The sequence below is a fragment of the Amblyomma mixtum genome, chromosome 3 (genome assembly GCF_055824585.1).
Source record: "Amblyomma mixtum isolate Tamu chromosome 3, ASM5582458v1, whole genome shotgun sequence".
In the NCBI taxonomy this organism is placed as follows: Eukaryota; Metazoa; Arthropoda; class Arachnida; order Ixodida; family Ixodidae; genus Amblyomma; species Amblyomma mixtum.
Window position 1 is genome coordinate 188,607,843 of NC_143014.1, and position 60,948 is coordinate 188,668,790.

Consider the following 60,948-nt stretch of genomic DNA (forward strand, 5'->3'; position numbering starts at 1 on the left):
ACCATCTACAACCAATGTGTTATGCCCGTAAACATTTCATGCTTACTCTACTCTCGATTACGGGGGAGGCAGATTTTTTTTTTTTTTTTAGCGGAAGGGGTCACTTATGTCCAGGCCATTCAATGCTTTTAGCAGGAACTTACTGATACAAATCTGCCATGTGCCGCCTTCGTTCACAACGGTATATGGGGCACCCGGTTTATGCATCTTGACGCCAAAAAAAAAAAACATGCAACGCACCGCTTTCGCTCTTGGTAACTTCGGTGGCAAGCCTCTGTAAATCTAAATGCTTGCAAAACTCGACTGCTTTACATTTGATTTTTGTTTGACCTTTTTTAACCTGTACGAAATTCTTGTAAACTGCATGTGCAGATTTTCCTTTATACATTGATCATGGCAAGGCTACAAAGCCCCCCCCCCCCCCCCCCCCTATCAGCATGTAAAAGACAAAGCTCGTTATGCCTAAAATACTCGAAAACTATATGCAAAGGGCCCTTGGAACACTCAGGTCTAGACCGTGTTACACTCTTGGCGAGACTGTCAGTTCCTTCCAGTAGACAGCATTGCTGATCTTCCGGCGGGGCCTTCCTTGCTATCCGTCGATTCAAGGAAGTCAGTTCGGGGGGAGGGATGCAAGGCTCCCTACGCTCAGCATACGCATCAATATAAGCTCAGACTAGAATCACTGACTGGCCCCGCACGAGAAAAGACCTGGATGCAGTGTCCTCTGAAAACCTCAAACCATGTGCGTGGTGTTGCGCAACTGCCTCCACAGTACGCAAACATACAAAATGTACCAAGCGTACAGAGGATCATCGGCATGTGGATCGGCATCTTTTATGCCTACGGGAAAAGCGTCGTTCATTGATGCGAAAGTGAAAAAATAACAATACCAATCGTTCACTTCAAGTGCGCATACATGAATAAAACCAAGAATGTCAAGAATATATGCTGAGCACCTCGCATCACAGAACTGGCGGTCCTTCTTCGATAACTTGAACGGCCAACTGCACACAGCACGCGTATGGCAACTCTTTCGAACCCTTTTGGCCAATCAAAACCACGGCACACACTAGTCAAAGTTCAGCTTACAATGAACGTCACACCAGACGTATTAATGAACGAGATACAGGGCGCTCTTTCTATCCACCCTTAAAGCTGCCTAGCCCCTACTTCGCTAATTGATCATCCACCTACTCCCTTTTAAAATCTCGATGAGGACATCAACTCACCATTTGAACTCCCTGAACTGCACGTGGAACCCTTCCAATACAACAGTCGTACAGCTCCTGGCATGGATCAAGTCACAACATGCTTCGTAAACTTCCCGACTCCAAGTTACTCCAGCTACTAGACCATATAAATAATGTTTGCAAGACAATGGCACCTACCACCCATCTGGAAAGAAGCCAATGTCATTCAATTGTACCAAAACCAGACAGACCTATGAATTAACCAGGAAACCCCCGCCCTATATCACTCACTTCCTGCGTGGGAATGGGTATGAAAAGAATGTATTTATTTATTTATACCTGAAACACATGAGGAGTGGGCTATTACAATTGTTTTTCCAAGAGTTCTTTAAATGAATGCCTTGAAGTGTGTTGGATTAGCGTGATGAACTGCGTCCGCAGGAAGGCGATTCCAATCCTTTGCTGTCTGGACGAAGAACGCGTATAGATGCGCAGTGGTATGTGCTGATGGTGGATAGACTGCTTTACTGTGATTAAAACGATGAGAAACGCGGACAGCAGGCATGATGACGCAGTTTTCAAGTGGTGAGTGGTAAAATTTATCAAAAAGACATAGTCTGGCTATTTTACGATGTGAAACGAGGGATAGAAGATTATATTTTGATCAGTGAAACTTGAATGAAAGGAGTAGTGGGGATGAATCTGCACGATTCTGGGTGGATTCGAGGGAGCGAGAAAGATTTGACTGATGAGGGTTCCAAACTGGGCATGCATATCCCAGTTTAGGACAAACGAGCGTTAAGTAGGTCAGCATGCAGTTTTACTGAAGGAGGTGCTAGTCGCAAGACGGCGTAAAAATCGCGGTTGGCGTCTATGGTTATGCTAGAGATGTGTGGGTAGACCAATTAAGGGAATGGGAAATGGTGACGCGGAGGTATTTATAAGAGTCAACTGCGAAAATTTCGGAGCCAGAGATAAAGTATTTAGGTGAAGGAATGGACGGTGAAACGTATTAGTGACGTTTTATTCGTGTTTTGGGACATGCGCCATTTGCTGCACCAAGATTAAATGTAGTTCAAGTCAGCTTGCAGTAATAAGGTATCATTGCTGATAGTGATAGTGCTGTTAATGACAGATTACGCGTCAGCATTTTATCGCGATACCGTTAAGGGCCCGTGTCGCAAAAAGGCCGGTGTCGGCGTTGGCGGCGTTGGCTGAGCGAAAAATCCCAGAAGCATTAATAAATAAAACCGAGTATGAAATTGGTCGAGTTGGGGAATCGAACCTCCGGAGCGCAAGACGAGCACGCTAACCCCTCCACAATGCCAGCTCGATGGTTTGGGATGAACAAAGGCGCGTCTAGTGCATACGGTGTTGTTTTAGAGACATGAACTGTAGTGTATATTCCTTTCGGGTGTCCATCGAGATATGAGAGCAGGGCGTCATTTCCTTTCCTTAGAACCAGTTTTTAAGGCCCTTACGGCGCGGTTCGGGTGTCCACCGAGATGCGAGAGACAGGCGTCGTTTCCTTAAAACGAATTTTCATTTCATTTTCCTTTCCTTACGGCGCGGTTCGAGTGTCCACCGAGATATGCGAGACAGGTGTCGTTTCCTTTCCTTCGGGCAAGGCGTCGCGCCGAACGGGCGATGGCGTTTAGAATGGTCAGCGTTTAGAACGGTGCTGCACTCGCCTGAAGTGGCATCTAGAACACGATCACTATCTACCCCTACACTTACTGGCTTCCGTAAGACGTATATGTAGTCCCCCCTGCTGTCCCAACTACGCACTACGGTGGATGTGGACATCAAGGGTGCTGTCGACAATGCCTCCCGAAGTGCAATCCTGGCCAACTTTCGGGAAACAGATCCAGAAGTCCGCCTATTCAACTATATTCAAAAGTTCCTGACCGCTTGGACAGTAAGACTAATTGGGCCAGAAAATCAGCCCTCGCGATCTGTTCCAGTCGAACGGGGCACACCCTAAGGCTCGATTCTATCCCCGACGTTGTTCTACGATAATGAAAAATCTTTCGGCTTTACTTGCCGCCGCACCCAATCTCCTTCATACCGTATCTATGCGGGTGAAATCACAATTTGGTGTCCCCATTGTAACCCAGGATGTCAAGGAGCACCGTTCAACAAGGCCTGGACATTATTCAAGCCTGTGCTGCCGGCATGGGGCTTGTTGGGACTGGGCCTCCGAGCCAAGAAACGGTCGAGGCGACGGTGAGTCAAATGACTTTTATGTACAGTATGTACAAGGGCTTTTACATGATACAAGGGCCAAGAGCACCACGGACTAGCGCAAAGAAGGAGGGCGGCCCCGGCGGCGAGCGTAGCTCAGGCGTGATGGCTCTTCTGCTGCCCGTCTGCTGCGCGGGTTCAGCGCGGCTCCGTTTTTAAAGCCGCCGGTGTTCGTTGAGGCAGCCAGCCGTTCAAATCCTCCAATCGGGTCATGGCACTGGCCACCGTTCAAATTAGACGAATGGTCAAGAGGCGCCCGGCCGTTGAAGGCTTGCAGTCAGGAACGGGCGGCCGGCGAAGCGCCGCAGGTGTTCGATCCGACGGAGAGGAGGAGGAGGAGGAAGGGTCCGGGCCAGGTGAAGAAGAAGAAGGCGCCGGCGAGGCGGGATGATTCACGCTGCAAGCCGCGACATGTCCGAGAGAGTCTGGGCCTGCTTTGAGCGACGGCGGGCGCGCAGCGCTGGTTTCCAGAGAGGCCAGCCAGCGAAATGTGGGCGCCGGCACAACAGGCTGGAACGCTCACCCGAAAAATCAGCCTGCACCGTGTTGTGTGCGTGCGAAACCACGCCATCGTGTTATCGCGTACTGCAAGCCCAGGCGCAGTCTCCGGTTATCGCTAATCTGATAGCCTGTGCTGGCTTTAAAAGACCACTTGCACGGGCCATCCGCGCTCGGTGTGTAGCCTGCTTGCTTCCTGCCAAGTAGCAGGAATAAACGTAAGTCTACGCCACCCAGTTCTTGGAAGCCAGACATGACACACTGTTGTTCTCAACAAGAGGAGGGCCGCTAATGCCTACCACTCTCCAATTACTTCGAAAATTGATAACCTCCGTATTCCAAGTCAGGCAAATGTTCGTATCCTCGGCTTCATCTGACAACAGGATGGCAGAAGCACGATGTGGACATCAACAATCTAACGAGAAATAACCTCTACCACATGCTCAAAAACATTACCTCTACCAGCCAAGGACTCAACATGAGCTCCACAAGACTGCTGAAGCAACCATGTTCTCACGAGTCATGTATCCTTACAGCATTGAAGGACTCTGCACATGCTGAAACCAAACCAAACCAAACTTAAACAGCCATTCACAAATGCTTATGCACGGAGATAGGTGTCCCACAATACGCAGCTAACTACACCATTTAGCAAACCACCTTGCACAACACGCTAGAGGAGGCTGCCACGCATCATGAAGCCCAGCACCACCGCTTGACCACCTCCCGCCAAGGCCGAGCTATACTAGAAACACTTGGACACAGCACATCGCACCTCCCACCAATCCCCGACCGTCATTTAGCCCGCGTCACCGTACTGCCTAAAACCACAACATGGACCCGGAGAGGAATTCAACACGCCGAGAAGCAAGATAATGTCACCTCAAGACCTACTACATAGACGCAATGATCGCTGACTCCTACGCTACAACTTGGTCAGTAGGCATCCGCCATCAGGAAGTCCGTCATCACACTGGCGTTCCTGATCAGACTTCAGCTGAAGCACACGCAATCGCAGAAGTGATCCTACACTACCCTCACCAAACTGACACCATCACAGCGTGCACGGACAGCCAGACGCCCTCCGTGACTTCGCCACCAACATGCTCCCGGGACATATCCAAAGCACCTACCTTCACCAGCACCCAACCCTGCACGTCCTTCTGGAATGGGTCCCCGATCACCAGGGAATAGAAGGGAACAAACGGGCACACGCCCCTGCTTGCGGCACGTCTCTGAGCAACCTTTCAACTATATCCAGTTGATTACAAGAACAATGCACTTGGAACTCCCAGTTTCATCTTAATTTCCATTTCGCTGCCTACCAGTAAGTGCAGAAGCAGAACTTGATTACAAAGTGTTTTTATTTCCAATTTTTTTTAACGATTCGTTATTACAGATGACTTGCATTATGGACAGTTTTGCTCGGGAACTAAAGTTTCTCCATATTTATGAGGCACGACTGTATCCAGGATTGACTGTAAACTCAATACCCAATCACATATCGCAAAAAAAGATCGAATTTGAACTGACATTGCGCAGTTTTTATGCTGATTTCAAAAGTCCTCCTCAGCTGTTGACAGCCACCTTCACAGATGCACTGTGAAAGAAAATTTTGGAAAATTTGTTTACAAGTGTTCCTAGGGGCCGCACTACTGCCGGTACCCTGACTGGGGGCAGCTCCAGTATGCACAAATTGTGGTGTTCTAAATATACACTGGCTCTGAAATGACATCCCATATAGTTTCACAATCTGTTCCAGGATGTACTTTTTTTTTTTTTTTGCGTCTCTCATAGCCTCAGTCGCTTTGGGACGTTAAACCCCATAAACCAACCACTTTTTTTTTTTTCACAAAAGAACAACTTCATAGGTGCACTGTGAAGTCATTAAAAACTTTACATGCGTTTTTAGGGTCCGCGCTACCGCCTGGTACTCTCACCCAGGGGGGCAACTCTGTCATGCACAAATTGTGGCGTTTTAAATATACATTGGCTTTGAAATGACATTCTATATAATTTCACAATCTGTTTGTTTTTTTTTTTTGGTTAACAAAGGGACAACCTCATAGATTCTCGGTGAAGTAATTTGAAAATTTGTTTACACGCATTCGTATGGGCCATACCCCTAGCCGTTACCCCCTGCTCAACAACAGCAGCGCCACCGCATCTTACGTCACAGACTGGCGATCTGCGTTGGTCTGTATAGGACGGACATAAGCAGATGAAAAATGGGAGTGGCGGCCAAGCTGGAAGTCCCCACTGTCTATCTGAGCTACAAGGAAGTGAAAGGCAACTGCTGAAGACCGCTCAAGCACACCACATGGCTTTGTTTCTCCGAGCCGGGTAACCTGGGGATTTCCCGAACGGTAAATGGCAGCGCGGTCTGCAATGGAGCCATGGTGCATGGTGCCATGCCATGAGAGTCAGCTACTCGCATGTTCAGTCTCAATTGGTGGCTGCAAAGAACGCGAGGCTCTCGAGGAGCCAACAGTAATTCGCTTCTCATGTAGCATGCGCGAGATGCTCGCCACGCTAGTGCACTGTCAAACACATTTCATTGCATTGACATCATCCTGGGCCATACAGGGTATCTTTTCAGGTGCAAGTGGAATGACAGGGCATGAATAAATAAGAGACTCGGTGCAAGCAATACCTAGCTTTTCTTGTTCCCACACACACCACTGTCATTGTTGTCAGGTGTGCTTCTGATAGGCTAGTACACATCTTCATACCTCTCGTATATTCACATTATCACCCATCATTACTCACTCTTCTACTCCTCCCTTAGCTTGCCCAGGGCAGCGTAGCAGGCCAGATAATGATCCGTCAGGCTATCTCTCTCTTTCCCACACTGGGAATTCTCTCCAGTTGATGCAAAAGACAACTACAGAACATAATTTGCGAGTGCACGGTCATGGCTTCAGAAAGCACCACCATATTCTCTATTTATGGGCAAAGTATAGCCAATTGTCTCAGAGCTTTCACTGTTTTTTATATGTTTAGATAAACAAAGACCCACCGTGGTGGCTCAGTAGTTAAGGCACTCGTCTACCGAGCTAAAGTACCCAGATTCGAACCCGACCGCGGCAGCCGCACTTCGATGGAGGTGGAACGCAAAAGGCGCCCGTGTGCTGTGCGATGTCAGTTAAAGATCCCCAGGTGGCCGAAATTATTCCGGAGACCTCCACAACGGCACCTCTTTCCCTCTTTCTTCTTTCACTCCCACCTTCCTCCCTTCCCTTACAACACGGTTCAGGAGTCCACCGAGATATGCGAGACAGATACTGCGCCATTTCCTTTCCTCAAAAACCAATTTACCAAGGGAATTAAGTAACGAGTTCCACAAAGTACCTACTACTCGAAGTTTCATGACAGAGGCTGTGTCTGTGCAACTGTGTGAAAACCTACATGCCGCAGCCCCGCCACTGAAAACAGCTCTTTTAGTTTGAACTTTGCAAAATTCAAACAAATTTTCGGCTCCCTTGCAGTTTGGATCAACAAGGTTTTGGATCAACAAGGCATTAGTGGCAGTGATATCCATAAAACTACCTAGTGAGCTGCAGTGCATTTAATATTTAAATCACAGCTGTACACTTACTCAAAATATAATGATGCCATGCAGAAGAACGAAAATTTAAGTATAACCTGAAATCTTACCATTCAAAGTTTGTTAAGTGAATAATTAGAAAAATGGCACAAAAGCATAGCATATCGATTTTCTGCTCTTACAACAAGCAAAAAACCATCAATGCTGCTACTAAAGACGACAGGGTAAGTAAAAATTTTTTTTAATTTCGACTTCTACTTTTCTTCCACTTCTAGTACTGCATTCCTTTCTGCATCTTTTCCAATATTGCACTGCTTCCAGCGTTCTATATTTTCCTTTAAAGAATAGTTTTGAAAATGACGAAGTGAGTGGCTAAGGCATCTTTCTGTTGAGGTAGTGTCTTACCAGCCCTTTGAAACACGATTCCATGACTGGAACTGAATGTTTCTTAGTACAGTTGGAGTAAAAAAATATTTAGGAACAAGCTAAAAGCTCTTAGAGTACATGACGGCATTTTAGTCTTTCAAGTGCATCATATGAGAGCAAGCTCCGAAAATTGCCTCTCGAGTACCAGAGGCACTAAGGTTGTCAACAGCAGATGCTGTCATAACATTCAACTGTGGTAACATAGAAAGAAATAAGGTTCTAGAGCACTTTGGGCTAACCCAAAGTAGTAACACTCTCCGCCGACCGAGAGAAGTTGACCGGTGACAAGTTTCCGCTGCTGGCTGAGCAGCATAGCAAGTGAAATAAAAACCTAAGAAACTAAATGTCTGGTTAAAAAAACATAAAAATGAGTTGAATAATAACTATGGAGGTCGCGACTATGAAATAGATTGGTCAGTAATTGTTGGCAAAGTGAAGAACTTTTCAATGAAGTTACTCTTTACTTTGACCTCATTTATCTCAACAATATTTTTGTTAAGACGGTACCATAACCTTCAAAACAATACAAGGCAGAGGACCACTTCTTTTTCGGTAATTTATATCAGCATGCGGCACTACACTGAACCAAAATTAAGCACATGCAATAATTTATTTTCATTTTAAAGACAAAAACAATACCAAAAATGGCCTTAAATCTAGTGCTCGGCAAAAAAAAAGTAAAAAATAACTTCTGCGTTGCACTGTTTTGGTTCAGCCGAAAACGCATAACGCAATGATAAAAATGATATGAACAGGTAGGCGCTATCTCTATTGGTTGTTGAAAAATGCGCACCAAAGCATGCCCTAAAACACATGGGAAAATAGGGCTTACCCTGTCCCCTTAAAGTAGACACAGACAAGAAGAGCTACAAAGAATATAATCGGAATAATTTTATTCTTGCAGAAAGCCTGCTGCAGAGATTTTATGTAATTGCGTTGAACATAAGAATAAACTTCCCACATAAGAATCAACTTCCAGCCAGTGGCCACTGTGGAATCCCCGGAGAGCAGAGACCAATGCTCATGTTATTCCATTGCTTGGCGAGCAGCTATACTAGGATTGTTAACAGTCTCTCCTAAAGATTCCAGTAGTTCCTTGCGGTAGTCTTCAAAGTCTCCATCAATTTCTTCGATGGTCTTGTGCTCAATTACCCACAGCTGGCAGTTTGTTTCACGTATGAGACGCTCATCGTGACTCACGATGATGACACCTAGAACAGTGCACAACAAAAAATGAGATACCCATGGCTGCAGGAAAGTGAACTTGAAACAAAATCAAGTGCCTTACCGCCTTCATAGTCTCCAATAGCATCTGCCAAGGCATCAATTGATTCAATGTCCAAATTGTTTGTAGGTTCATCCTGTGAAAAGAAATTATTCTCAGTGAGCAGGAAATGTACTTTATACTGTTAAACAATTAGTACCATTTATTAATGCTGCTCTGCAACACCTCTGTGTCAATCGACAGAAACACCATGGAATCTGTATGATGCCTTACCAGCATGTTCCAAAATAATTTTTCCCCTGGACATACTACAAGTGCACAGAAATTAGATCCAATATTCAGCCTTTGCAGTCTTCTTAAACTTACCGTATTTACTCGCGTATAACCCGCCCTTGCATATAACCCGCACCCCTAACTTTGAACCCCATGAAATAAAAAAAAATATCCTCGCGTATAACCCGCACACTTACCTGAAAAAATGAGGACTAGGAAGTTACAACTGAGCAAACAGTCACCATTTTAGTTTTCAAAACAAATATATTTGAAAACGACTGCCGCAACGTTGTCAGTGCTGTCGTTCAATTGTCAATCGTCGCCACTCTCACTGCTGCCGTCTGAGGCTTCATCGCCGCTCTCAAAGACGTAATCATCTTCGGTACCATCTAGGCTGTTGCTTATGGCACACTTCTTGAAACTCTTGCGTACCATGTCGGCCGGGATCATCCCCCATGCATCTACGATCCACTGGCACAGCAGTGCAATATCTGGCCTTCGCACGCGTCCCGTCGGCGTAAGGGCGTAAAGGCCATCGGCCATCCACTGGGCATATAGCCGCTTCACGTGAGCCTTGAAAGGCTTATTGATGCACACGTCGAGTGGTTGGAGCATGGAAGTCATGCCGCCAGGTATTACGACAAGGTCTGTGCCGTTGTCAGCGAGGCGAGCTTTCACCGCGTCAGTGCAGTGGCCTCGGAACGAATCCAGCACCAGCATCGAACGGCGTGCCAACAAGGCACCTGGTCTTTTTTCCCAGATTGCTTGAATCCAGTCAATGACGAGGTCACTGTTCATCCACGAGTTATCTTCCACTCGCACAACAATTCCTGGGGGAAGTGGTGTACTCGGTAGAGTCTTGCGCTTGAATATTACATACGGGCGCAGTTTGGTGCCGTCGGCCAAAGCACACAACATCACTGTGCAGCGCAGCTTGGTGTTGCCGCCAGTCAGCACACTAACAGATTTTGCGCCCTTTTTTTCCAGGGTCGTGTCCATAGGCATCTCGAAATATACTGGCGTTTGGTCAGCATTTCCCAGCTGAGATAGCAAGTAGTTGCGCTCTTTCCTCAGTCCGATGACGTAACGTTGAAAGTTGAGCAGCTTCTCCTCGTAAGCGTCGGGAAGCCGCTGGCACATGGTAGTTCGCCGCCGCATCGAAAATCCATGCCTGGCCATAAAGCGCTGCAGCCATCCGCGGCTCGCATGAAACTCGCGTGGAATGTGCATTTCCCGGGCCAGCTTCAGGGCTTGCATCTGCGCCATCTCTGTAGACACAGCGTGGCCACGACTCCTCTGCTCCTCGATGAATTTTGCAAGCTGCGTCTCGAGGTGAGGGTACGCGCCAGTCTTCGGGCCGCGAAACGCTCGCCTGTCCTTGTTCGCAGCTTCGAGAGAGTCTTTTTTCTTCCGCCAGTCGCGAATGCAAGATTCGTCGACATCGTTCTTTCTCGCAGCAGCTCTGTTGCCGATTTGTTCAGCAGCGGCGACGGTCCTGAGTTTCTCCTTCGCCATGAATGATTGCCGCCGAGACACACTCATGATGCCTAGACAAGGCTGGCGAACTGTGCAAACTGGGCGTACAAGAAACGGCACCTTACTCAAGGCCCATCAACGTCTGAACAAAGCGTATGCAAAGCATGCGAAACGCGTGGCTGGCGTGGGACTAAACAGACTATGGATGTGGATCTGGCTGTGACCTGCGTTGGCCTCTTGTTGGCTGGATGGATGGATTATAGTGGCTTAGCGCTTTGTAACGGTGGTGGCTTGCGCCCCCTAGCCTAGGATTCCCCCCTTTTTTTTCCCCCGTAATTTTGTTCGTATTGTGAACTGTAATTTGTCCCTCTTTTATAGACTCACTCGTCCCTAGCCCCTTTTGCACCAATCTTCCAACCTACTCTTTGTCACCACTACCCTTCTCTCATCCACACGTCCGTCCTCCCCTGCAAATCCCAGGGCACCCTCTATATCTATCGCCGCGTCTTCGGCAATGTCCGGACGAAGTGTTCTGCACCGCAAAACGATATGCTCCATGGTCTCCGCTTCCACGTGGTCTTCTTTCAGTCCATACTGGCCTTCGGTGGTCAAAAGGTTGGTGCAATATTAATATGCACTGCAACACACGTTGATGTCGATGGGGATGCGGACTCTGCACGGCAGGCCGCGCGTTGCCGTGAAGCCGACCCGCCGAGCCCCCCTTCTCCGGAATATTCGCGTATTACCCGCACCCCCACTTTTTAAACACATTTTTTCAATTTTTGGTGCGGGTTATATGCGAGTAAATACGGTATATTCTCTCTCCTTTTCCTGTGACTGCTGCCAGTGAGAGGTGCCCCAGTGTTGTCACCACGGCTCACGGTAATCCTACTCTCCCCACCATCTGGCGGGGTGGCGCCAGAAGCCAGCTAAGGATCAGAGACACTGAAGTAGCACAGGATACTGCTTCTATCAGAGCATGAACCACGCAGAAGTCACAGTAGAAAATCAAGGAAAAATTAATGTTGCAAGCTGTTTGCGAGCACCGCTTGGTATAATATGTAAGCTGGGAACATTTTCGCAGTGACACAGTCTTGATCAATTCATTATAAATAGCCATGCTTAAGAAGTGATTAATGGCCAGTTTAAGACAAACGACAGGCACACTACTCCTCACCACTGTATTAGCACTTAAGTCATTGTGAACAGATTAGGAGCAAAGTTAATAGTGTGTTAGTACATCTACGCATACAGTCGATGACAGATTTTGCACTCTCTAGGAAACGCGAGAACATCAGAAAAATCAGGCAGTTCGAAAAATCAGATTTCACTGCAAAAAAATCACTTTAGACGTCAGTAATTTTGTGCACATTCTGAAGCTCTGCATGACTAAATCTCGCCACGCATTGTGTTCACAGACGATGGACAGCGACAGCTTTCATGAGCTCGGCGTACGACGGCTGTATTGCCTTCGACATGTCGCAGACGAATGCACTCGTTGGGACGAAGTCTGGACGCGAAAGCGAAACTGCCATTGCGGGAACTGCCCTGCGCCCACTGTACGAAGGACCCAGAACGGGAAGACGAAGATGGCGAAACGATAAGAACTGACAAGACGCCGAAGCAGGCGTTCCATCAGCATTGGCCTTCGTTTTGGCCTAGAGACTAGAGCCAAAATCGGCATCGCGACCGGCGATGTGCACTCTGTGGTGGTCTGTGTATAATGAGAGGTGTCTTGCTTGTCATTGAAATGCCAGTTGCTGACGGTTTTACAATCGAAAAGTCGGGGCTATGGTGTGTTCTGCCACGGGTACGCTCACCTTGCTTTGAAATACACCACCATTTTCTTCTACGCTAACTGTCTCTGTAAAGCCGTATGCCTCTCACTCACTTCGCTGCTACCTCTTTCCGTATTCAGGACAAAACACTTGGCATAGATGAGTTCCGCTAACTGTGACTAATGTTCAAGTTCATGCCGCGGACGACATCCAAGAACGGAATTAATTCGAAACCATACAAGCGCAATGCGCCGAATCACTGAGAATATCAGCCCTGTCGTTTAAGAGCTCCCCTTTACTTTGAATTTCATTTTGTTTGATCAAGTTTTTTGGTCTCCCTGCAGTTCTAATTAACAAGGTTGCACTGTACGCATTATACAGCGGCTTGGGTATTGGTGGTGAGTGCGAGCGAAAAATCAAGCAGTCAGTTGCGATGCGTTCGAAGTTTCCGGTGTTCTTATATATTGGCTCTATGGGCCATGTCACGGTGCCACAAAAAAATTCGAATAATCAAGCATGGCCTAAAAATCAGGCCATGTGATCAGGCCATGATCGATGTGAGTTAATAATTGCAAGGTGACAAGAGTGAAATTTTAATCACAAATTCCTGATGCCACACTGAAAATACGGTCACTTAGAAAGTTAGGCAGGTTCCTATTCTACTCTGCAAGCATTAGGAATTCGACCAGCCCCTTACATTCAACAAATTAAAGGAAGTTGCTCAGGCTCACCAAAATTAGCACATCAGGTGCTCGGAGGCAGAGCTCAGCCAGGGCCACCCGAGCCTTCTGCCCACCTGACAAGTCACTGTTTTTGATGGTGTGGGCATGGCTCACCAGTCCAAAACTACCTAGCTGCTTTCTTGCATCTTGGTAGTTCAAGTTGAACAATCTCTGAAAATACACACCCATCATACACATATGACATCAATATAGACAGCAGATCACGTGAAAATAATGCACAAAAAGCCATCATTAGCACAAAAACAAATATAGATCCTGGTTAAACTACCTTATTAATGAACAGAACCTGTTCTATTTCATACAAAGCCATGTAATCTGAATATAGTGTGGGTGAATAATTTAGATATAGTAATCGACATGGCAAACGAAAATGTGCCAGTGATTTTGCTAGCTCTTAATATCAGATCCAGAAAATGACTCGAAAATAAACTTTTCACCACAAGTGCATTATTTTAAGTTTCGATCACAAGTATGCACATACATACCGTATTTACACAATTGTAAGTCGACCTATATTTCAAAATTTGAAAATCCGAAGTGGGGAGGTCGACTTACAATCGAAACCAAAGCATCGCACTATAAATAAAGGCGAGACAAACGAGATATCAGCGTGGTTGCATTTTTGCTGCGCGGCTCCGTTGCATCACTCTTTGTGCTGGCCTTGAGCAGCTGCTATGTCAACGCGCAGAACCGGCATCCCTGCCCCGCGCGAGGCCGCCGGCCGATGGTGGCTGTCGATAAGCAGCAAACCAGCACCAACCCACTCCCCACACGTGGCCGCAGATTGCGTATGCTGATAAGCGGCGGCGGCCCGATAACACATTCGCGTTCTACTCTTAATAGGCGTCGTTCAAGTTTTTTTTTTGTTTACTTTCAACCACGCACTCAGCGCCCAAGGGAGCGTCGGTAGTTGATGGAAGGGCTGCTGTTCCCAATCGTGGCGGCACCCCCACTTGGAACCGCAGCGGCGCCAGGGAGTGTCGGTAGCTGATGGAAGAGCAGACGCCGCTCGCGCGTAGTTTCTCTTTGGCTCTGATTCGTCTACTGCTGGCCGCGTTTCACAAGTTTTTAATGTAGTGCTTCGTCATTTGTGCTCCAGGTCTGGTAAGCGACCAGCGCTCGTTCACGGCTACGTTCAAGATGTCTGTCATTCTTTGTGCCAAAGAAACGAACTGTGCACCGGGCCGCAAGTTCGACTTTCGCACTGAGTGATACAGGAGCGGCAGCTACGAGGCAAAATTTTCAGCTGTTCCACACGATGTCATGAAGTGGCTGTTTGCGAAGTGCAGGATTTCGCTGCATGACGATGTTAGAATGGCGAGCTGTGGGACCGCAGCAGCGATCACGACGGCAGCGCTAGCAAGGACGATGGCGCAAGTGTGGACGAGTAGTCCAGTGACTAACACATTTTTGTTTTGGAATGTGCCCACGGGCACTCCCGCGTGCGGCAGCCGATAGCGGCTGGTGATAAGCGGAGGCCACAGAATAGTACTGTCGCGTTCTACTATTAAAGGCCAAGTTTAAATGACCTCCAAGTTTTTTTTATTTTTCAGAATTGTGATGTGGGGGGGTCGACTTACATTCGAGTCGACTTACAATCGTGTAAATACGGTAATTAAATCACTGGCAAATATTTTGGCTCCAACTTTGTGCAGATAGTATTTGAAAGGACGAAAAGTGCCCATCACTAGCAGTTAGTACGCTATTCTCAGAAAAATAATTAATCTTATTTTTAACTCAATCTCAAAGTATAAATGTCTATAAGAGAAATTCCGATTCAGTAAAACAAATTTTTGTCAGAATTACTGTCATAGTTCTAACCATAGTAAGTTAAGAAGGTTGCAGCTGTCTCATCCCTTAAACAATAACCATAACACATCAAGCTCATAATTTCCACACATAGCCACAACAGACCTCACATGAATGATAACACGGTACATTCAATGAAAGAATGCCATTACTAATAGACAAGTACTGTTTCAAAATGGAATATAATATACCTCTGATAAGCCTTATTTGGTTAAAAGAACTTCAATGAAAAATATAACACATTTTTGAAAATTAAACAATGCTGCCAATAGCCTACACTCAAACAGACATGATTTGCATGGAAATGCTGGTATATTTTCAAAGCTTTTACCACATGAGCAGCTATGCCATTACACAGCATGACGATGCCACCAGGGAGCTAATATGAAAACTTTCTTCTGAACATAAAGCTTTATTTGTAATCTCAAGTCATTTACAAGGGGTGTTAATCAAGTTTTTCAGCTGGGCTGCAACTTTTGAATTAAGACATGGAAATGAAAAAAAGTTACAATTAAATAAAAGTTTTAAATCTCTTCTCCCCAAAAAGCACGTCCCTTTCAGATACAGCCCCCACCAACAACCATGCACATCCACCACCAATGCACTAGCCAATACATGCCACTGTAGCGGAATGAGAGTGACAGTTGTGACACCAGTGGCGCTTTGCATTGATCTCTACATCAGACACACAGCACATACGATCCATATGTTTCTCTGCCACAAAGAAAAACCAGAAGGCTGGCTGCGTAAGGTTCAGGCTGCAAGGTGGGCTTCATACGAATGAAACAGCTTTCAATTAATGTCACATAAATGAAAAAGCTGCAGATACCAAGCAAAATTTAACACCTACTGTACCTAACATACATATGATTTTCCTTTCACAGGAAGTAGCCCGGTTCTTGAAAAACCTCAAGAAGTAGGTCTACAAGTTATCGAAACAGTATTGATAAAATTGTTACCTGTCGAATCCAAGATGACACTATGTATTTCAAGAAGGATAAGTTATGGTGAGTTCATTAAGTTTTCAAAGACAATAGACAAATGCCATTAAATTCTTCCATGTGACATAGTAAATGGCATTCAGTAGGATTTTTTTTGTGCTTCAACAAAACTATATGAGTTCAAAAGAATTGCATTCAATTCCATTGTGAGAATCTCTAGACTGTGCCCTTCCTTAACAGTCACATTCAGTCCCTCTGATAACGTTAGTCCACTGTATCAGAGCAAAAATGTCAATCAGGGAACATAACAAGTCAGTTTTCACGGTTTTGGCCTGTTTGCTCTGGGAACATCAGAATAAGGTCTGCTGCCTTCCTTTAGCAAATTTAAGAGACTACAGTCAAACCTTAATTCGGACCCCGTTAATTTGGAACATTGGATAATTCGGCCTCCCTGGTCTCTCCCGTCAAATGTACACAAGTCAATTGCAGCACACACTCGTTAATTCAGAGTGAAATCGCGCACACTCGTCAATTCGGACTGAAGACATGCCAGGAACAGTGCTAAAGTCAGTTTTCGAGACACGCATTGCTACTGTCATCATCAGAGAACCAGTGCCAGGCTGGAAACCACCCTCCATTCCAAAACCGAAAACTTAAGAGGGGCAACACTCCTACAGTAAAGCCTCATTTAATCGGCCCCCGTTAATTCGGAAATTCAGACTACCATCGGAGTCCCACCGAACACTCATGCAAGTCTATGGTGTCGGAAGCTCCGTTTATTCGGACACCGCGGGGCTCACATCGGTTAATTTGGATGGGCCCCCGAAGGGACGTCATGTCAAGATATGACATGCTTGACAGGCGATCGTCCAGATATTCATCCACAGGACTGAACTGCACATACATTTTCGCCCTGCCACCCTCTGATGTGAGCACAAAGGCAGGCGTGCCGACGGTCGGCAGGCTCCCGCCGACAGGCCTACAGAGAGTCCGGCTGCAAAATTTCATTTTCAAAACTTCGCCGCCAGCCCGCGGTGATGGTGGCTGTCGGCTGCGTATATCAGCGAGCCAGCCAAGCTGCACACCATTTGGTACCATTTGGTACACCATTTGTTTTTCGAAGGCATCTTGCTGCTCCAGTGCCAATGCGTGCTGCGCTTCCCTCGCTTCCATCCGCGTCATATTTCTGTTCCAGTGCACCAAAACTCTGCGCTCGTCACGTGCTGTTCGCGGTTTATGCAGTAAAGCCTCCTCACATGCGAAGAAACACTCGGACACCGGGACATTGAAAGAAGCCGCGGAGACCCTTGCCACTGTGGAGCAGTTATGCTTCCACCACTCCCGATAATGTGTAGAAATTAAAACATTTGATGAAACTGCAAGAAATAGCTGTTGTCAAGCGGGTTTTGTCTTAAAAGAAGACAACAGCTGCCCAGGTTCCCACAAAATAAATTTTGCTTTCACGCAAACGGTTTTTGGCAGTTTTCAGGAGCCATTCGATAATTCGACATTCAGATAATTCGGATGTTTTTTTCCACTCCCTTGAAGTCCGAATTAATGAGGTTTTATTGCAATAACTCAACATGTTACTGGCACAAGCCACTCTAGATTTCAATAATTTTTATACCTACAGAAACCTTCATACCTTAATAAAACACTGCCCAGCAGGGAAGATGCATACATGCAACCAAAGAAAAACAAAGGTTACATGGTTACCTGAAGATATTCAACAGGGCTTTCGTCGGGGTTCAGCTGCTCCCCAGAATGCTGGTCGAAGCGACCTATCCTCTAGAGAGATGACAAAAGGCAAAGGAAGGCTATGTTACATCAGCTTGGATTTATAATTGTGGACAAATTTGGACACTGCCCCAAAAAAATTGCACTTTTCTTACCACCCAATCAAATTCACTACAGCACACTTTTGAACCACAGTAATGCATTAGAATGATAAGAACACTAGCATTCAGCTAGCATCCATTTTTTTCTTCACCCCTCAAAGACACAGGAACAACCTGCCCAATACTGCTTCAATGTTATTTAACCTTTTCACTACCACAAATGAGGAGCACTAGTACAAGTGAAGCTAGTGAAAGGCTCTGCTTGTCATGTATTCACACCCATTTGGCCATTTCTCAGGGAGCCAGTGACGAACAAGGAATATCATTACACTTCTTATAATTCTAGACAGCAATGACAGTAGGTATTCCACTCTGAGTTCTTTGATTTTGGTTGGTTTAAGTACAGCACAGTGGTGAATGACTGAGTGACAGACACACACATGCACACGCATGCACGCAAAACAAAGAAATACTGGTTTGGTTTGGTTTGGTTTATGGGGTTTAACGTCCCAAAGCGACTGAGGCTATGAGAGACGCCGTAGTGGAGGGCTCCGGAAATTTCGACCACCTGGGGTTCTTTAACGTGCACTGACATCGCACAGTACACGGGCCTCGAATTTCTCCTCCAAAGAAATTCAGCCGCCGCGGCCGGGATCGAACCCGCGTCTTTCGGGACAGCAGCCGAGCACCATAGCCACTGAGCCAACGCGGCGGCCAAAGAAATACTAAAATATCTCTGCCCGCTTGTGATGAGAGCATGCAGATACACAGAAATTAATGTTTTGGACTTCACCAGAAGCAAACCATGCAAACTCTACACACAAACTAAGAATGTGGGTCAAGATCACAAAAATTAATCCCAAAGCAAGTAAGTATGCAAGCCTGAAGAAACTAATTTCTGCACAAAAAGAAAAAAGTTGTCCACAGGTTGGCGAAATAATTTTGGATAATTATTCATTTCTCAACGCAGGCAAAGTGTTAATCCCATTATGTAATATGCAATTTGGAACAACCACAGCAGCTAACCAAGGAAGGAAAAATGTATCCTTACCAGCCTGTGGTTCCTCCGCGCTTCACCTTGAAGCTGAAAGAAGGAAAAGAAGGAAAATTTGTAAAATGGAACAAGTAACACAATATTAAAGCTAAATTTAAAGAAAAGCAGCATTGCTTCAGAAGTTCTAGTAAGCCAGGTGCAAAATTGAGCTGCGAGACCCCCCACCAGTATTTACAACAGATCCGAGACCCCCCCCCCCTTTTCAGAATGCAAAGACTGCATTAATCATGAATCCGAAGCAGGCAACCATTTTTTATTATTCTTGGAGTGGCGGCTGGAACATGTCTTCTCTATCATTTCGGAAATTTCACTGCGGTCTTTAGTAAAAACCATAAGCATGTTAAGTGATGCTCCCCTGCCCCAACAGATGGCTGTTTCAAACACAGCCACCGGTGGGGCTTGTGAGACACAGGTTGCTCTCTGCGAGCAACCTCTCGTGACTAATCATTTTTTTAACTGCTACCAGCCACAGTGGGCAGTTTGCTCACTATCTGGTGGGCAGGTAGCCACCTGTCACATGGGCAGGTTGTGATGATATCACGCAGTGGTGGAACTGGCAACTGGCTTCCTGTAGCAGCTTTTGTAGCAGAAGAAATCGCAGTTTGTAGCAGCAATTTTAAGTTTTGTAGCAGGAAAAATGGCATTTTGTAGCAGAAGTCGAGCTTTTGTAGCACAAAAAAAAAAAAAGCTTCGTACCAAAATTTCGTGCCAAAAAACATTATTTTAAATAAAGAAGCTTTGTTGTATTTCTGGAACAGGCATTTGCTCAGACGTTTTTAGCAACCACAGCCATGCAAGAGCAAGCTTCAATCCCAAATGCAGCTTAAAGTGCTTGGTTCCTTAAATATAGCTGAAAATAAACAAAACAGGAGGTTCTCCTAAAAACACTGCCGTTTTTATTCAGAAGAGCGACATAACGAGATGCTCAACAGAACTATAAAAAATGATACCGTTCATAAAACAAACTTTCAGGTACTATTTCTTCCCTTTTCTTGATCACTCCAGCTTAGACAGTGCCGCTGCGAGCTTTTCATGTCCATTCTTCAGAAGGGCTTGTCCACTCTCAACGACTGCAAAATGTTTAGACTTGACAACTTTTGTGAAAAGCAGCTCAGCATTGGTGATCATATTCCTGGCCAGTCTGATCTCTCCTTGTACCTTCTCTTCATTCTGACCTCTCTTCTGGGTGTCTTTGTCCTGTACATCACAGTCTTGTTTCGCTTGTTTTGCACGGGTCTCTTCTCCTGCATCCGCCTCCAACCGTTGCAGCTGACGCTTCCGCGACCCTTTCACCGCTCTGATTAATCCTTGTGTCACAGGAATGGCAGCTGGATTTTCTGCCCGATATAAGTTAGTCATAAGTTTTGTTGCCTTTCAGCTTTGACAAAGACATCGAAGACGTGAAGTGTCCATCCACACAGGCAGTGCGCTGACAGTGGTCCCTTTGTTCACCTTCGGTTGTGTTCGGTTGCAAAGCAGCGATGGCGATGTGGCTGCCGGCAGATGCGTTGCCGGAAGACATCAGTTTTGGTTTCACGGAAATGAGTTTCGGTTTCGTTCTCGGCAGAGTTATTGGAGTTATTCAGAGATATTTCGGCGCAGGCGTGGCGCAAAAGTAGGCAAAAAACCGATTTTGTAGCAGCATGTAGCAGGATTTCCCATTTGGCGCAGTTTGGCGCAATTGGCGCAGCAGTTCCACCACTGTATCACGTAACCTAGGTGGCATGTGGGACATCTACTTTTTCACTCACAATGCTGACATGACTATCACATTAATAAAATTGAGTCAGTCCAGAGCCACTCAGCTCCAAGGCTTCACAACGATAACTGGAAACACGGTAAAAAGTATCCATCCAGCAAACTTCGCGAGTAAAGAAAGCTTCCAACCTCCCCAGATGAGAAATGGATCAAAGCCGTTTAGAATCTTTCTTTTTTTTTTTTTTCTATTTCCTTCTTACCCACCTCCCAGAGAATATTGGTGCTCCTAGTTTGCACTACTTTGTTTATATTTTCATTTCAGGTGTGTCAGAAATTGAGCAAAAAAAAAAATAGACAGCTTTAAAAAGTAGGTTTAGGTTTATGAGGGTTTAACATCCTGAGGGACGCAATAGTGAAGGGCTCAAAATTTCGACCACTTGGGGTTCTTTAACATGCACTGACATCGCACACTACCCGGGCCACTAGCATTTCAGCTCCATCGAAATGCGACCGTCATGGCCGGGATCGAACCCGTGTCTTTCGGGCCAGCAGCCAAGCGCCACTGCCAATGGGCTACCGCAGCGGCTCAGCTTTAAAAAATACTTCTCCCCTTTATATAAAACAATGTGTAAAACAAGCTGCCAGCTGCTTTCTCTCCCTCCCTTCCCTCTTCACCTGTTCCCAAATCATCGGAGACCCCCTTCGATGGAGCCAGACTTTAAGCATTGGTGAGGCCTTTAGGTGAGGCCTGCCATGCGACATGCTCACCGGTGTGAGGTCCCCACAGAGAAGCTTGAGAAAAGTACTTTTTCCCACACCATTCGGTCCAACAATGGCAACTGAAAAAAACAAAAACAAATGCACATAGCTGTCAGTACCCAAGTCACAAATAATTTTAAAAAAAAAGACAAAAAAGTGAGCGCACAGTAGAGAGAACTACTACACTATGCCCCACAGTGGGGTACTAGACTAGAAGTATTAATACCAATTGTTTCTGCTACCCAAGACCTCAATAACAAGTTCAAGTCACTCAACAGAGTCCTCACTTTGAGAGCATTAAACACTGAAAACAAAACAGCCAGCATGCCCACTGCAAGCACTTAACTGATGATTACCTAGGGCATTTATGTCTAACAAAGTATTCCTTAGTGCATAAATTATCACAACATTGGTCTGTCTACCACATTTCCTGACACAACTGCCAGAAACACCAAAGTTACCCATCACCTTGGTGTTTCAAAATGCCCTATCGCCACAGGTATCAGCAATTGGCACAGCTGTTCCTCTGAAGCCAGGACAGACCTCTCATACCTTTCATGCAAAAACATCAAAGTCACAGTTCTATATCAAGCATGAAGTTTTGAAGGAGTATCTGATATCCCCCTCAACTAAATAACCCTTTAGGTGCAGAAATGTTCACGGCACAGGACAAACCACAAAACTAGCACAATGCTATTTAAACTGTGCAACACAGCAGGGTTTGTACAGGGTAAACAGAAAAAAATTCAAGGATATTCAAGGACTTTCAGGCCCCTTTTAGAAGTTTTTCAAGGAGCTACTATACAGCTCTATTTCGTCTTTTGCGAGACAGTATATTTAAGAAAATATAACTATCACGTTTATTGCACTCAGTAATTGCCCTCAATGGCCAATGTGTGCCAAGGAAAGTTAAAGAGACCTCCTGAAGCTTTGCCTCAATCTCTTTGTTCCGATTTAGGAATTCTTCAGCCTTAGACTTTGCCGCTTTTCTCATGGAGTTCGATTTGATTATGAAAGCGAGGTCATTAGTTGTTTACGCCTTTTCAGCGCAGTCATCTGCTGATGCAGTCAGGTCACTAACAATTCCTTCAAAGGTATTCCTTTTTTTTTGGTGAGACTGTCAAGAAGTTCTTTAGCGCAGCGTCTTTTTGACTGCTTATCACATTCTTGTTCCTGCTTCTTCTGGACTTCAAGGTAAGCACTATAACGATGCTTTGCAGCTTTTTTTGGTGAGTCAAAATCTTTTGCAGGCACTCATTCGCAGACTCATCGGAAAGTACAGTTTGGTTTGGTTTATTGTGGTTTAATATCCCAAAGCGACTCAGGCTATGAGGGACGCTGTAGTGAAGGGCTCTGAAAATTTCGACCACCTGGGGTTCTTTAATGTGCACTGACATCGCACAGCACACGGGCCTCTAGAATTTCTCCTCCATCGAAATACGACCGCCGCGGCCGGGGTCGACAAAGCTTTCATACCGGTCTATATCTCGCTGCAGCGATAAGAGAAAAACAAAAAGGTCGGAGGCCGTGACAAATCACATAAGCACATTTCTTTTCACTGCATGAAAAGCCTTTAGCAATCTCACTATCAGGATACGTGCGCTTGGACAGCTAGCCTGTTTCGAACGACGATCTGCAGGAGCAGTGTGATAAGACTAACTTCAGTGTCCACAAAATTTCCGCATCCGTCACCAGCTCGTTGAACTTGCATTTGACGTCAGATGACTGCGACGGTGTATCGACGCCTCGCACATTCGTGCTAGCAGTGAAATATTCGCACACTGAATCCGCCACTGTTCTCGTCATACTTGCGCTGTGCTTCCCACTCTTCATATGACTTTTCAAAGCAGACTCTCCCGTGGCAATCAGGTCAAAATATTCCCCGCATGGTTTTCATTTAAATCGGTGCGGATTCATTGCATCCGGTGCCACTCAGTCCTTGTAATCGCTGTGGCTCAGCCATGTGCTCTGCAATTTACACTTTCCAGGCATTCTTTCGCACTGCAGAACTGCTGCATTCGCATGCAGATCTGAAAGCTTGTCTGTGCTAATTCTTCGCGTCTAGTCAAACCCCAACGCACGTGGAACACAAAACAGGCCAAATGGTCGGTGATGGCGATGCCAATATAGCCGCACCTTTTTGAACAGGCAATTACACCACCTCAATGTGGCCAGCCATAAAACGCATCGACCAAACTTCTAAAAGTTCTAAGAATTTTTTTTAAAAACGTCAAGTAGAAATATACATGCCGAGAAAATAAACAATTATCTATTTCGCACGAGTTTTGAGAGCTTTTTTTTAGCGTAAATTGCGATTTCCATCTTTGGAACAAGAGTTTCCAAGGACTTTCAAGGGTTTAAAAAAAACCAAGTACTGTCAAGGGCCTTAAAGATAGAGTTTTCAAATTCAAGGGTTTCAACGACCTGTGCGCACCCTGACACAGATATTGTGAAATGCAACAAAATAGTCAGCCCTACTGAGCCATTTGCTCCAAGTTCACATTTGCTGCATATGTTCTTCGGTCAATAAACTTTGCATAATTACAAGGTTTGCTCAGCACCACTCCTCTGCTTTCCTTTATCACACCTCACACAAGAGTTTGCCAAGTTCAGTAAGCTTTAATTGCTTCTTAACCCTTTTGCTACCGCACCACAGGCCATCGGACACATTTATCTTATTCAAATCACCTCCGCAAAAATGCGCAATCTGGAGTTTTTGTGGATGTGCTGCACCATCTAGTTTGTGCGCTTAAAACTAATCTTTTGATTGCACTTTTGGTTCTGGTGTTACGACATAAGAGAGCGCCATGAAAAATGAAACTTTGAATGGCCACAGCAGCCAGCAGCGTCAGCCGGCAAGCATGGCGTCCGCATTGCCGCGTGCTCCTCGAAAAAGAAAGCCAGCACCGAGCACTTTGGCCAGTTTCGGTTTCGTTTTTTTGCGATGAAAACAGTGGCAATGAGTCAGATAACAATGTACAAATGTCGGATTTCAGTTTCAACAGCGAGACTTTGTCTCAGGGGCCTGGAATGTCAGCGCATGCTCGCATGTAAGTTTTGTTTTCATTCGCTCTGTGTTTTCTGCGGTGGATGCAATTTGTAACTGATGACAGTGGTCTATTTTTGTGCTTCAGGGTCTTCACAACATATGGCCAGGAAAGTTTGCCAAATGCTCAAGGTCGAGTCGTATTTTTCAACCAATACGACAGCCAGGTGTCCATGTCGGCGCGTGCGGCGCTCGGAGATTCGCTCGACCTCTTGACTTTTTCTTGATGTTCTTCATGACGGAGGTGATGAAGACCGTGTGCAAAAACATCAAGTAGGCATGGATGAAGATTTTGGAGAAGAAAACATGCTCAGCATAGTAGCTCATGAGAAGATGCGAATCCGTTGGAGATGCTGAAGTTAACTGGAATCAACATATACAGGAAAATTGTTGACCTGCCGAGACTATATCTCTCTTGGAATGCAGGAATCATCTATTCTGGCTTTCTGCTATCAAAAATCACGCCGAAATCGGTTTTTCGCTTTGCTTGTTTTTTTTTTGCACACAGCAGACCCGGAGGATTCAGTGGTGGCAGCATCTATTGGCAAGACTTGGAAAGTTTCCTGGCTTTAGAACCACATCAATGAAACTTCATCCATCCTGATGTTACATAGCTTGCCCAAAATGCCAGATTTGATCAGCTAGCTTTCAGGGAGCAGCTCATTCAACAAATCTTCAGGTATGATGAGGTAAAAGTTCACGCCCCCAATGCTCCCTTAGAATCCATTCATCACCAACCAAAAAAAAATGGAAAAATGAAGGAACTGCAAGCTCTGTTATCACAGAACAAAAGAACAAAGATCAAACGCTATGTGCAGCACCAGTCAAGTATACCTCTGCTTCACATCTTCACCTGACTGCTTTTCACAGTGGCACCACAGTCATAACCCCTGACTTGACCTGTCATGGAAAGCGCAATAATTTTTCCTCGGAGCTGAAACTGGGAAGAATGACAGCTATGAACATGCGTTTTTATATTCCAGTTTTCCTCTAATCAAGTTCTGGCTTAGTGCAGCTGATAATTTTTGTTTTTGCTGTACACTTTTTTCGTGTTTTTGGCATATTTGAAACATAAATGTTCAAGTACCTTTGCACACAAGACTCTGCTTTTTGTTTCATTCAGAAGTGAAACTAATAAGCTACAATTTCATGCCTTGCAATATGCGCTGGGTTTGTTAATTCTTCTGAAAAAAAATTTTCTTTCAGTACACTCCAAATTGTCCACTTTTCCGCGGTAGTAAAAGAGTTAAAGGTGCACTGAAGAGGAATCTGAACTCGTCTTTTTGCCGCGGGAACTCGATCTACACGTTCCTAGCATTCTTAGAAACTGCGACTTATTGCCCTGTATGGCCGATTTCCCAAATTAAATCGAATTAACATCCGGCTCCCACCCTTTTTTTTTAATTCTCCCTCGTACGGTGGGCGGAGTCGACCAATGCGTGGAGTGCATTTCACCCAGTCCCGTGGCGGTTTGCCGCTCTGCCATCGGCGGAGTAATACGTAGTAGTCCGTAGTAGCAAATAGTCCGCGCGTATTTTTATTTCTGCGGACTTATTTTGCGGCTATATTATCTGCGAATGAAACTATTTATTCATGGAAACCTAAAAAACAAAATAAAGCGAAAGCAAAGCCTCCACGCAGCTGGCTGAAAGGAACTTCACGCGTTGGTCGACTCCGCCCATCGTACGAGGGAGAATTAAAAAAGAAAGGGCGGGAGCTGGGCGTTAATTCGATTTAATTAGGGAAATCGGCCATACAGGGCAATAAGTTGCAGTTTCTAAGAATGCTAGGAACTTGTAGATCGAGTTCCCGCAGCAAAAAGACAAGTTCAGAATCCTCTTCAGTGTACCTTTAGACTCTCTCAGTACAGGATGTGCAGCTACGCTACTGCATCATACACATTCAGACGTGTGCAGTGCATACGGGAAGCATCAGACCCATCAAAGGTGCTCCCTTTAGTTCTGCTTCACTCTAATCTTTTTTTCCAACAGTTAATTTCAAGGATCCCACTAAGGACTTACTGGCTTACTGTGGTAAGCTAAATTCGTTCCAACACCTGTAAAGATTGCCTACGGGAACAGCCTTTTAAATGACATTAGACACTAAGTCCTGGTAGTATTCATGGTTCGCTATGACTGTGCACAGAATTTTAGCTAACTTCAGTAAGATTTTGAGCAAAAGAATATGAAATTAACAAGTGTACTATAAGCAGTTAATTACAAATGAGCCAAAACAACAGTTGATTTCAATACAGCTGCATGAACAACCTTACCTCTAGAAGTCATGTCAATACCAAAATCAAGGTTCTTGAAGAGGAGTGGTTGTCCTGGATATCCAAATGTAACATCTGGAAAAAGCCACAGATATCATGACGTAAGAGACAAGCAAAATGATACTGAAAAGAAAGCAGTACTAAAATCAATGTGCACCAAGCAGCAAACTTATTTGCCAAAAAAATTTCGCTACAGCTGCAAGCCTTTCTACAGTGATGTAATTTGATCACATTCTCAGGACAAAAAATAGCAAACATGTACACAAAACTAGCGAGCAGCTATCTTACAAGCAAAGAGAAAGCCCCAACTAGCTGCAGATTCTTTGCTGTATTGCTACGCCTCCTACAGATTCTGTCTCGAGTCCAAAATCAAGCAGAATCCTGTTTGTGAACATTAATACATAGCTGGTGTTCTACTTCCATCAACAGTGCCTCATTCTCTCAAGAATGTTCAGTCTGAGACTAATTCAATACTAATTGAACCTTTGAGCACTATTTGCAAACTTACTATAGAGACCAAGGATAGGTGGATTCAGAGGCGGTGGATTAGGAAACTTGAACTTGACAATATAGTCCTTAGGCCTCTGGATCAATTCAGCAGGGCCATTGTCCTCCTCTGTTCCCTGTAGCTTCTGCTTGTTCTTTTGCTGCTTCCGTGTTAGAGCTTGCACCGTGGTCTTTGTCTGAAATAACAATATCCCTTACAGTTACAATCCCTGAAGAGCCAGCTAAAAGCACAAAACCAAGCACTGAAGTTCTCCAAGAACCTTCAGTTAAATTTTTAAGCTCTGCATATCCACTTAAGGCACTGCGTCAACAATCATGGATGCTACAAGGTGAACCTTCTCCTTTCAAATGTATGCCGAAAAGATTTAGACCCTGCCTGTCAGGTCTATCACTCCATCTCTTGCAGCTACACCAAAACACGTTTGTAAACAAGTAAAGATGGGCATCTGCATATTTTATGGCAGGACCAAAAAGTAGCTTTTATTTTCATACGCTCTCTTTTCAACTGATCACAAATAATATATTTTAACATGCGAAATGTGTAAATAGCAGATGTGTGCGAATATTGAAATTTTCAAACAGGAATCGAATCTCACATTACTATGAAAAAGAAAATTCAGAAAAAGGAGAATGTTGCTACTTTTATTTTTTTCAAAATAGTGCATGGTCTTTGCAACCGAAATTGAACAAAACTAAAATGACTCAGCACCATGCAAAAAAAAAAGTGACATGCACAGCAATAAATGCTACCCCACCTCCCAAATGCCTTGTGAGAAGGCCCCATCGCACAAAGAACAGCCTGTGATGAGCACGCAGTTGCTGCGTGCTGGAAGGACAACGCAGACATAAGCGAGGGGAATACATAATGGCGTTTTGAACAGTGAGACTGCTTCTAAAAGGAAACAAATGACCAACGACATGCCAGACAGCGTCCAAAAGCTGGGTTTGAACGGTTGGTGAATGCGATGCCGATAGCCGCTACCGCTGCGGGCTGGTGGAGATGCTCAGAAACCGAAAATATGCAGCTAGGCTATTCCTTGGCCTAGCGACAAGAGCCCTTATATCGTCGCCACACCTGCCATTACGCGCTTGTCAGAGATACAGACGTTACAATTAATGCACAGTGTAATAGGCGGGATAAGTGCACAATCACTCGCCCTCCCAGGGTCAAGTCTACAAGAATTTCACCTGGGGCTCCCATGCAACATTCCACAAGTGGGCATGTCTGCACACCATGGTTGATCAGACCAAAACGATTTGGTGGAGCCCATGCTAGAAGAGTTATTAAAGAGACAGGTTGAGTACCATGGGTGTGGGCGTCAGGTATGAAGCACATTATGGAAGGATCGAACAGAAAACTGCAGGTTTCGTGTTAAGATTGTTCGAAACAGGTGGTTGGCCATCTTGTTTCAATCAAGTGTTGTATGTGGGAAAGCCCACCTGCAGAATTCGTACAAGCGCCAAGCCTATTAGTGTCCGAATGTAACCAGTGCACGTGATAAACGACTGAAAAGAAAGCAAAGGTACCACCGTTATGCTGTTTTTCTGACACTTTTAATTCGATCTTCAGATAATAATATGCCTATATGCTGTGTTTCTACCACAATCAGATTTGTGAAAGCCGGTGTGGTGTTTGGTGGCTGTCGAATATTCGGAAAATTCCAAATATCAATTTCTCGAAACAAATGTGAGCAAAACAACAGTTAATTCAATCCATATTCGAAAATTAGAATACAGTGAAAGCTCGTTAATTCCAACCTCGATAATTCGAATGTTCTGATAATTCAAACTGTACTAGGTCCTGCCAAGCTTCATAGAGATCTGTGTATAAAAAAGCCCGTTAATTCGAAAGCGAGTCAGTTCCGAGTCGGTTCCGGTACAGATAATTCGAACTACGCGCCACCACGTCTGGGCGGCTTGGCACACAGCACGTGGCCAAAAAGAAAGAAAAGCACCTCCGCACAGTTAGCAGCTGCACACGTCCTAAACGGAGACAGAAGATGGAACCAGATAAAACCGTGGAAGAGTGGGTAAAGCCTAAATGGCGTCATCATCGGCGCGGCGGCCGGCGGCGCCAGAGGGTAGGGTAGGGTAGAGTAGCGGCTGCCTACAGTCTTTTCCGCGCAACCTCCGAAACTAGCAACTAAATTCTTAATATTTCGAGCCCTGTTATTTCTGAAATACGGATAAGTTCCGTCCGCACGGTCCCAGCCAACGCCCATGAAAGGCTATGACTTCGGAAGGGCGCTACAAATTACGCGCGAAAAACTTTTTTTTTCTTTGCGAGTGTTGTCCATCCCTCCACCCATGGGCCGCCAACGGAAGCACGTGGTCAGCCCCGATCATGACCCCGGCTTTTAGCATTCGCTGCAAAAGGCGTTTGCTGCTATCGCGCATTTGATTGAGTGGCAGTAGAAGGCGTCCGCCCCAATCGCCCATGGCCCGATAAGGTGAACCTACTGAAAACAAGGCTTGCGCAACCGGACAAGCGCTGGCACTCTGCCAAGTTCGCTTCCCCCTTTGCACTAGAGCTAAAGTCGAAAGGCACCATGGTGTTATCGCTTCTTGGCGCACTGCCAAGAAATGCGTCGTGGACCAAAACGGAGGGAGGCGTTAATGACTGACGGTTTTTTTTTTTTTTTTCAAATTCTTAGGCAAAAATTGGGGGTGGGTGGGTTCATCATGAGGGTGGATTCGTTACGCGAGTAAATACAGTAAATATACCCTAATGCAAATGGTTCCTGTCAGTTTTTTCGAGGCCATTCGATAACTCGGACATCGGATAATTCGAACTTGTTTCCCGGTCCCTTGAGGTTCGAATTAACGAGTTTTTACTGTATTTGTACGCCACAAGTAGATAGGTTAATGTGTAAACGATGGTCCAGTTTTCCTTGTCATGGACAAAAAATGTGCTGTGGTGGATTTTACAAGTTTTGTATTTAGTTCAGGAGATGGTACTTTAACAAGTTCACTGTGTCGTGAGTCGCAGGGTCGTGTCCTGTATACAAGCCGTGTAGCCATGAATGCAGAGTCATGTGATGAAGCCATTGGACAGCTCAGCAAGTTCGAAGAGCCAGCAAAAAGTACAAATGCAAAATCGCTACTGCCATCTGTTGGTAGCTCAAAAAAGCTGGTTTTGCCAGCGGCTGACCAGTGGGCCACACTCCAGAGAAAATTTAAGAGTGGCCCACCAGTGGGCCACAACACACCAAGATTAGGGCTCTGCAAATTGCTGCCGTAGTGAATGTGTTAGTGCCCAAAATCTCAGAGTCATTTACTTGTCCCGATGGGCCATTTTTTTGAACAAATACTATACTAAACGCTCTTATTAACAGCAGGCATCCAAATTACTGCACCCCAAGGAAGGAAGTTGGATTATTTTAATGCTGGAGCGTTATTTGTGAATATCGGCAATGGAGATGTCTCTGATGGAGACTTTTCCGATAAGGAAACAGACTGACTCACTTGCATGCTAATTCAATGAAGATGAAGAAAGAACTGAAGAGGGAAGGAAGGAGAACCTCTGACCACAGGATTATTTAAAATGTAGGAGCTCTTCTTGTTCATTGGCAAGATAATGGTATTATCAACATGGCTTCACCTGTCATGGGCATAGGTGAAGCTGGTACAGTTCAAAGATAGAGTGAAGGTGCAAAACTTCACATCGACACTGAATACCCTCAAGTCATTGTCAAATACAACAAGTACATGATGGTGCCGACAAGCTAGAATTTTAACATCCCTGGACCCTGTACCCATGGTGCACAAAAACAAGGAAATGCCCAGTGCTGGTCACATCACATTTTGTTCAATTTTCCCTTTGCAACAGTTGGTTGGAATACCTCAGCTATGCAAACAATGAGCAAATGGCAAAAAAAAGCCCATAAGACTTGTTCACCTTTCAAACTGATATTGCTAATAGCTTATCACCTGCAAGAAAGCACATCTGAAGCAGCACGGTCATTTGAGCAATGAAAGCCAATCCGTGATCCCAAAGAAGCTTCACAAAGCTGAGCAGCTGCTGACAAACAAAATGTACTATGATTGGCGCAATCAAGTGCTCCAGCACGTGAGCACACCAAACGCTCAACAGAAGAGGATATGCGGAATCTTCTGTCTTCACAAAACAAATGTTTTTATCTCCTTCATCAGTAGTCCATTAAAGAATAATTCTGTGAAGTATATTCTGTCCTAAATAATCATTATCTATGCATAACCATTCCATGCATAGTCATTGTGAACAAAGAAGCCGTAGCGCTCCCGAAATGTCATTTGTGTTTGATCATGGTCAGTGACCAGTGAATCTCATCAAGCCACGATTCCTGACCAGACGGTATGCCGTCAACTGCCGACTACTGCATAACAACAAGTTAGAAAATTGAAGAACAAGCTCCATGAAGCAGCTTCGAGCTGTACTAATGTTTACAAATGAAGACACAATAGAAATGTGCTGAAATGTTAAAAAAAAATTATTTTTTTTTCCACTTCCAACAGGTCATCCGATCATGTTTATGCGATAAATAATTTTTCCTCTCAGCAGATTCGTTGTAAATGTCCGCGCATGCTGGATGCCCACCTAATCTAACAACAGGCCATCCATCACTGGCATGAAAGGCACAGCAAGAGAAACAGGCTAGAAGGAGATAGAGCATGTTTGCAGGAGGCCAGATCCCGCAAACATGCGGTGTGTGGAATGGGGGATGAATGTGCTCGAAAGGCTGGCTGCGAACATACTGCACGACAAAATTCTGCAGATCTCAAGATCCAAATGAAAGCTTATGGGCCCACCTCTCGATCAATAAAAGCCTACCCCCAAACCTCACAAGTGACCACTCACTGTACCCAACTACTGCAACACTCTCAGCAAAAAGCATTTACTACAGCTTACTTGTAGTACTAATGCCAGTGGCATGACCCCAACAGACATCCCCCACCCCTACCCAGAGTTATAACTCTCCCAAATGGCATCACCATCACTGGCATCAGGGCAAATGCCCAGTAAATTTATCACGCCTAAAAACCATGTACGACATTCATAAATCGTTTACAGCAGTGCATTATCCTTTATTGTAGAACTCTCAAGAAATAAAATAAAATATAAAAAAATGTGAGACGAAGCCCGCACCCAACCAGAGGTTATCGCAGGCAAACCAATTGAAAATAAAAGAAAAGGGGCCAATGTCCACAGAAAATTTAAGAACAACCAATAGGGGATATTCAAAATTCCGCAAGTGTGCTTTCCCACATAACAATGTTGTCCCAAACAAGATGGCTGACCATGCGTTTCCAGCTGAAAAAAAGCAAGAAAGACTGTTTTTTTGTTTGATTCTTCCAAAATACGTTTCTTACATTCTATCCACACCTTTAGCGCCTGTCCTGTAGCCCACGTAGTTCCTTTATAGCAAAGTCGGCCATCTTGTTTGGGGCAACATAGTTACATGGGAAAGTGCACTTGCGGAATTTTGAGTATCCCCTATTACAAGAGAAAAAAAAAGGCACAAATGATGGCCGGGCAAAAGTGATTTTTAGGGCAAGACGCCCCTGAAGGATTAAGAATTAAGAAGGACGAAATGAAAATGAAACAAGGATGGGTTCAGCGTGCAGAGATTCTTCAGATAGGCTTGCAGGCGGCCAGGAGGAGGGAAGGTGCGGGGATCTGTAGGAAGGAAGAAGAGACAAGAAAAGAAAGCAAGGAGAAAAGAAAAAAAAGGAGATAATGGGCTTAAGAAAGCAGAAGGGGTACATAAAAAAAGGGGAAATAGAAAAGTGAATCAGGATAAATGACAAAAACGCAGGTAAAGAAGCAAAGAAAAAGAATGAGTGAAATTAAAAATAATCAAACAAGTAAAAATGGAAAATATAACAGAAGAAAGAAAAGAAAAAGTAAAAAAGTTGAAAAACAAAAAGAATAAAAATAAACATGACAAAAAACAAAAAGCAAACAAAGCAAAACAAAGACTGCGTGTACATGCAAGGCGAGCAAATAGCAAGATCCACATGCCATCCACATGCCCGTGAGGCAGGGGCAGGGCCACGGCCCACCAAAACTGGCCATATGGTGCCCCCGACCACAGGAGACATGGGGAGGCGCAGAAATGGCAGGGAGGTCTACGAGCCATCCGGGCGGGAATAAACACGAGAGACAGGTGAAAGAACAGAATTGCAAACAGCAACGCGAATAAGCAAAGCACGAGACCGAGGGGAACCTAACAAAGACTGGAAGTCATGAGGGGAAAGAAAGTGCGGATAGCCGGGAAGGCATGCTGCTATGTCCGCGGTGAGAGGGCAGGCACGCAGCTAATGGACAACATCCCCCACAGCTGCCCCGCATGGACAGGAAGGCGAAGGAAGGAGGGCAAAACGATAGAAGTACGAGGGAAAACGACCGTGGCCAGTTAGGAGAGGGAAAAAGATCGGGGTGGAGGGAAAGAGAGTGGGAGACAGTTAATAGAGGGGACAAAAACAGCCAGGAGGGTGTCAGAGTGTTCCGCGGTCCAGGTGTCTGACCAAAGCCTGAGTACGGTGGTACGCATGCGGGTGCGCACTGACAAGGGCAACAGCCACGACAGTCGCAGGAGGCCTCATGCCGACGCCAGTGAGGCGGCCCAGTCAGCGAGCTCGTTGCCCCAGGCACCACAATGGGCGGGGACATGATACAGGAAGACAGGACGCTGAAGAGAAATGGAGGCAAAGGTGCGCTTGATGTCTTGGGCGCGTAAGTCGCTCGTGGAAAGAGAGTGAAGAGCCTGAAGGAGAGAAAGGCAATCAGAGTAGACATGCAAGGGTAACGGAGAGGGGGGCGCGCCGGGCATAACAACAAGCCTTGTGAAACGCAACAGCCTCTGCGCAGAAGGCACTTGAGGCTGTCTCGAGAGGAAACTGGCCCACGTTCCGCAGCGCGCCAAAAGACTAGAATGCGACGTAAGCAGCACCCGCAGAGTGGGACGTATAAGAATCGTCCGTGAATATATGAAGGCCAGGAAGGGAGGACTGAGAGGGAAAGTGAGAAGGAAGAAGACGGGTGAAGGAGAACGAGGAAGCCAGAGAGGGATGGTCGCACCAGGGATCAAAGCGGGGAAAGATATCAGAAGGTAGATGAGTGTGACCTCCAAAGGTGACAGGATCTACACCGTTTAAAAGGTTGTACTCTGCACAACCTTCACAGAGCACAGAGGCGATCCAATTCCAAGGGAAGGGGGGTACCCGGAGGAGTACCTGAAGCGCAGCCGTGCGCATTGTGCGAAATGCCCCTGTGATAGCGAGAAGAGGGACGCGCTGCACAGAAACAACCTTCTCCCGAAGGTGGGAATTGATGCTGTGAGACCACAAAGCAGGCGCGGCGAAAGTAAGAGTGGGTTGTATTACTAGGAAATAAAGCCTACATAGAGAAGAGGGAGGGAGGGAACGGTGGAACTATAGAAATGAGACCAGACGTGAAGTGAGGATCTCTGCCTTGTCGCGGAGGAAGAGATCATGAGGTAGAAAAGTGAGATGACGGTCGAAGACAACGGCTAAATTTTTGAATTCCTGTTTGAAACTTAAGAGGCGGCCCGAAAAGCGCACGGTGGGATTATGCTTTTCCTTCCGCCTACGCCATGGGAAAACAGCATACAAAATGTTTTTGTCCACAAGATCGTCACCTGCGAATGAGAGGTCCAACAGGCTATTCTGTCAAGGACGTCCGCACAAAACTGCTCCAGCTCGTGGCACGTGCGGGCCGGAGCCAGCACAATGGTATCATCGGAATACACCTGTATTATTACGCCAGGCGGCATTGGACACTCGAGAAGGTCTGCGATTATTATGTTCCATAAAAGGGGGTGAAACTGGGGATCCCTGAGGGCTGCCGAGAGTAGGGTTGGCAGACATAATGCAACACTGACTCTTCACTCTATAATGAGGATTCTTAAGCGCGATATGCTTTTAGCTCCTGTTGTCAGGGCGCAGTGGGCAACCTTGGCACCAGAATGGAGGGCGAACACTGCGGTGAACCAAAGGGAGAACACATGCGCAAACCAAAGGGCAAACACGCAGACAAACATAAACGAACTTTGGCGAAACTTTCTGTCTGCCCCCTGGTGCCTACGTGCTGCATTGCCGCCAGAGCAGCGCATGTGTCAACAGCGTCTTCCTAGTCCTGCAGTGGGCAAAGCCAGCGCGTGGCGCGAAGGAGCCTACCTCTGTCTAGTAGCCTGAGTGGCGCAAAGACACTACTCTCAATGTGTGAGCCGCAACTGTTGCGTAATCCATGCAACTGCGCGCAGTACCTTACGCCAACGGGTTAAGTGCCACACCAAGGGGTGGCGCATTGGCTCCGCAAGAGATAATGCCCTCTGCCGCCTGACTAACACTGCAAACAGATGGTTGTGTTTGGCCGAGATGAGACCTTACCTTGCAACAAGGTCAGTCACTACAATGTACTACCCCAATACTACAAAGCATTTCATGCTTACGCCTACCATTGACCATGAGAGAGAGTGCATTTTTTTTATGACCACCAGTTTGTTTTCCACACAGTTGAGCGGACTGGCACATTGGCAGCATGACATATTGTCTCAGCTGCATTCGCTCGCTGCGATCGTAGACATTCCTCTCATGGCAGTTAGTGTTTGTTATATCAAGGTCGACCGCCGCAACACCTTCGTTGCATGGAGTTCACACACGCACACACTTCAATGGAGGGAGGCAGCCTTGGGGAATTGAGAAACTTCATTATATCGAGGAATTCGCTACATGGAGATTGTTACATCCAGGTTAAACTGTACAGAGATACTAAGGTGACGTCGGAAAGCTGCGGAATGTGCGATGTGCTAGGACAATCAAAAGTGAGCTTTGTTCACAATTTTTGATGACCACGCATAAAGAAAATGTTTTTCTAAATTTATAATGCATATTTCACTAATTTTTTGCTACGAGATAAATGACAATCTGAGGATTACGCTGCAATATGCCACTCTCACTCTCGAATAAAAAAGAAAAATGAACTGAAAAACAGAAAATTATAAACAAACTGGCCATTTGATTTGCCGTGTCCCCCTTAAGAGCAAGAAGAAAAAAAAGTTGAGCAACAACAGAACAGGTACATCAAAAACCACTAGCCCTGGTAACATCCTTGCCAAAATAACCGAGTTGCCGTTACCACACCTCATGCTATCAGGAGACTCAATATCATCCAGAAGAGCATAGTGATGGCACAGGTTCACATCACACAGGTTATTCTCGCAGCCAACAAGGGTTGGTGACTGCAGCTTCTCCACTCCAGCGCCAGCCTACATTTTCTGTGGTCAGGGCAGCTCGTGGACACTTACCGCAGTTTTACTTGACATCCCAGACGCCTTCATCTGCTTTATCTTCTTTTCCTGCTTCTCATATTCCTTGATCAGTTCTTTTCTTCGTTGCACGTACATTTTCTTAAACTGGCCTGCAGTAAGCACACACTTGCAGTGTAGATTGTGACTAGCTGAACAAATGAAAAAAACTACACTACTGCACACTGTACTACTGCAAGAGATTAAGATTAGGCTGAGATTAGGAAGTTTGCAGGAATAAGGTGGCCGCAGTTGGCATAGGACAGGGTTAATTGGAGAGATATGGGAGAGGCCTTTGTCCTGCAGTGGATGTAAACTATATGTAAACTATTGAATGACGACAGTTTGGAGGCATGAGGTCTTGATAAGAGAACAATGCAGAGACAGTACATAGAAAAGTTGTGTTCTCTTGCCACATTCTGTCTATGCGCTCTCCTTCTGAGCAATACCCCCACTTTTTAATCTCCTTGCAAAAGTGCCTTATGTGCAGTGGGTCACATTTTGTGGTACGACTAAATATACTGATACACTGCAACAGACGATACAAACAAGCGAGCCACTGCAGGCGACAGCTAGCAGTTCTGTACTACTCTTCCTGCAATTGACCTTGCAGCGTGCACAAACTTCAACAATTTTACTACGCAATATGCCACTCTCACTTTTCAACAGAGACTCTAAAACAACTTGCAGGAAAGAATTGAATACAAAGCCAAAACTGCAGTAACCTCTATTAGCATCATGCCACGTGCTGTTAAGGCATGTGAAGGAAAGTGGTTTCATTTGCAAGTTTCAACTATTCCCATGCATGCTCTGGCTTTGCTTTGGGCACACATGAAGACAGGACATGCTGTCATGTACTACTTGTGTGCCAGTGGAAGGAGGCCACAACTGAGGCATCCAGTAGCTTTAGTTTCTGTTACATGTGTTAACACTACGAGGATGCCAACAATCAAAGACAGATGCAGTAATCACGCTGCATCATCGTCATCTACTTATACAAACAAAGATTAGTCATATGCCACTGACAGGTTGACACTACATGCTGTCATGCCACGTGTGTAAAGGCATGCAGCTAAACATGGCCTGGGATAAGCCACAGTACAAATGAACTGCAGCAAGCTTCTGCTCGTTTATTTGGTTTCCGGCACTTGAAAAGAACAAACATGTGAAACCGTCAATATCTGCATTGGAGTCTTCTCGCCTTTCCATACCTCAAATTTCTGGTGACAAATTTTCTCGCACACCAATGTAAATGCAGTTTGATTTCACAAAGTCAATGCCAGTCTAAAACCCACAACGTGCAGCATGAAGCAGACATGCATCTTGCAGCTTCCCAAAGTTTTACTGCAGGTGGCTCATGCAATTTAAAAATGAGCAGCTGAATGGGTACCTATGCAAATCACTGAATACAGAATAAACAGCAGTAATTATGCCAAATATGAATATTAAAAGCTGAGCTACTAAGTGTTTAGTGATGCATGAAATGATTAAAAGCCCCTAAAGCAAAGCAAAAGCTTATTTTGAGCTTGGTTCACAACTCACTGAAATTTCCTCTGTAGTAGTAGAGTTTCTGGTTGTCTAAATGGATGACGTCAGTGCAAACATTGTCTAAGAAGCTCTGATCGTGGGAAACCACCAGAAGAGTTTTCTTCCAGACTTGAAGATAGCTGCACACAAGTACGAAACCAATGCAAAATTTTAGAAAAAAAAAAATTGCCAGAAGATTCACCTGTTTACAGCAGAAAGGAGCAATTGACAAGAAAAAAAAAGTTTAAATAAAACAGCCTTGTGGAGTGAAGTTGTCATGCTCCAAGCTTTTCATCATGCTTATAAAACACAAATAATGCCTGTTGAAATTATGATGCAGTCAATCACGTGGCAAAGAAAGTTTGTTGGAATCATACACATATTTTCCTTATTTTTAGTCCAATCTTAATGAAACTGTACCACCTTGCTCAGTTTTTTATGCTGATTTCAACAATGAAATTACCTTTCTCATAGATTAGTTGGTTCAAAAGATAATTAATTTTAAGTAGTCATTCATTAGTACCTCAGTGCAAAAAAACTGCAAAAGAAAAATCATTTTTAACCCATGGCTACATAGTATGGTGAGTAAAGAGTGCAATAATCAAAACCCTTTTTCCATTTTACCCTCATTAGTAATATTACAGTACTTGGAATATCAATGTTCGAGATGTGAATGTAACGCATCGATAAACTTTGCGAAATTATAAATTTTTGAAGTGCGATTGAGCAAACCTACTTCGATTACTGCACACACTGTGCCTTCAGCTTCCCTTTGCAAACAATATGACATCTCTATCTGTCCTAGATGCTGGGTACTAAGACAGCCAGATGTCCCAAAATTTTCATGCCACTAAATTGTCTGCTCCTCCATAAACTCAGCCCACACGGTGATCTGAATATTATGGTCAAAATGTTGTAATTAGACTTCCAACTACTAAAAAAGTTTATACATTTGAAGTCTCCAAAGAGCCAAAATGGTGATTTCGGAGCAAAATACAGCAGCACTTCACACCCGTCGCTTCCAGTAACCACATCCCCGAAGGCTGCCCCCTTGGTCTTGGTCAAAAGACTGTATTCTTCCTTACATTCCAGTATTACTCGCTACTGTGAAATTCTCTCAGAATGACTGTGGTCAGGGTTCATGCTGGTTTTCAGCCATGAAATTCAAGGATTTTCAAGGACTTCCAAGGACCCCCCACTATGTCTTTCAAGGACTTAGCAACACAGCATTTTATTAAAGAAACATTTCTTACATCTCACGTATCTAGCATTTATTGCACAAGAGACTTTTAACATAAAAAATAAACCTCTCTTGAGGGCGGTTTACCAAAAAAGAGTTGCTAGTAAGAGCGGTAACTCCGATACCAACAAAATTCCTGCCGTTTCTACCCAGAGCTGCACCTCAGATCTGTCCTGCGTCTCGAAGCTTCGCTGTTGAAAGCGTCGTGGAACTTGACTACATCTTTATTTCATTATAAGCTGATGGATTTGACATCTAGCCGTACCAAAAGCAGACCTTTCATTCAGCTCTGCCCGCTTTAGACGCGCCGTCGGCTGCGGTTTCGGTGCGAAACAGGCTAGGCCTAGCAACGACTACGGCGGCCAAGCAGAAGCGTAGTCCGCCGCCAGATGTGCCTGCGTGCGGCATCATTGCGGAAAGATTGGCACCTGAGCCAGCATGCTCATTCTTTGCTTTAAATCATTCTAATAACACAGCTGTTTCGACTTTTCTGGTGCGAACTTTATGTATGTACAGCGAGGCAAGCGGTGCACAATCACAGTTGCCCGCATTAAGGAAAAATTTCCTGCAAGGCAGCACAGCTGTGGGCGACGCTGAAGCCCCTATAACTTTGATTTTTCTATGGTGGACAGAAAAATTTACAGAATGGCTTTAGGTGAATCCTGCATTGCGTTAGCAGAGCGACGCATGTATGCTTGCTGTGTGCCGGTGAACCGCTTGCGTCGCAACTGTGTAGGCTCCCTACGCTTACAGCACACCAGGTTCTGTGCCCGAACTGCGTTTGCACTGTGTCTCTTTTCCCTTCACGCCAAAACCTTGCTCTTGGGGCAGGTTACGGGGTGACGGTAGCCATGTGTGGCGTCGGGCGAAGACAGTGGGGCTTCGTCTGTGTTTACGCAGAGCTCTTGCTGAAGGGACAGCGATCAAAGCCGCAGAGGTGGAGCTCCGGTAAAGTTATCTCCAACAAGATAATTTGTGAAAAAAGAAAATTTAAAGGATGCTAGCGCTTTTCCATGGCTGCCTCCCTCACCACACCAGAACTCAAGGGTTTTCAAGGACCCTATGAAAATTCCCGGACTCTCAAGGCCCTTGAAAACTCCTTCCAAATTCAAGGGTTTTCAAGGACCCGCATGGACCCTGTGTGTTGCCCTTTCTCTTGGGCCTCTACAACAACCTCCGAATGGCTGGCGTACGCACTTCAAAAGAGATTTTCTCGCCAACATGGCTAGCCTTATGGTAGTATTCATTGTTTTTACGTTGCAATTTCAATCTTATATCATCGAAGTCAGAAAGAACTGAACTATGAAGCTATGCTATTTTTTTATGGCTGAGTCGAAGATATCAAATTTTTCTAACAAAATTGTCACCTAATTAGAATAATGGAAGGCAGTGGGCGAGTTGGTTTTCTATTGTGATAGTGAATGTGCTCAAAAAGACAAGAACAGAAAAAAAAAGTGACATACAAAGGGCTTTGTATGTCTCTCTCTCTTTTTTTTTTTCTGTCGTCCTTTTTGTATGTCTCTCTTATTTTTCTGTCATCCTTGTCTTTTTGAGCACTTTCACTGTCACCTAATTAGATTTCATAATTATGGTGGTTCGACATAACTGAACATTTTTATTTGATGATATACCTCAATAACTGTATAAATAACATAGCTCCGCATGGCACGTCTCTGTCTACAGCTCCATTTCAATCGGAACCAAAAAATATTGAAGTGTCTTAACGACCTATAAGAAATGGACCAATTATGTTCTCATAATATGGGAAGTAACTGAGATATACTAAAATTAATTATGTTTCTGAAAAGAGGAGGAAGAAATACATATACACATCTAATTTCATTACCATATGTATAATAACACATACTTTCACTTTAAGACCAGCGTCTCCCCTTTCTTGCAATTTTCATCAAGTTCATAAAGCCAGGAAAACTTCTAATTTTAATTTACAGAGATTGTCCCTGTTGTCCATGCTCTGTTTTTTTGCACTTCGAGCCAGAAGAGATGGTTTTTTTCAGCCCTCTTCATCAGTGACCAAACGCATATGCTCTTGTGACACGGTTCTACAGGGAAGTCACTTGGCCACAAAGCAATGTTTACACTGTGCTCATCGAACTGCGCGCAAGAAGACTGCTGATACTTACAAACAGCTAGTGTCGAGTGGAACAGCGCTACACAAAGGGACGAAAGCAAACGCCAAGCGCTGTTCCACACAAAATGCTAACGAGTTGGCCCAATCATCTACGCCAGTAAACAGCCAATGCCAAAAGTGCAATATCTCACTGTACTGCACTTTGCAATTGGTCTGTTTGGTTTGGTTTATGGGGTTTAACGTCCCAAAGCGACTCGGGCTATGAGGGACACCGTAGTAAAGGGCTTCAGAAATTTTGACCACCTGGGGTTCTTTAACATGCACTGACAGCGCACAATAGGCCTCCGGAATTTAGCCTCCATCGAAATTCAACCTCCGCAGCTGGGATTGAACCGGCATCTTTCAGGTCAGCAGACGAGCACCATAACCACTGAGCCACATTGAGACAATCTTTAGAAGTGTAAGTTCTACATACAAAAGAAGAAAGTGTTACCAACACAAAAAATTGGCTGGGGCTTAGCTAAGGTTAAGCCTGGATATCTCGAAGCGAAAAGCTGCGGTGATCCGCGATAAACACGCGCTTGCAGCGAACGTCAAACGATGACGCATATCGCGCGACCGCGTGCGCCTGTTCTATGGGCAAGCACGCCTTATATGTATACCCCTCCTTTCAAATGCACACTGCGCACGGCTGTGGCGAAAGGTAAAATGGTGGCGAGGAGAAGTGGCGGCGCACATGCGCAGTAGCGCGCGGCGTGAAGTCACTCGTGCTACGACATACGCCGGCTCACGCGAAACGCGGTGTTGACTAGCATAGTGAAGCTTTTCGCTTCAGAAGTTAAATTGTAACTCGATTCCCAATCTGTACTTACATATAGCTTCACAATGCAACGCCCAGTATAAGCCTCATAATTTTAGTGGTGTATATGCATGGAACTTCAAAGTTGAAGGCACAACGAGTCATCTGCTGCTCTTAAATGCAATTAGACACCACCCAAAGTCTGCACGTTTAAAACTATGACAATAATAATACCAATGGATGGGCTGGTCATGTTAAGGTATGACCAGCAATGGATGCAGTGGTCACAATTTGCCTTCTTCAAGCCCGACTGCCATGGCATGATGATGCCCCTGCCCATTTGACTCGTGCGCAACAGCTGGTGGGACATTAGTCCGAGGGCTCTGCTGGTGAAAAATAGCCTGGCCACATAGTTTCGGTTTCACTTTTCCCGAGTTTTGCGCCAATGCACGACAGTGCCGGCTATCCGCAACACATCAGCCAGCCAGCCGAGCACACAGATGCACGTTGATTCGGACGCTGGTGGACCACAGGTCTCTCTCTGTTTCTTTTCTTCTTTTCTTTCAGAAGGCGCCTTGCTGTTTTCCAAGCTTCAACCCGCATGATTATTCCGTTTCCGTACGCCGAAGATGAGAGCGACACACGTTATTAGCACCTAGTGCGCTGCAATGCCGCTTGTGCGGAGGCTCCACAACACTTATGTTACACCGTTTAGAAAGCCGCGGAGACCTTTGCTACTTTGAAACAGTTATGCTTCAACATTCTCAGCATGCAGTGAAGCATCGACAGAGAAGTGAAAGCTCATTTTAGCTGTGCAGTTTTCATCTCACAAGGAGACAGCAGTGTCCCAGGTTTTCATCAAAGAAATTTGCTACAATGCAAACGGTTTTTAGCATTTTTTTTCTCTAGGAGCCGTTCATCAACTACCACTTTCAGATAATTGAGACGTTTTTCCCAGTCCCTCCAAGTCCAAATCTACGAGGTTTGACTGTACAAATTTCATCCCATGCAAGGCACACCAGGGAGAAAATAAGCAAGAAAGTAGCACTTTTCAGTAAAAGCACGCTGATGATGGGACACCAAACTAAGAACACCAACAAATCCAAAATTGCGTCTGTGCGTGTGCACGGCAGTTTAGAGCTTCCGGCTTCTATTTGACCCCACATGTGCTGAAAGCAAATTAATAACACATGTCCATGGTGAGTGCTTCTATGAGGAGCTCAGCAACAAACATTGGTAAACATGAACCAGGTGTGTACAGAGCCACAGTCACTGACATAAAGCACTAAGTTTTGTTGGTTGTGCGCATGCAGTGAGGTTTACTGACCGCTACATTTTACAGCTGGCTACTGTTGCTTGGGGTTGCTGGCCCCAAAAATGTTTTGGTTGGTTGCCAGCTGAAAATGCACACTGCTCAAAAATTTTTTTTCCCATTTTTTTTGACCGGCACCCGCTTTCTTTGGCGCAGCTCAGGTTCACTTTTGATCAATTGGCCACTTCTGGAGCAGAAAGATGCAGGAAAATGCGAATTTATTGGTTTGGTTTGGTTTATGGGGATTAAGGTCCCAAAGCGACTAAGGCTATGAGAGACGCCGTAGTGGAGGGCTCCGGAAATTTCGACCACCTGGGGTTCTTTAACATGCACTGACATCGCACAGTACACGGGGCCTCTAGAAGTTCTCCTCCAAAGAAATTCAACAGCCGCGACCGGGATCGAACCCGCGTCTTTCGGGTCAGCAGCCAAGCATCATAACCACTGAGCCACCGCGGCGGCTACGAATTTATTAAAATGGTGCAAATGCAGCAGCTGCACCACTGTTGTACAGCTGTGCAACATACAGAAAACCAAGCCAAGTTGACCTTGAATCGTGCGCAAACTTGAATTTGTGTCCAATATGGCCTTGGTTTTCGTGCCCTACTTCGCCGCCATTTCAGGATGACATCTGACTAAGATTACTGAGAATGAGAGCTAAAAAGCATTTCATACTTGTCAGAAAGCACATCCTACATTGTGAGCTGCAGCTTTGGAGCAATTGTTTCTAGGCATTCCATTGACCAATTTTAGAATTATACTCAACTTTTTTGGCACTGTTCAATTCAAGCTATATTCTACTATCGGCACAAAACTAAAAAACAATGCATTTCATGCATGCTCCCCTGCGCAAAGATAGAAGAAAAAAATAAGGAAGCTGAGCCCACATTTCAACTTTTCTTATACCTCCTAACACTCTAAACAATCTCCAATCAGCTGAAATAGCGGGAATAATCTGGCTCTCAACTGCAGTAGAAAGTCCAGTGGTGCAGTACAGTGAAACCCCGAAAGCCACTACAGCGAAATTTCCACCACAACAAAGTACTGAAGCGAAAGCTTCACTACAGGACCTAGGGCTTCAATCGCGGACCGTGTAAATTTGACCTTCAGCTGAGTTAGAGGTCAAACCATGAAAAAAAGAGAAAGAAGACATTGAATAAACATCCATGACTGGGAGTCGAACCCACGGCTGCGCGCACAGATCTCCCTTAAGGACCGTTCAGCGAGACCATTAGGCTATCGCCGCAGCCAACACGCCTCGTGTTGAACTGCACTACTCTCTCAGGCTGTGCACTGGAGAGCGTCGTCTCCATCAGCTTCCATCTGCTCCATCCCGCGGCACTGCCCGCTCACCGCTGTCTTCTACATAGCACCAATCCGTGCTTTCGCTCCGATTCGAAAGCAGTAAACATTCTCTGTAGTTTTTTCCGATTCCCCATCAGCAAACCATGCAAGGCAATGCAATTATTTCCCCAACAACAAACGATTTTCGGAACAAGGTTCCGTTTCAACAAAAGTTTTTCTGAGTGAGCAGCCAATTTTTTTTTTTCTGCACAACCCCATATGCCCTTATTATGCTAGGTTTCACCAAAAAAGGCTGACAAAGTCAGTTTGAACTTTCAATAGCGCAAGTGACACTCCCTGCGGAATCAAAATTGATGTGCAGATATGTGTGCACAAAGATGCGATGCAACGCACGACTGCCGTGACAGTTTTGCTGATGGCTCGGACTCTGTGGTTGTGAACCGCCGCCGTTCGTGTGAGATGGCTTTCAAATGTTACGCTCACTTTGATAGTGAAAGCGCCATGGCGCCAATTTCCAAACAGTGAAAGAACAAAGCTGACACATTTTTGGCAAATAAGGGTTGTTCCTGAACTGTACTGTCCAATCTGGCCCGATTTCACGACAATGAAGCTTCTGCTTCAGGGAAATTTATCGCCTGTTCCCTGGATTTTGTTGCAGCGGGATCCGACTGTAACAGCGTCTGCATCCATGGCTCATGAATAACTCATGAGTCATATACTTACTTATCAAGCCAAATGACAGCGTTGAGGTCCAAGTGATTGGTAGGTTCATCCAACAAAAGCAAAGTAGGCTCAAGAAAAAGGGCCCTGCAAAAAAGCATTTGTGAAGCAGTTACTGTAAACACCCGCATAAAATACAAGGTGTATTCAGGGATAGCAAAAAAACGGAAAGAAAAGTTTTCATTCACGTATATTGCAAGTAAGGAAGGGCTCAAAGGCATACCGGAAGTGGCAGAAGACAAACGCCCTCCAATTAGTTGTGTACGCCGGCATGCCGGATACGATGTATGTAGCACAAGCAGCAGGTACAGGGGCACCGCGCTCGTGCCCACTCGCATCCTACGCCGCGAGTATGTGCAGGCCAGTTGCACAAGTCAGCCCGTATAGAGAGTTTCGTTTAGAAGCCATTCTCGCCAGACTGCAGTCACCACTACGTGACAATATCGTAAAACGCAACCCTTAAACACACTACACCCAACAGGGAGCGAGCATGTGCAACTGTCCTGCATACTCCTGGGGACTCAATAACATGGAAAAAAAGAAAATGAAAGCCCACGCAGAAATAACTTCGTTGCAAATCATCTTGCTTCTTGCTGCCACCGCAGCATGATCATTCTTGACAAATGCAATAAGAGTATTGTCATTATCAAAGCTCATTTGTGGACGAAAAATGCGCCTCTTTACAGCTGGAATTCTGCAGTGTATTTATGTTCACCCAAGCACAACTGCTTCTCAGGAACACCATGCAAAAAACATGCTTAACAACAGTGTACAGAGTGTCTAGTGAGCCTTCCAGAAATCAGTAAGCTCCACCAAAAGTGCTTTGCTGCTTTCCCTTAGTTGCAATGCACATCTGTGTTGGGGTACAGCACGGAACACCCCAGAACTTGCTTCAAATTCTGTCAGAATTTACTTAAAGGAAAGCCTAAATAGTTTTTTGAGAATTCGAGGTGATTCAAGGCTTCGAATGTACGAAGCATCTAGGTGCAGCATGCAAAGTACTTTTGTGGAAGGAATGGTGATGTAACCGCCGATTAAAACAGTGACATTGTTCAGACTTCTCCTCACTGTGTCGAGAAGTGCGAAGGAACCCGAGATGACGTCACTAATGCCAAAATTTCAAATTCCCCCTGCCTTCGCACACATGCTGGCATGTGTAGTCTGATGCTGCCAAACGTATCGTTGACTTTACCTTCCACAGCACTGGTTTTCGCCTATCTAGCAACTGTTCTTTCACAGCAAACGTAGCACCGCCATACATGAAATCCCTATTATGGACCCTTCCTGACGCCGTGCACTGCGGAGGAGCCTGAATGCTTATGTAACTTTATTTCACGACTATACATCACCATTCCAAATGCTAGCAATAAAGACTTCGCATTGTTTACCTGTAAGTTTCACATATTCGACCCCTTTACGCTTATAAAATTCTAAAATCTCTTCAGTTGCCCTTTAACCAAAGTATAACATACACAAAGGTTATGCTGACTAGAACTATCCAAGCTATGGTCCACAAACATATGCAGTACTGCTTCGCCAAAATCTTGCTCCAATGCTCATCCACTTACTGTCCACTTAGATGTCCTTCAAATCAGTTCTATGTGTCTTCACTACAATCAAGAAAAGATCTGTTCACTTCTTTTTCACCTCCTGAAAAGCAGGACAATAAAGGCACTATCGCTGCAACCTTCACTTCTTTCACAAAACAAAAGTGCTCCCGTCCATGCTAGAGGGAGACTGCAAGACACAATCAGTCACTTAGTATTAAAACTGCAACTCATACAGATTGGTGCGGCTAACGGCAAATCATCGGCGAGGGTCTTCTCAAATGCAACTGCTGCGTAAAGGGCTTCCAACCTACTAATGGGGGAAAGGGCAAGAACATATGCCTGCACTGAAAATGGTGAGCACACAAGGCAGAAGCACGTGGCATGGGGGACCTAACATGTTGCGCTGCGCAAAGATAGTTTTCCTGCTCACGCTGCTCCAAGGAACAAGAAGCTCAGAGCCGAGAAAAAGGGCTGTCAGCTAGTGGTTTGCACTTCTTGCATGTTGTACAGCAGCCAACAAGCAAGCATATCCTAGCACACTGCTCTCTAGCACACGATTTCGGCACTGTGTTGATAGCCAATGAGTGTTGCTTCTACTGCCGGCTTAGTGAATTTACAGCGGTACATTAGGCGAGTCCACCTGGTCACTAAATTAGCACCCCTGATTTGCTATAGCAAAACTACAGGGCAGACCATTGTGCCCAACCAAAACTACATGAAAAACAATTTAGAAGGCAATATTTCGCTACAACATGAGGTAACAAGAGGATGGACAGCAATTCATAGCACAGTGCCCTAACCACTAAGAAGATATTCATGCTAGATACAAAAAACAACAGTAGAAATGGACACGAAATCCTCTCACCTTGCAAGGGACACTCGCATCCTCCAGCCGCCAGAAAACTGCCTAGTTGCCCTATCCTGCATTTCACGCGTGAAGCCCAAACCAGCCAGAATACGCCGGGCACGTGCTTCGGCCGAGTCTGCACCAATCAGCTGAAGTTCCTCGTAAACCTGCATGAAACAGTTCCTGGGAATCAGCACAGCTTGTACCATTTGACAAATGCAGACCACACAGAAATTCTGATAAAGCACATGATTTTGATGCTGACTTTTTGAAAAACATGCTAAAAAAAATGCTGCAAATAAAGAACCCATGCAACAAATTTTTAACCTCTCCTGCATATCATAAGACTGCACAACAAAAAAATTAAAATACAAGAACGACTACAACAAGCTTTGGTAGCTTCAAGTGACTACAGTGCAAAATGTAATGTCCCCAAAATAAAAAGCTAATCTCTGGCATATGTTTTGCGGGGTACTAAAAACTGTGCACCACCACAAGTACCCCGCAAAACTTGAGCTGCGAATTTGCTAGAAAAGCAAAGAAAACGCCGCTTACCTCTGTCTAACAAGAAAAGGCATGGTTTTATCGCCATGAAACTTTTGCGCAGTTCAGCCAAATTTCAAGTAACGCAATACTAGCGAACAGACAACCACCGTAATGAGTTTGTCATATCAAAGTTGACTGTTGCAACGCCTACATTGCATGGAGTTGACAAATATACTCGCTTCGACGGAGGCAGCGCTGGACAACTCAGAAACTTTGTAATATGAAGGAATTTGCTACATCGAGGTTCTTTACATCCAGGTTTAACTGTATATACATGAACTGATTCAATTCGCTCCATAACATAGAAAAAACCATAATTTTTGTTGGTTATTGATATTTATTTTAAAAACTCAAGTGCCAACTAAGACTGCATCAGTATATCAAAACTATGGCTAATCAATCAGATTCTTCATTAAAGGGACACTGAAAAACTCCACGTTTTTGTTTTTCATAAACATCGGTTCTTTTGTTTTTTCTGGATCTGTTATGCTTGTCCAGCAGCAGAAGACTCATTCAATACTGAGAAAACTGCCTTTAAAATTTTTCCCATCACTCATTTCAAACTCATGCTGTCCACACTGGAAAGGACTCTGTGATCACCAATATGAAGTGAATGGCAGTGTAGCCTAGCTTCTCGGATCCACAACTAACAGTGTCAATGCACCGCAGTTTACTTGTAAAATCTGCCAGTGATGGCAACACCTCTATTCCATGTTTTGGCCTCATCTAGCTTATGAAAGCTTTGTTTTCCATGCAAGTAACATCTTTGTCGGCAGAATGTGGTAACCTATTAATAAAGGCAAACTTCAATTTGTCTGCATTGTCCCTTTAAAAATCGTCAATGTGATCAATGATGAAGTCTGAAACATTTATTCACAAAATTAGGAACAAGCATAAACAGAATACCCAATAAGACACATTTGTCATTATGTTAAACTGTGCTGTGACAATTAAAATGTAATATACATAAATTGTGTGCCATGTTCATGTCTAAGGCTTCAGCCATACCAATCCAGAAAATTTATTCTTTTCCTTGTGGACCATAAAGTGAGAATGTGCAATGCTTGTGCCATGTGGTGAAGCAGTTGCACGAAGCACTCTCCATTCCCTTCCTAGGCATGCGGCATAACAGTTCAGAAAAATAAGGCGTCTAGAAGCTTCTGATACAGCAGCCGATCGATTTTTCTAATTCCAGCAATTCTGACCTGCGTGATATCTCAGACTTCACTGAGGAGTCGTTACACACCTCATAGAAACATACATATCCACGGCCAATATTTCAGACTCCATGGAGACTGAAAGTTCCGATTTTTCACATTGAACTAGGCACCAGCAATTTAAACTGGAAGGACTGGCTTAAATAGGTTTGGCTATTTGTCCATCGTTGCCACTCAAGTTAATGGTATGCTCAGCTTTGTCATTGCGGTAGCGTACAAAGAGCATACAATCGCATTGAAAAGGGGACAGCACAAGCATCCGCCATGACGGTTCCATTCCTCAGCGTTCATGATCGTCACTGCCCATGGACTGTTCTTGCTTCACACGGCATGTGCATTCGTTTGCAGCATGACCCTGAGGTTGCATCACACTGTCCACTATCACAAGGTGATATGGACATAACAAAAGCCTAACTCTGGCTCAGATACAGTCTAATATTATCGCTTGCTAACGGAATGCGGCAAGTGGCGAAGTTTGCGGTTTTTAACGCCAGTTTTTCGCGGAAATGTAATCATTTTTTAACTTCACAGATTTTTTTAACTGTTCAATAATTCAGACCATTCGCTGGGTCATTTTCATTTTTTTTTTCTGCAAAGTATATTAAAAACAGTCAATAACACTGGGATAGCAAGTTTTCAAGCAGCAGTGCAACAGTGTGCAGACACTTGAGTGACGGAGATTACCTGCAGTTCTCTGCATGTGTACTGAAATCTCAGGGCATTGGTATTTACTAATTTCATCTTCATCAAATACACCCCCAATGATCAGGTTTCAAAATCTGAGAACTCCTTCAGAAGAAAAACACCACTGCAAATCATATATGGTGCCGCAAGGAAAGTTCTGTACAAGTATTTTCTATCATATCAATACCCCAGCAGTAGAATGCAGTCATATACCTTGGATATGTACTCTATACAAAAACAACCGGCTGTGTTTTTTCTGAATGCTCAGCATTAATAAAGGTAAACGAGTGTAATCATCAGGCGATGGGGTGCAAAGTGCATGTAGGAGAAATTTTGATTTCTCAAGCAGCAAAAACTTGCTCAGCATTTCACCTTCACAAGTCTTCCTTCGAAAAAATGTCTTTTACCTAGTGCCTTAAGATGATCAGTTGGCAACATAAGTCTACTAAATCTGGTTTAGAGAGCCCTCAAGGATTTTCCTGGTGTAATAAATAACTAAAATAATACAAATATTACACAAACTTTTCTTTTTAACACTTTGTTGAAAAATGTTCTCCTATGGTACACAAAAACCGCATTTTTCAAAGTTATGAATTATCTTATTACTTAAAAAAGCGAAAAAGAATTGCTAGTAGTTAGGCTTTCCCACTTGACATAACAGCTTGCTGACATTTACATCAATGGGGTTTTATTGATAAAGACATAAATCACTCCAAATATTTTCAACGCTGGTTGGTGTTTTTTTTTTTATGCCTGGAGTTTGACATCACGGAAACTGCGGCACTGCAACAATCACTATGTATATAAGTGCAGAGTCACTGTTCACAGCCTCCATTTGAAAAAATGTTATTCCCAGCTTTTCAGCAGACCTTTTAACAGCTGTCTCCTAATTATGAAATTGTTCTTGCATTTCCATTCACTCATAGCAAGTAGGCAGCCACTTTTCTGCGTCACTCTCACAGTGGCCAATAAAATGCAACCAAAATGCAACAGTGAAGCTACAGGATAGGACACCTGCAGCCAGCTAGTGTCAAGAGGCTGGCACCAAAATCCGTCTAGCTTAAGCCTGGGTGCCTGTAAGATGGTTATAAATCAATAACAAGCTCAGCTTATTACTGGCTGTATTGGCACAACTCACCATGATGACTCAGACTCCTACGGCAGCTAAAGAGTTAAAACTACTCACGTCAACTGCTTCATAAAAAGTACTAACACATTAAATAAAATGCCGTCTTTTGATTCATTATCCCCAAGACAGGAGAGTTGCAAACTACAGTTTCATTGGTAGGCCATATGAAACTGAACCCTTACTTCAGTAAGTCGGTCCTGGTTCTTCAAGTTGCCACGAGCTGCATCGTCTTCCAGTATTTTCTGTTCTGCCAGCAGCTCCGTACGCTTCACATCAGCCTTGAGAACAACCTCAACAGCTGGAGTGTCATCAGCAACCACCTCTGCCAATGAGACAAAGGGCTAGTTGGTCAGTTAGGGCATAAAACTGTGCAAAACCACCTATCGGAACAGGTGTGCATCAAAAAGGAACATTTCATTCGATCCAATACAGTAGGGCACTTTTTTTTCGGTAAGCAGGGCTCACATAAACAACCAAAAAAACTACATGAACACTACACAAAAACATTTCCTGACAATGTCCTATTTACCATTACTTGTAGAAAAAAACAAGATATCAGCACATCATAACATACACCCTTTACCTAAACTAAGACAGCTGCTATACACTGGAAATGAAATGGACAAGTGGTGCCCGGCATGGTCCACATTCTTACAAGTCCAGTTCCCAAGAAAACTAAAAAATAATTTCCGACGATTAAGTTACTTCCTAATGCAAAATTTGAGCGCAGCTCATCAGCTGTTTCAGCTTTTCGATAGATTGAGGCAAAGAATTCGAGCAAGACATGTATGTACAATTACAGACAACTTGTTTATTTTTCACACATAATTCCTTCTTCAAGAAACACTCCACTAACAGTTCTTGATTGTCATGAAGGAAGCCTTGTGGACGGAGAAATAGATGGATATATGCTCAACTTGCTGCACCAATGCCTGGTTCTCGAATATGAGGTTTGCACAAGTATTTCGCGAGGTTGTCATAGCTGTGGGAGCCGTTACGAGTGAGAGGAACGGGATGTTCTCCCGCATAAGTGGTAAGAAATTCCTGCTTGTCTTTGTATCTACATTAAAGCCCCCACTGACCCTGCCACCCTGGCAGGTGGCAGCATTTCTGGCACAACGCTGTCAATGCCAAAGCATGCAGCGCACATCTGTCACTACCGCCACGTAGAACGATTGAGGTGTCCACTGTTCCAAGAGGGTATTTTTGCGCCTTCCCTCTGGCTCAGGTGTCCACCGAGATGTGTGAGACAGATACTGCGCATTTCCTTTTCTCAAAAACCAATTTACAAATTTTACCCTCTGCTTTCCAAGCCCCCACTCTATTGGTTTCGCAGCTGTGGGAGACAGATACTGCGCATTTCCTTTCCTCAAAAAATACCGAAGACACCATGGAAATTCTACAGTGTGCTTGGCGAAAGCGTTGTGGTCAACCCACTGCTGCTTCCCCGAACCGCTTGGCTCGGAATCACTGGGCCGCTTCGGAGCCATACGTCTCACTCACTCTACTGCAACGAGATGTCTGGCGAAGGAGCGGTGGTGTAGCTGCCACCGCCGATGCGCGCACTTGTTCTACCGCTACTGTGTGACGTCACAGTTGCTATGCACAGCTAGGCCCCCCATTAGCACGCCGGTTGCTAAGGGGGGGGAGGAGGTTGCGCTTTTACTTTCTCCTTTCCAAGCTCCCGCTCCATTTCTTCCACTGCTGGCTACAACGGACAACGGCGACGGTGACGCCGCAAAACGCAAAAACGGGCGCCTAAGAACTGCGCACTAAAAAAAAGGTAATGCATTTTAGCCTCACATGCCACTTTTTGACAAATGATTGCTAGTTTGGGAGAACATGCACTACTTTAACCTTGGCCAAGTGTGCCAAGCCTGCACTGTGCACTTAACTAGCTCTGCCACTCTGCTGGGATACTATGAAAGCCTCAAAATGTGACACTGCTCTGTGCTGGATGTGCTGAGCCACATCCCAACACTCGACTGAAGGTTCTAAAGGTAGCACGATTGATTGGTGAACCTGAGACCTCTCTGCTGCAATGCTAGGTCGCCGCATACTCCCATGTCCTTTTCTATGCTGCTTGTCTCCTAATGTATCACCTGCAACTACCCAGTCCACTACTCCTGCAAGTACACCTGTTCTCCTCTCCTCTTCTCTAGCTATGACTTAAGATGTCATTGTTATCAATGGACATCCACATGAATCCATAACAATAGTGGGCCTAAGACAGGCTATAACTGCTCAATACATCTATAAAATGCCTAAAAAATCACTTTGGTAAGCTTTAATAGACTTCGTACAGCCACTCACCACACTACGGCAACCCTCTCTCCTGATATATTAGATAGCAAGCTGCTAATCTGAATTCTCAGCCAGTAAAGCTTACCAAGCCTTCAGAATAGCATTAACTAATATATAGTACAAGGCAAGCAAATCAAGCTTTCCTTGAAAGCTTACAATCTCATCAACTTCCACCCTTTTTTCTAAGTAGAAGTACATAAGTGTGCCCTTGGCAACAATACTCCTAGTTTTATCACCATTCAAACACCTAACCATGCTCTTCCCTGTATGCATAGCCATTATGATATGAGCCAATATGATGTCCATTTAAAGCACACAACAGCTGAAACGACCAAGAAGTACATGAGGGAAAACTGAAAGCAGCTCATTCACGTGAACATTATACCACTCTTCATTATGCCACTGCACACAGGTTACAAGAGACACTGTAGTGGAGAACTCCAGTTTAATACTGACCCTTCGGGCTCCATAAATGGGCAATGTGACATTTGTTTTAATGCCAACTATTTGGGCTAAATTCATCATTCATTCCAGACATCAGAGCAAAAGGAATTATTGAAATCGGAGCATAGAAACCAAAGTTACTCCACTTCGGATATTTAAACTAAACGAATACACGAAATCACGTATCACTTGCCCAATGCCGACACTAGGCGCTACCAAGCAGAACTGCGCCTTGTACATATGCAGCAGAAGTTTGCATACAATTGTTGCCATGACAGGGCAGCTCACAGCTATGAATTCTCACAGCCCTATCGATCCGTTTACACGTCGTAGACAGACCAGGGGCGACTAACAAAGCAGGAGCTCTGATACTTTTTTGTAATTCCTTCGGCAATGGTAGGATTGGAAAGCTACCACCAGTCTCTCTTTCCCCGCCTCGCACCCTGTGTCCTGTTTTGCTTTTCTTCCATTTTTGGCCACCGTGTGTCGACCAGCATTTTTTTACCCCTCTCGCTGTCTTCTCAGTGTTGGCAGTTAACAGCAGCGCTCACCCACGATAGTTTGAAGCAAAATGGAAAGGGTCTATCCTAGCGTTATACTGACTGCTTTCTACAAAAAGCTGCAATGGTGGCTAGTGGGTTTTTCATCTTTAAGGTCTTGGCATGCTGTACTTAAACACAAGGGCACAAACACAAGTTGAAAGTTTGCACATGTTACCTGTCTCGTCTTCCTGCTCTTTGTTGTAAGCCCTTGTGTTTAAGTACAGCGCGCCAACACCTTCATCACTGGGTTTTGTTCTCATGTGCTACTTCTTTTCGCTTTTTTTCACATGCGACAAACGCCTTAATCACTGGCTTTTGTTCTGTTGTGCTGCTTCTTTTCACTTTTTTTCACATGCGAAAAGTTTACAACACTTAGAGGCACCATATTTTGAATACATTTAAAGAGTATAAAGTAATTAATTTCAAACAGGATGCTTAACCAATTCGGGGGGAGGGGGGGGGGAACAGTTTGGATATGCCACCACATATCTGCTGCTGACAAAATCGCTATTATGTTTCAACATCATTATTGGCCTGAAACGAGCATTTCTGGAGCAGATTAAAATTATTTCATTTATTTATTTACAAATACTGCCATCTCAACTGTGAGACACTGAAAGGTAGGCATGGTAACGAAACAAATAATTAGACATAAATGAATACACACAATTGTAAATTGTGGCACACACAACAGAAGCCTACAGTCACAAAAACCAAGGAGCATGGGGGATTCTTTTTTATTTGTGATGTTCAAGGAGCATAAAGGATGTGTTTTTTTATTTGTGGTGTTCATGAACACCACAAATAAAAAAACACATCCATTATGCTCCTTGCTTTCGGTGACTGTTGACTTCCGTTGTTTGTCATAACAAGCCCCTCATTTCCCTTCCCTTGTCTGCTCAATATCTGGGCATGTATGCTAACAAACTTCCACTTGATAAACAAGCATGGATTTAAAGAGGGCCTAAGTGTGAATTTTACAAATGGTGACATTCACATTTTGAACCACTTGGTCACGCTTCTAACACCTTACGATGTAAGCCCTCACAAAAGGTGAAACACTGCAAAAAAACACAGCTTAGGTGCATAGTTCTGATGACTGGGTGCTGTTAATTTGTCTAAAAGTTAATCAGACCCTTTTGATCATATTTATAATGTTTATCGTGTTACCATTCAATAAAACTGCATGATAATCTCACCAGCTTCAACCAACTCTAGCACTGAAATTAGCCTGGACAAAATCTAAATCAGTCAGCCCGGGGTTAACTGACCAGGACACTTAGTTTAAAAGTCAAAAGAGTTACCTTGCTCGCAAAGTAGCACATCAATGTTAGGTGGAATGTTCAAGGAGCGGTTTGCAATGTGCTTGAGTAACGTCGTTTTTCCATGCCTAAAAAAAGCAGAAAGGAGACAGAAGTAGGAACAATTCAAGGAAGAAACAATATTGATTTGATAAAAACCAGGCAGAGTGCATGCTCACCCATTGGGCCCAACAAGGCCATAGCGCCTCCCAGCCGTAATTGTGAGACTGGCATTTACAAAGAGATCTTTGCCTCTGGCCGAGATCGAGAAATTGTCAACCTGTAAAGCATAAAAAAGGAAATTAAATTCCTTCCATTACTGACCAATGCCCTCACAATGCTCACAGTTACAATTGCAATGTTGTACCTATTTCTCACCGGGCACTCAGACCCCAAAAGCAAAGTAAGGCTGGAGAAGTGAAAGCACAATCTGAGCAACCGCTTCGCTTCAAGTCATTGCTACCATCTTGGCATGAGAGTAAAGCTGTACAACAGTGGCAACATGTCATGACATGCTCTGCATTAATGTGGCGACAAGTTAACACAGAAGACAACTAACAAGTCCTCTAACATCAACAGTCCACCAAAAAGAGTAGAGACACCAAACTTTAGATATGCGTGCTTTCTTTGGAATGATGTGCAGCCCATTATAAAACATGGAAAGCTGAGGGGATTGTGCCAACAAGTGGTAAATAATTTATATTTAAATTTTTTTCTCTCATGCAATTTCAGTTTCAACAGCTGAATAATGACTGTGAAGAAGATGATTGTTTGGTTTGGTTTTATGGGGTTTAACGTCCCAAAGCGACTCAGGCTATGAGGGACGCCGCAGTGGAGGGCTCCAGATAATTTTGGCCACCTGGGGTTCTTCAATGTGCACTGAAATCGCCACAGTACACAGGCTGCTCATTTTGCCTCTACCGAAATGCAACCAAAGTGGCTGGGATCGAACCCGTGTCTTTCAAGTGAGCAGCCAAGCACTTTAACCACTGAACCCCTGCGGTGGCCCTAATTTGAAATCATCTGAGCGATCTAGAAGTACAAATTTTGCCCGATGATAATAAAAAAAAATTTAAGCCTTAAGTTCTTACTCCTTCTTGGTATTATTTTTGTCCTAAAAACTACGCTTATTAGAATACAGTACTTTTCAGCAACGTTTGCAATTCTTTTGCTGCACAATTACAGGAGCCAAAAAATGTTTTTGCACTGCTTGTTTCGAACAAAAAAGGTTGCATACAATTACTGGAAAAATGGTTCCACAAAATTTTGTTTCTTTCAGCAGGGATCCAAGTAAGCAATTTTGCGAAATCGCAAAAGCCACGTTTTCCACCTCACGCGAGATTTCATTTCTTCACCAAAAAAAAATGTAGCTTTTCTTGCAAAACTAAGTACCACTCCTTTGTGTTGACAGATCTGCCAAAATTTCATTGAAAACAAAAACGGCCATGGGTCCTGATTACTGCTCTTTTCGGAGCACTCCCATATTATTCTCCCGACATGGGAAAATTTCATGTCATGACTCATGTACGCTACTGTCTTGCACACCATTCCAAAGAAAAAAAAACAACCAAAAATTTGGTTTGGCTTAGTTTATGAGGGGTTTAACGTCCCAAAGCGACTCTGGCTATGAGGGATGCCGGAGTGAAGGGCTCTGGAAATTTCGACCACCTGGGGTTCTTTAACGTGCCTCTACTTCTTTAATTAAGCAAGTGATTACAAGCCATATCGTTTGTAAAACCAGCACAAAATGTCCTCAGCGACAAACTAATGCAAGCTTGAAACAGCCGGTTTCAACTTGTAAGTGCTGTTCCAGGGAGACACGCCAAATGAGGACAAAACATCGCACTGCTCAAATATGACAGATGCTGCGTGCAATGCTGCTGGCATTACAAGCAAGTTCCTCACCTTGATGTCTATGGCATTCTCCAGTTGCACCTGCTGTGCTGCAGATTTGTCTGTTTGGGACACCGTGAACTGGTCTCCATCAGAGGAAGTCTTCCCTTTGTTGAGGCTCTCCAGCTGTTTTTGATACTCGGATTGCTTTTTCATCAATTTCTTCTCTTTGTGTGACACCTTCTTAATTGCTGTAGTAACCTCTGAAAAAAAATGAGAGACCAAAATAAATTAAAATGCTACCATAAAACTCTTTAAGTACAGAATAATCTGTAAGCATTAGCAGACACGATTGCCCATAATCACAGAAACAGCACATTCCACTCAGTTTCGCCGACTCGCAATGGCGTTTAATCTGAACTTGAACAACTACCCCGAGTGGAACCAAAAAGCCATTATTCGACACTACAGCCACAAAACCTCGCAGTTGTATTTCACAACGTCCAATCACAGTGAAAGTGCGATGACTGAGCTTAATTTGTTTAGCAACAGCACGATGTTTCGTAGCTGAAGATCTACGTTTCGCTACTTAGCATCCAGCAAAAAGTTCGGAGAAAAAAAAAAACGTTCAGTCAATGACAAGCACACCATATGTCTGTGTATGCAGCGTCATTGAAGCGCAACGCTACAACACGTACAACGCACCTCATCGCGTCATCTCTGCTGCGCACTCCGGATATTAACAACGATGAAGAGCATGACGATCAAAAAATGAAAGGCACAAGCTACGGTCGTTTCGTCAACGACGTAGACACTTGTGAAGTAGGTCAAAACGACGTTAATTACAGCTGCAACTCTACGTGGAGCAAAGCGAAACCTCGAAACCCTCACATTTCCAGAGCGACAGAGTAACGCAGTACTCCCATTACACACTCTGCAGCCGCAGCTAGAGCGCACAATAAGAAACCGACACGAGCACTAAAATGTCGTAACGGCCACCGCATACCTTTGATGGCATCGTCACCTTTGGTTTTGCTTTCCTCGGATCCTTCACTATTCACAGCATCGTCGTCGCTTCCGAGTGCCTGGAACTTATTCTTACGAATTGGCTTGGGGTGGTAGTCGTCGTCGCCGTCGATGCCATTGTCGTCGCTTATGTCGAGGTCTTCAAGCCTCCTCTCAAAGTCGCCTTCGGAGCTCCCCATTCCGGAGGATTTTTCTTTCTTGGGAGCCTTTGCTTTGGACTTCTTCGGCGGCATACTTGGCGGTTATAGAGTTAAGTGCGCTGGGGCTTGTAATATAAACTATGTCAATAAGTACACTTTCAAGATAAAACTTGAAATTTTGCAGCGCCAGACCCACCACGCCGGAAAGCTCGCCCGCTGCCAGCCTGCTCAACCAGCACGTTGCTGAGCGGAGCCGGGGCGCAGCCGGGGCGGTGCAATGGCTGACCGGTTGCCAGAGCGGGACTTTTCCACTTCCACTTTTGGGACTCCTACAGCCATTAGAAAGTCACGGCGTCAAATAACTCGTAAAGCAATTATATTGAATTTTTTTATAAAAATAAACTTAGAACAAATTTACACAATTTATTATAACAATTCGGTAAAAATTATTTAAACTGTAGATTTGATCTGCTATCCACCGCTATCACCGCCCGCTGACAGATTTTATGTTTTTCTTTAGATCATTACTGAACCAGGCAGCGGACAGCGGTTGCTTCAGCTCGAGGCGCTTTACTTGCTTCTGCTTGCCTCCTGGCTCCTGCATTTTCAATGCTAGCCCATTGACAGGGAGGGCCAGAGGTCCTTATTTTTACATAGAGAATCCACAGAGAGCGGACATCGACGCATCAACCTTGGAGCAGTCGGGCGCGAGATTTAAACGAATATAGCTGGCGGAGTGCCTTGGCGCTTCGCTGTAAGAGGGCAGTGGTCTCCCCCGATAGACATGGGGAAGGGGGCTCAAATGTTGTACCATCGAGGAAGAAATTCTCCAAGTGTTGTGCCCATCCATGGTTGTGCCTCATTGCTCCCTGCTGTCCGAAAGACATGAATGGGCACTACATGCACTTCGCTACCCAAAAGGCTGTTTCACATGATGCGATTGCAGCCTCAGCGTTGGCCGATTTTCAACGTTTTGCGACAGAACTACGCGTCGGTGTCGTTTCTTCGTTACGCAGTACTACATCTTGAAGCATGAATTGCGTTCCACGAATGGATTGCACTGCAACTTGTCTGCTTGTATGCTAGATTCACACTTGGTCTGATCGAAGAACTGGGAAGCTGAAAAGTTTTTTTTTTTTTTTCAGACTTCAAGATTATTAAAGAATTGGAAAGTATGAAGCTTCTAGATAAAGCATACCAGGTGGTTTTGGGCTAGCATTTAAAATGATGACGTAATCGCCGATTAAAACAGCGATGATGTTCAGTCTTCTCCTCACTGCGCTGGAGGAGTGAGGGAAAACTCGTGGTGGCGTCATTGTTGCCGAAACTTTATTTGTCCGTTGCCTTCGCCTACTTGCTGCCGTGCGTTGTCCGATGCTGCCAAACAATGCTTCGTGGGCTTCACCTTCGGCGACGTTGAGGAGCGAAGTGGCGAGGAGCACTGCAGAATGGGCGGGGCCGAGACTGTCGCGTGGCAAGTGCGTCACGGAATACCACGATTTGATTGACGTCGCTTTGCGCCCTCCCGCAAGTGAGCGGTTTTCGAATGGCGCGAGAAATGGCCGCAATTTGTTCAGCCACAACGGCGAGGGTAACCGCGTTTTCGAAATTCTAAAAACTGATACCGCTATTACTAACGGCCGGCTACAAACCTCTAATCGCAGTCAGGTGCCTATCGGTAATAGTTAAAAAGTTAACTATTGGAATTTTGTTTTTTGACGTTCGCCAACACTGCTATTACTATGCCGCAAAGAG

At 44.7% G+C, this 60,948-nt stretch overlaps 1 protein-coding gene across 1 annotated transcript; it reads right to left on the minus strand.

The window, feature by feature from the left end:
• Positions 1-8,775: 8,775 nt before the first annotated feature.
• Positions 8,776-59,487, minus strand: LOC149353027 (ATP-binding cassette sub-family F member 1). The gene is made up of 17 exons (XM_089582228.1): positions 59,034-59,487; positions 58,100-58,290; positions 56,374-56,474; positions 56,198-56,283; positions 51,786-51,925; positions 48,046-48,194; positions 45,634-45,717; positions 38,178-38,302; positions 36,636-36,748; positions 27,329-27,503; positions 26,821-26,895; positions 21,512-21,582; positions 19,043-19,075; positions 17,870-17,941; positions 13,392-13,553; positions 9,197-9,269; positions 8,776-9,119 (listed from the first exon to the last, which is right to left on the minus strand). Exons 1-17 carry the CDS (start codon positions 59,284-59,286, stop codon positions 8,935-8,937), a joined length of 2,088 nt encoding a protein of 695 aa, XP_089438354.1. The 5' UTR covers positions 59,287-59,487; the 3' UTR covers positions 8,776-8,934.
• Positions 59,488-60,948: the final 1,461 nt, after the last annotated feature.

What these genes read in the sequence shown, in the direction of transcription:
- LOC149353027 (XM_089582228.1), bottom strand. Translation starts at nt 59,286, where the DNA reads ATGCCGCCGAAGAAGTCCAAAGCAAAGGCTCCCAAGAAAGAAAAATCC. An exon ending in TGTGCTACTTTGCGAGCAAG is followed by an intron (nt 51,926 to 56,197) that starts GTAACTCTTTTG and finishes TCTCATTGGCAG; the next exon opens with AGGTGGTTGCTGATGACACT. An exon ending in CGCGGAGGAACCACAGGCTG is followed by an intron (nt 17,942 to 19,042) that starts GTAAGGATACAT and finishes TCATCTCTCTAG; the next exon opens with AGGATAGGTCGCTTCGACCA.